This window comes from Tenrec ecaudatus, chromosome 1 (assembly GCF_050624435.1).
Source record: "Tenrec ecaudatus isolate mTenEca1 chromosome 1, mTenEca1.hap1, whole genome shotgun sequence".
In the NCBI taxonomy this organism is placed as follows: Eukaryota; Metazoa; Chordata; class Mammalia; order Afrosoricida; family Tenrecidae; genus Tenrec; species Tenrec ecaudatus.
In genome coordinates this window covers 215,490,818-215,562,906 of record NC_134530.1, presented here as the reverse complement: position 1 = coordinate 215,562,906, position 72,089 = coordinate 215,490,818, and the positions used below count along the sequence as shown (strand labels likewise).

The 72,089-nt window shown below is 41.2% G+C and overlaps 1 protein-coding gene across 1 annotated transcript; it reads left to right on the top strand.

Annotated features, from left to right (window-relative positions):
• The first annotated feature begins 20,465 nt into the window (after positions 1-20,465).
• On the top strand, positions 20,466-44,343 carry ATP6V1G3 (ATPase H+ transporting V1 subunit G3). The gene is made up of 3 exons (XM_075540523.1): positions 20,466-20,547; positions 33,651-33,751; positions 44,170-44,343. Exons 1-3 carry the CDS (start codon positions 20,466-20,468, stop codon positions 44,341-44,343), a joined length of 357 nt encoding a protein of 118 aa, XP_075396638.1.
• The last annotated feature ends 27,746 nt before the right edge of the window (positions 44,344-72,089 follow it).

Below are 72,089 nucleotides of genomic sequence, written 5' to 3'. Positions count from 1 at the left end.
AGGGACCGATTCCTGGAGCAGGAGCTCCTGTTTGCCAAAGTGGCGGGGCAGCAAAGAGGTACGATGGAGTGACACGTGTCTGCTACAATCGGCTCCACCAGAACAACCATGGTGTGGAGGGCCCAGGACCGGGTAGGGCTTCCTTCTTGTGTGCGTCGGGTTTCTCTGGGTTATTTGACAGTACCTACCAACAACAACAGCAGCAGGAGCTACCACTTATGGGGCATGTTTTACTTGTTACTGTTGATACATACAACAACTTCACATAGTAAGTGTGATTATGGGGTGATATTAAATTACTTGATATGGCTCTTCTCTTCAGCGACCAGATAGGAGCATACAAATGAGATGAAGAGGATTCTAACTTAGGGATTGGTCCATTTTGCCATTCGACTGGACATAAAGCCAGCCACATCAGAACATAAATGGAGAATTCTGGAACCATTGAGGAAGGAGAGCCATTTGCAGCACACAGGAGAGACCCGTGCCTGAAGATGTGAAGGTAGCAGAGGCACCAGTGGCTACCATACCAAGACCATAGGACAGATCAGAAGAACCATGCAGAGACCATGAGACAAAGCAGTGGATTGAGAAGAGATGTTGCTAGAGACAAAGACTGTCTTTACGACACTTTCTGATCCTGACCTGTACCCTGTTAGCTACCCCCAGGGATTCTGAGACTGTAATTCTTAAGAGGAATAGAAAGCCTCTTCTTTCGACCATGGAACAGTTGACAGTTTTGAACTGCTGACTTTGGTTAGAAGCCCAGTTTGTAACCACTGCTCTATCAGGGCTAAAATAGAATGCAGTCAAAATCCAAGCCCAATGGAAAGCCAATGTGTATGTGATGGTTAAAGTTTTGTGCCAGGTTGGCTGGGCCATGATTCTCAGTGGCTTAGTACTTAAGATGTAGCCATCCCCCACAGAGACATGACACAATGTATTCACTTCCATGATGTCCACTGCAGCCTGTGGGTGAGCATCTGCCACTGACCAGCTGATACTGAGTTTGCCCACTTCTGCAGCGGCATGTCAGGGGACGCTACCAGCCTGATTTCTGACCCATAGACATGGAACTTGCCAGACTCTATAACCACATAAGTTATTAAGTTATTTTCTTGAAACAAATCACTTTATCTCTCTCTTTTTCTCTCTCCCTATACACACACACACACACACACACACACACACACACACGTTTCACTAATTTTGCTTCTCTAATGAATCCAACCTAAAGACTGTGGGTTATCTGGCTGATGTGACTTTTCTAATTTCATTTACCTACTTTCCTGGTTAAGGATGTCAGTGGGTCTGAAATATGGGAGCTATGGTGTTAGAGGAAGGTGTTTCTAATATGCTGAGGTTGATTTAAAAAGAGGTTAATGCATTTAGTGGTACTCTTTATGGATTTGTGCAGAAACTGATTATTGAGCAACACAGCCAAAATAAACAAATGAGAACAGCCTTCACCAGCTCAGTGAAGCACCTTTGCAAATAACAAGCTGAAATGACTTCAATCGAACTGTGGCATTTATCCAGATAAAGTTAGGACTCAGTTCAGAAGAGTGTTTGAAAAAATCACTACAAAAGGAACTGATGCTATGTGAAAGGCAAGGAGGCCGCGTACTAATTTTTTGATATAATTTCTACTTTCTCTGATGTCAGATGATGATGATGATGATGATGATAAAATGAATTGTCATCGAGTCCATTCTGAGACCTTTTTTCCCAGGTGTCATTGCATGCCTTCAAACTCGGAAGCTTTGCGTTAGCAGCCGAGCATGTTAGTCTAGGGACTCCATCATGATAATGGTTAGTATCGGCCAGGTATGCACTAAGAATGCTCTATTCTTTCTCTAATTTAATCTGTATAATGTACTCATGTATAGTTATTGTCTAATCTACACTCTTTGATGGCCTAATCTAAAATCTCGCTTCTGGGTATCATTGACAAATGGTGTTGATTCCATGTTAAACTCACAGTGATTCCATGTGACAGAGTAAAACTGTCCCATTGGGTTTGGGGAGCTGAAATCTTTACATAGCAGATTTCTAGGTCTTTTCTCCTGCAGAAAGAGTGGGGGTCTAAAACGGCCAACCTTGTGATTAGCTGATCACTTAATCACACCTTTTGATAGATGAGACTATCATCTAGCCAGCTTATCCATGCCAGGTGGTTTGACTGGTAGTCCTAGCTTTGGGTGCTAAGGCACAGTACATACTGCCTTGCCTGTGTGACGCTGCCAAGGGGTCATCCTTCCAGGGCCATGGGGGAAGAAACACAAGCATCTAAAGATGCTTCAGTTTACCTTTTCCAAGGGGAGTAGCTATTTGGGTCTCACAATTGTAAAGGAGGATTCTGAATCAAAGAGCATAAAGCATGCTGGGCATTAGAGAGCACCACACACATCTTACACACAGCCATTCATACTTATTACCAGGGAGATGAGCCACGCTGCTCTGGGTAGCCTTGTGTGATTCATTCAAATAGAATTCTCATCACTTTCCATTTGCTGGACTCTGTGGAATCTGTCCTTTTGATCAAAATGTGCTTCCAACACAGAAGACTAGAAATCTTTATGAATAATTTCTTTCATTTCTTTCAGATTCTCCCTGGATCACAGATCTTTTATATTATATACTTGCATTTTCTATGTGATAGAGGAAATTCTTTTTTGCTAAAAGAGTTTGGTTATGTATGGTAGCAAAATCACTCACGCTGCTCTATCATTGGAAATTCATAGCATTAGTAAGAGCTAAATTAAGCCAAATTATAGGACTTTTCACTTCACCATAAGAAGTCATAAAGTAAAGCACTGTTTAAACTTTTGATTCAATAATAGGCAACTATTTTTACCATAGAGGTTTTCCTTGAAAACAAATGGTTACTTAACAAAACCTGGAATCCCAAAAGAAATTAGTTCCCTTTTTGGGTAAATAGGAAAAGTCTGACTATCAGAAATTTTAGGGAATAATTTGGCAGAGTAATGGGGCTAAGTGTGGAGATTTGGAAATTTTTATTTAATTATTGAAACCAATTTTATATAGCACTAACTTATACCAGACACTGTTTTACACGTTTATACATTTGAACCTATTTAGTTGTAGCTCTTGGTTTTATCACCATTTGACTGATAAAGGAACTGGAGCCTATAGTTCAAGTAAGGACGGATCAAAGGACCATGGTAAGTCTGAATCTGCTCAACAGCAACTAACAACTACAACTATGGTCAAATGAGGACTCAGATCTACGATATCAGGCTCTCAAGTCCATGCTCTTAACTCATGATATGTTGTTTCTGTTCTTGACAATTCATCAGTATGAGTAGGAAATTAAGGCATTAAATATTAAGATAGCCCCATTTAATGACTTGCCTAGTTGAATCCTATTGCAGTATAGTCTGGGATATATTCTAGGAGTGTCCAAATTCCATGCATGGTCTCTAAGTGAATGAGTTATACAGAACGTTGTGATGGTTATTTGTCCCTCCATAATAGAAACCTTATTCCTGAATGGTACAAATGGTTAACACACTCATGGCTAAATGAGAGGTTGGCAGTTCAAATCTCCCCAGAGGCATCTTGGAAAAAGACTGGTGGTGGTTTACTTCTGAAAACCAGCCTCTGAAAACCCTCTAAAGCACATCGAGTTCTACTCTGACACACATGTGTCTCCATGATTTGCAATCAACTCAAGGACAAGTTAGTTTTTGATGGAAACCTTAATCAAGTTAGCTTATTAAGACAAATACCCTCTTTCCAGGTCCTTCGCCCTCTTTCTCTATTCCATTCATTGTCTCTCTCAATCTCTTGTTCTCTCTACCTTTCAGGTTCTTTCCCTTCTTTCATCCTGCCTCATTATGTCTAATTGATTAAAATTTACAGGAATGGGAAAAATAAGTAGCATGAGGGTGATATACTTTTATTCATTGCTGAATTCTTTTGTTAGCAATATTTTGTAGATAGAATGTTTTTCACTGCTGGAGTGCATGATCAATCATAGAGTGTTTACATTTTTTATGAGGCATGATGGATATTGATCAATATTATGCAGGGCACATATGTGGAGCCTGAAAAAAGTTCATGGAAAATTGGGATGCAAAGATCATGGATTTCCCCCACACGGATTTCTTAAAACTTCTTAATATGGCCCAGTGGAGTCTGGTGGGATGAGGCAAAGAAAAAACATATTGACTCAAGCATTACCTAATCTCAAATAATGCACATTCCAGATAACATGTGGGAAACAGTAAATACACAGGCTTTATCTGGCTCAAAGAAGCAATTTTTATACAAGTACCCCTCCAAGCTGCCCCCTCACATAGTAGTATTTCAACATAGCAATATAGCACGGCAAGCCTCCTTCTGCTTTACACAGGTATGTGAGTTCTGTGCGGATGTCAGTATATATCATATTTGGGGTGGGGGTGGGCAAGGGGGAGAAGACTCTCAAGACATGTAAATGCACTTAGTTATACCGTGGATTACAGAAGAGTTGACGTAAACACCTATGCACACCACTTACATGAAAATGTTTGTGTTGATTATCAGATAGGTGCATTGCAGTGATCTAGGAAGCCTAAATGAGCATTTACTCATTCTAACGATATTCATTGAGTACTTATTTATTTGATAGACATTATTCTAAATGCTAATGACAAATCAATGAATTAAACAGGCAAAAAAATCTATGACCTCATGGAGTATATAATTTTAGTGAGAAGAGAAAGATCAAAACACAAGAAAAATAAATAAAATAAGAGCTAAAGAGTAAAGTAAACAGGGAAGAAGGTAGTGAGTGGCTGAAAAATGACAGTCTGCAGCCCCATGGGTGGTCCGAGAGGCCTCTCTGAGTCAAGACAGGAAGGTGGGGATGGAGCAAGTTCGGTGGATACACAGGAAGGAAGAAAGCATTGGAGGTGGGAAGAACAGTAAGTGAGGTCCTGAGGTGGGAGTGCTCTGTGTATGTGAGATCAACAACGAGAAAGCCAGAAAGACTTCAGCAAAATAAGCAAGGAAAGAAAAACAAGAAGTCAAGCCACAGAGGCCTTTGGATGCGGTGGTGAGGATCTGACTTTCCCTAAGTAAACTGGGCATCCACTGTAAGGGTTGAACGGAATGTGAACCAGAGGAGCAGGTTAACAGGATTCTGTGCACTGCTTATTCACAACAGAATCAACTAGGGAAAGAATGGAAGTAGAGTTGTTATGGAGCTATTGAAAATCATCTATTCAAGAGAGGATGGCAGCTGGGATCTGCATGGAAGTGAAGAGGTAGGGAGCAGTGGTCAGGTTCTGAATTTATTTTGTAGAGTCAGTAGGATGTGCTAAAGGGTTAGGTATGAGGAATGGGAGAATGATTCTAGAATTTTTACATTGAAAAAATGTAAGAATGACAGTAACATTTTCAGAAATATGCAAGAGCAGGCTTAGAGAAATTCAGAAGGCCAGACTGCAACATACTAAGTTTGAGGTGCAGTTTAAGCCTCCAAGTGGAAATGAGCCCTCATCAAGGGGGAGAGGTGCACAGTGAAGAGGCAACATGCGAACCCTCAGAGTATAGGTGGTATTGGAACCCATGGTCTAGGATGAGATCACTGATGGAATGAGTATAAACAAAGTGGAGAAGTGGTCTAAAGACTGAGTCTTGGACAACTCCAAATTTCACCAAAAATGGAAAAGGAGGAGTAACCAAAAAATAGACTAAAAAGGAGCAACTAGAGAGGTAGAAGGGAAAGCCGGCATGTTGATACCCTCTCAAAAATAAACAAACAAAACCCTCACTGCCAGTTAGTTGAATCTGACTCAGCAGTCTTGTAGGGTTCTGGGTTAATGTCCTACAAAAATGCGTATTTTTAAAAAGAAAAGAATTTCAAGTGGTTCAATGGAAAGGAAACATATCAGTTTGGGTAAATGCAACTCCAAAGATATCCATGTCTATTTTTTAAAAGCAAGATATCTTTAGAACTATATGTTCTATCTTTTAGAAGAACAATACTTAGCTAATCACACTGTGGGATGTTATACCAAGATGTTGCAAAACAGATCGTTACAAAAACAAGCAAACAAAATATAAACTTGAACCACTTACTTAGATTCACTCCAATCCGCTACCATTGAGTCAGCTAACAAAGTGACCCTGTAAGACAGGCAGAATTATACCCAGGGGTTTCTGAGGCCTTAGATCTTTATGGGACAGAAAGCCTCATCTTTTCCCCATGAAACAGCTAATGGTTTACAACTGCTGACCTTCGGGTTAGCTCTGCAGCTTGTAACCCACTAGACCACCAGGGAGCCTGTACTAAGACAGAAACCATCTAAATTTCCCATAGTATACATCCTGAGAAATAATGTCAAACTTCAGTAGAGAGTGGGAAATCATTACAAAAGAAATAAAACAAAGAACTAAAGTAACAAAATTTCTCCCATATTTTAATATAAATAATTATAATATACTGTCGGTTCAAGTGTAATCCCCTTGACATTGCACGGCCGGGCACTTTTACATTGGGAACTACTCTGCACTTCCTACAATCACCAGTTGCTGACCACTCCTATTCCTTGTGGTTATTTCTGCAAGACCACAAATCCCTTGAAGGCAGGAGGGCTAAGTTTTACTCCATTTTGTTAGCATCAGTTGACTCAGCACTGTGTAGGCATTTTAAAAGTTTTGTTTACTGCATTAACGAGTGTCCATTTTGTCTCCTGTGTTAGGCCAGGTGGATTAGAGAAACAAATCCATTGATATTCATATATGTGAGAAATAACTTTATATCAAGAAGTAATTAATTGAGGGGGTCCCCCACCAAAAAACAGGAAAAGCTTTCATCTCACATGTTTCTCCCCCTCTGGGTGAGCATCAAAGCAATCCATTCTGTTAGTGCACCCAGTGGCATCACCTGGGAAGGTTCTCTCTGGTCACAGTGAATTTTTTCATAAAAATGGTTTCACTCGAACCTCTTTTTCTATGATGGCCAATTTAAGAAAACAGCACATGGCTGTGGAATTTCGTTCCTTGCTTGGAGAAAAATGCAGCAGAAACTGTTGTGATATTGAACACAGATTACAAGGACAGTACAATGGGGAAAATGCAAGTGTGTGAGTGTTTTTCTCATTTCAAAAGAGGTGAAATATCAATTGATGACAAACCTTGTTCTGAAAGTCTGTATACTTCCCGCACAGATGAAAATGTGGACAAAATCCATACACTTGTGCTCAAAGACTGACGAATGACCATTAAAGATATGGGGAAGTTAGTTGGACTATCTTGGAGTTCAGTTCAGTGAAGTTTAAAGAAAGATTTGGGAATGAGAATTGTCACTGCAAAATTTGTGCCTCGGGTTCTGACTCACCAGGAAAAAAACATCAAGTTGAAACACACTGTGCTTTGAAAGAACTACTCTGAAGTGACCCAGACTTTTTTACAAAGTTCATTACTGGTGATGAGACATGGTGCTACTCTTACGACCCTGAAAGCAAACACCAATCAAGCCAGAGGAAGACACTATCATTCCCCCCCACCCGCAGAAAAAGGTGGTCAAGGGAAATCAAATATCAAGATGACGGTCATTTGTTTTCTTGATGTGAGGGAGATAGTGCATCTGGAGTTCATTCCAGCAGGTCAGACTGTTGATCAAGCTTTCTGGGTAGAGGTTCTGAAAAGACTGTAACAGTGTGAAACAAAAAGGCCTGGTTTGTGGCAGATGGGGGACTGGTTTACCACCACGACAATGCACCTGCTCACACAGCCATCTCAGTGTGCCAGTTTTGGCCAACAAAAACAGCATGCCTCTCTTGTCCCACACACCTGACTCACCTGACCTCGCTCCGTGAGATTTCATTTTCTCCGCGAATGACAAAATCGCACCTTCATCCTTCAAGCTTGAGACGGTCTCCTGCACTTGGACTGTGTGCCTTTGAGGAGCCACTGACCATGCCTCCCTTTCAGTTTGGAGTGTCCTTTTGTTTGCATCTAGACTGTTCCCATAGTATTTGGTGTCTTCTCTCTGTGATAGTATAATATCTATATGCCTACAAGGAAGATGAGTGAATACAATTATCTTTCAAATTTACAAACAAATCACTAAAGTGAATGAAGATATTGAAGAGTTCTATCAATTTCAGTCTGAAAGTGATCAAACATTCAATCAAGATGATAATTACTAGTGATTGGAATACAAACGTTGTAAACAAAAAGGAAGGATCAATCAATAGAAACTATGGACTTGGTGATAGATAGAACACATGATAGAATTTTGCAGGACCTACATCATTGCAATGATGTCGGCAAGATCGTATACTGGACCGCAAATGGGGTAGATGGGGATCAAATTGACTACATCTGTGGGAAGAGACAATGGTCCATAGCATCAGCCAAAATAAGGCAAGGTGCTCATTGGGGAACAGACCATCAATAGCTCCCTACGCAGGGTCAGGTTGAAGTTGAAGAAAATGAAAAGGATTCCATAAAAGCCAAATGTAACACTCAATATATGGCACCTGAATTTAGAGCCCATCTCCAGAACAGATTTGATGCAGTGAACATTAATGACCAAGGCAGATGGATCGTGGGATGACATGAAGAAAGCAACAAAAGTCATTAAATAGACATGCAAGTTTGAAAGAACCAAAATGAAGGTCAGAAGAGACTCTGAAACTTGCTCTGGAACATAGGGGACATAAAGGAAAAGAAACCAATAACAAAGTAAAAACACTGAACAGAAATTTTCAAAAGGCAGTTGTCAAGTTCAGTATGATAATGAAATGTGCAAAGACCTGCATTTAGAAAACCAAAAAGGAAAAACACACTCAGCATATCTCAATCTGAAAGAATTGAAGAAATATTGCAAGCCTCACATTGCAACACTGAAGGATTCTGTGGACAAAATGTATTGACTATGCAAACCACAGAAAGCATTACAAAGAATGGGAAATCCTCAACACAATGTGCTCCTGGAGAACCTATACACAGAATAGGAGACAGTTGGTCAACAGAACAAGGAGGTACTGCGTGGATTAAAATCTGAAAAGGTGTGCATTGGGACTATATATTTTCCTGATTCTTCATCTACATGTTAAGAAAATAATCCAACAAACTGACTTATACAAAAAGAACATGGCACCAGGATTGGAAGAAGCCTTATTACCAAGCTGATATATACAGATAACATCATCTTGCTTGCTAAAATTAAGGACTTGAACCTTTTGCTGGAAAAGATCAAGAATTAGCCTTTAGGTTGTATTACAAGGCAATGGTAAGAAAACCAAAAGTCTCACAACTAGACCAATAGATGACCTCGTGACAAACAGAAAAGGTTGAAGTTGTCAAGGATTTTTAGCTTGCTGGGCCCCACAATCAGTGCTCGTGGAAGCAGCAGTCAAGAAATCAAATAACTTACCATGTTGGGCAAATCTGCCTACGGAGAAAGTGTTGAAGAACAAGAGTGCCACGTGAGGACAAAGGGGAGACAGACCCAAGTCATGGTCTCAGTCATGGCCTCGTATGCATATGAGACTTAGACAGTGAGGAAGGAAGATGAGGAACAATTCATACATTGGAATTATAGTGTTGGTGACGAACAATGTAAGAACCATCGACTTCCAGAAGAAATAAATCTGTCTTGCAAGAAGCCCAAGCAGTTGCTCTTTAGAACAGAGGACAGTGAGACTTGACCTCACATGCTGTGGACATGTGATTAGGAGGGAAAAACAAAAACCTTCCGATTTCATGATTGCTGAGTGACCCTGTAGCACAGAGGAGACTGAGCTCTTTGGTTTTCTGAGACTGCAAATCTTTATGGGAACAGAAAGCTTCCTTCTTCTCCCCTGGGGGAGCTGGTAATTTGGAACTGCTGACATCAGAAATGCACATCGTGTTCGCTAACATTGAGGATCCTCAAAAAAGAGGTAGACATTCACCAAGAAGGACTGACACAGTGGCTACAATAATGGGCTTAACCATTCTGAGGCTGTCTCAGGACCAGGTAGGATTTCATCCTGATCCATAATAGGAGGGCGATGACTTAGAGCCAATGACGTCACCTAACAACAGCAGCCATCTTTGACTTTTGCTCAGGCATTCACACTTATTTCACGCTTTAAAACATGTCATGTCCACCTGACTCTGGGACTGGTGGGAAGGGGAGAGAGCTGTCTCCAGGCAGATCCTCAGCTGCAGCCTGGGGAAAGGTGGACGGAAGATCATAGGGGGCGGCGGGGAGACTGGGAGACAGGGAACAGATTGGCAACTTGCATTTTCATTGCTTGCATTTCCTGCGCCCTGGAGCCTATTGCCTGAGGAAAGCCATACTATGGCAAATCAGAATCTTCACCCATCTGCGTCCTATGAAGCAGAAGTCAAGGGCATCTTCACCTTTTAACTTCTCCAATGTTTCTGACACCAGCCACCCCCTGCCCCGTGGGACTTTGCTGTGAGGTCTCATAGAGCTCCTGGACTATACTTACCAGTATGGGGTTAGTGGCAGTAAAAGGATACAATTCGGCATTAACAGGATTCACTCAGGAGTAAGAGAATGTTTTTCATGAGCAGCAACAGGAAGAGGTATATGGACACCGACTGAAAGAGCCCCCAAGTAGAGAGCGCTTCCCCTCCTCAGTGACCCAGGCCAGCTCTCCAAACTCTACAAACACAAATGATAAGATATAACTTTAGTTTTCAAAGGAGAAGAGTCATTTCTTTGCTGTGGCTTATATTTTATTTTAGAATTTTTCAAAAACACATTAAATATAGTTCTATTTGCAGATAATAAAATTGTACCCTATTGTTGAGGAAAATTTTGATTAGTAGCAGCATTTGCTGACAATGTCAGTTCTTGGTCATCAGTCTTTTAAACTGATTCCAGGATAGTTTTCTGGTCATGAGATTCTGGATTTTAAGGATAACCCGAGGAGTCCTGGTGGTGTAATAGTTCTGTACTCAGGTGCTAACTGTAATGTTTGCAGCCCACCCAGCAGCTCTATGAGAAAAAGACCTGGCAATATGCTGACATAAATATCACAGTAAAAGAAAAACCTATGGGGCAGTTCTACACTGCCACCTGGGTGGCCCTGTGTGAACATAAACTCAATGGCACCTAAAAACAATGACAACACAGTTAATAGAAGGAATCCCTGAGTGGTGCAAATGGATAAATAATCAACAAATGTGTTCGGTTGGGTGTTCTAGAGAAGCAAAACCAGTGACATTTGTATGTGTTGTATATAGAAAGAAATGTCTATCAATAAATGTCTTACACGATTGTAGAACTAGGTAAGAGCAATCTGGTTCAAGTCAGGCCTGTCCTGATGCTTGAAAGTTGTTGAACAGGAAGCAGGATGACAAAGCAGAGATAGCACAGGCTGGTGAATGCAAGGGTCTGAAGTTGGTTAAACGAATCCACCATTGGTTGGCCACCAATAACTCTTGGGATCAACAGGTGACACAACAGGGGATCTAGGAACCAGATACAAGATCCAACTCTAGCAGAGGGTGGAGAGCCAAGAGGATTTGACTCTGTTAGTTTTCTCTTTCTTATATGCAAAGGAGTATGACACCAAGGAAGTGTCATTCAGTTGACAGACTGGGCTCCGCCTCTATCCTGGAATGTCTAGTTGACACAATTCCTAACCATCACAACTTCTCACTAAAAGTCTGGCAGGCCAAAGGGGCCGTGGAAGAAAGTCAAAGATCACCTCTGTGAGGTCTCAACCAAAAACAGCCTATGGAACAGTTCCTCTCTGCGCACAGTGGGTCAGCCCAAGTCCAAATCCACTTGATGACACCTAACAGCACCAGAGTCTTAACAGATGTCAAAGGGGGCCCAGACGCTCAAGACCTCCTACAGGATGAACTATTGGAATTTCTGTAGGGACAGGCCTCCAAAAATGAAGATACCAGTAACTCAACACATAATAGGAGAAATGGTAGAGTAGAACAAAATCAGAGATTACAGTATGGTAGTTATATATATAGTAATCTGTTGTCAATTTGAGAGGATTATGAGTAAAAGGGTGGAGTCTGGTCTGTCAATCAAGATATAACCAATGAGGCCTCTGTGTGGGCATGGCCTTGTCATGAAAATTCTGGGAACTCCTATATTCCCTCCTTGGAGGTGGGGGAGACTCTCTCTCTCTGCTCACTCCCTGAGATATGCTCCACTGACAAGACACATGGCGCTACACCATGGGAGCTGAAGAATCAGCTGGTTAGCAACTGCCAACAACCACATGGTTTATGTGCTTATAAAAGGTATAAACCTCCGGAGATCAATCATGAAGTGTTTTTAAAGGTCACTGTTTTACAAAACAGATACAACACTTGAATGCCTGCATTATTGTGGCCATTATTGTTGTCAGAAGCAACAGTAGTAGCACCATACCTAATACTCATTAAGTGCTTATTAGGTGCCCGGCACCATGTGACCAAAACCCAACAAATCAAACTCCCTGCCATCAGCTGATGTGTTTGAACCACGCACCTTGCAGTTTTGTCCAAAGCTGTCCCAACATCACCAAGAGGGCTCTGTCGTGGAGTTATCATTATTTTTACCAGATCCCAGGACTAAACCCACATGGGAAAAATATCTGGAGGAAAGGCCATGGGATAAACTAAAATATACCAGGGTGATGACGAACAGATAATTCAGGAAGTCTGAGTACAAATGAAACTTCAAAAAAGAGAAATTAAGAAAAGAGATACTGAACATTTGCTAAATTTATCATGATAGCTCTTCAAACATTAAAGATTAACTTGTCGGTAAAGGACAAGCAAAAATGAGAGGTATTTTACTATAATATATTAATATCAAATAATTAGATATTTTCTAGAAGGCACAGATTTTGTTTTTGAATTTTTACCATGTTTTTTACATGGTGAACCTAATGAGAACTAATAAAAATAAAATTTGAAACCATGTAAAAATGAGTAGAGACCTAAATATATGCTCCACTGATTATTACACTTCCTTTTTACAAAGTTATTATTATAATATATCCATTACTCTATTCCTCATTTGTAAAAAATGAAATCTATTAACTTTTATTACTTTTATAATAAAGTAATTAAATATATGACTGAAAATGGGAATTCATGATAATATGTTATATATGGAATAAATAGCATAATGAAAAGTATCATTAGAATAAATAAAATTATAACAAAATATTATATTTATTATATACTAATAAATAGAAACCATTCACATTAGCCTCAATTAGTCAATTTGAATGTCTTTGTATTTAAATATAAAGATAAAAGAAAGGGTACAATTAAATATAATAAAGAATAAAGCCAACACAAATTACATCAATAAGTGTTTAAAATGAAAACTTTTTAAGAAGAAATATCAATAATCAAGATGTAAGTAAATAAAATAAAATCCCACTTTATTTTCATATTCATATTTTAAAATCAAATTTCCATTTGATTTTGAGCAGCATTTTAATTGATCCACATTTTCAATAGTATCTCCTACATAGTTAAATGCCAATTCACTGCCATCAGGTCAGTGTCGATTCATAGGACAGGTTAGAACTGCCCCTGTGATTTTCCGAAATGGTAAATATTTTTAATGAGTTTAATTGGTATATATATTTCACATGTCATACAATCAAATAATGCAATCATATTAAAGCAAGTTATATAATCAATTTTAGAACATTTACTTCTTTTTCCTTTGTGGCAAGGATGAAATAATCATAATATAAACATAAAAAAACAAATAATGGGTAAGAAAGAAAAGACCATATTTAAATAGCCAAGGAAGAAATTTTTGTCATGGACCAAGCTAGAAATACTTGGGTCTAGAACAAATTCAGGTTGGGTCAAGGGCTAGATCAATTGATGAAGTATCAAGTTCGATCCAGCATAATCAAGTTCACAGTGATCTCTGTCTGATAGTAATGCTGTTCGAGGCCCTTGCCTATGGCCAGAGGCGTCTGCTTGGTGCTTAATCTGACTAGATACTCTGCAGATGGGTTTTGGGTTCCCACTGTGTCCATAGCCTTCTATGTATTGGGTGTTTACAATTTAAGCTCTGATACTTTTCCCTTCATCGTATTTGGGTTTTGTTATTGCCATCTTTGGCTCACACAGGTTGGTGTGCTTCTACCCAGTGGACTTAGTTGACTCCTTGCTTAGATGGCTGCTTGTTTGAACAGAAACTTTTAAGACTCCAGACACTGTTCGAATTGATAGCCAGATACTTTCTGCTTTCTTCACCACACTTTGCTGTAGCATCCTTGTCTTCAGTGATCGTTTGATGAAGGTGAGTATTGAGGAGGGTCATGTTATCAGAACTCACTATTCTTAGACTGGGGTTGTCCACCGGGTATGCATGACTCTGGTTTATTCTGGCCATCATATGATGACAAAATAGAAGAACCCCATAAGATAACCACCAATAACAACAGCAAACAAACAAACAAAAGGCAAAAAAAACAAAAACTCAAAGAAAACAAAAAAGAAAAATTGCTAATCATCCCCCTGGGGTCTAAGGCTATTCATTGCTAAAATCAACAATTTTTCCAATAACACAGAACTCCAGACACTGTCAGTATGAGGTCTCTATGCGAGCCGCACATCCCAGGAGGTGTTGCCCTGCACAGTTCCATCTCCTAATGGTTTGAGGCCTGTTTACCCTGAGCATGGGGCTTGGTACCAGAGGAAAACTTCCTGGATCAATTCTTACAAGTCCAGATCCCTGCCCAACAGATCAAAATCTGTCATATAAACACAAGGGGGCGCCATCGAGGCACTAAACATATTCTGGGTCCCTTTCCATTGGATATCCACCAAGCCAGGGATTCTCCCCAAAGTCCAATAACTGCCACTTCTGCAGGCCAATGTGGCCATTTCCTGCTTCCTCTCCCAACGAAGGGCCCAGGCCTCAGTCCAAGGGCAAAGGCAGTTTCTGTCATTGTGGAGTATCCCTTCCCAATGTGAGGTGGCTCCTCCCCATTCACCCGCCATATTCATCAACAGAAATACCAGTGTCTCTGCCAGAATTTAGATGCTGCTCCCCTCCCTTGTCTTAACTGGATTTCCTGACAAGGTTCCCCTTCCATCCCTGTGGAAGGCCCATTGATTTGTAGACAGCATCTCTTTGTGGGAGTAGAAATCCTCCTCATTTTTTTGTGAAGCCACTGGTAATTTTGAACTAAGGCCCACTGGGCTACCGGGGCTCCAAATGTCAATTAGTGTCCTTTGTTTTCATTCACCATTTCCCCCCAGAAATAATAGTGTGAAGCAATACTCTTCCTGGGTATATAAAGATAGCAGGGTGCGGTGCAAAGATCATGGACTTTGAAAGAAGTTGAAGCCCACCATGACCACTGTGAACATCTGACCTTGTTTCCTTCCGTGAAGTCCTCCTCACACATTTGGGGCCACTCGTCTTGCTGAACTTGCAGGAGCTTTAGTCTCTTATTGGTAAAACCAGCAGGGTGTGTGATAACAATGTGTACACACAAGGTGACTGTATGAATGAAATGAGTTCATTTGTGAGAAGATACACTGTATGTTGTGAGGTCAAACACTCTGATTTGGTACAGAGTGGCTATTTTTTTAAGTACTGAAAAAAAGACAAAAATAAAACACACACACACACCCCACTGTCATCAAGTCAATTCCAACTCAATGTGACCCTTATAATATAGTGTGAATTTTATGGGAGCAGAGAATCTCATCTTTCGCCTGAGGAGAGGCTGGTGAGTTTGAACCACCAACCTTGTGGACAGCAGCCCAAAGTTTCACCCGCAACACCACTTATTATTGTGGTTTACCAAGCATGATGTCCTTTCCCAGGGATTGGCCTCTCGTGATAACTTGTGAAAAGGATGTTACACGCAGTATCTTTGCCTGAAAGAATGATTTCTTCCGAGACAGATTTGATTATTCTTCTGGCAGTAGTTTATTCAACATTTCCCACCAGCATTATAACTCAAATGCATCATTTCTTCTGTGATCATCCTTATTCACTGTGAAGCTTTCACGAGGTGATTGAGAACACCCTTGCTTGGGTGAAGTACACCTTAGTCTTCAAAGTGATATTTTTGCTTTTTAATGAATTCCAAACCAAACCAAACTCACTGCCATTGAGTCAATGCTGACTCATAGCGACCCCCTGTGAGTTTCCGAGACTGTAACTGTTTACCAGACAGTAGAAAGCCCTGTCTTTCTCTCAAGGAGCTGCTGGTGGTTTTGAACTGCCAACCATGAGCATCGCAGGTCAACACTTAACCACTACACCACCAGGGCTCCTTTGTAAAATATTAAAGAAGGGTTTGGGTGGGTTGTTTGTTTTTCTCAGCAGATTTTCCCAATGCAATCCATTGTTTGATTTCTTGAGAGTTGCTTCCAAGAACATTAATTGTGGGTACAAATAAAAAAGAAAATTATTGATAATTTCCATCGTTTCTGCATTTATCATGCTGTTGCATGTTGCTCTGGTTATGAGGGTTTCTTTTTTAACCTTGAGTTATAATCCATAGTAATCTTTGATTGTCCCCAGAAATTCACCTAGTTATCTCCACCTTCAGTCAGCAAGGTCATGCCATCTCCTTGTTGTTAATGAGCCTTCCACTCTGATGCACATCCCAGCTTTCTGCTCTGATTATTTGCTCAGCATCCAGTGAAAGGATACGGTTCTTCCCTAGTTTTAAATCATTCAGTATTCTCTTGTTCTTTTTGACTAGCTGGCCCCTTGTTCTATGTACTGATTCTCTATAAGTACAGTGAAATGCTCAGGAGTTCTTATTGTTCACAATCTATAATCTCTTATGGCCCACATGATCAAATGCTTTTCACAGTGAATGAAGCACAGATAAAGTATTCTCTGTCTTCAAGCAAGACCTAGCTGACATGAGCATGATGTCCCTGCTGCCACATGCTGCTCTTCAACATTTGGCAATTGTCAGTCAATGTACGACTGCAATCACCTTTGAATTGATCTCAGAAAAATTTTGTATAGATATTAATCAATAATTTTCACATTTTTAGATTATCTTTCTTTAGAATGGACATAAAAATGAATCACTCCAAATTGGCCAGGTCTTCTAAGTTTCTTAGATTTTTAAAATATAGATAAGTGAGTGTTTCCACCATTGCATCTATCTGTTGAACCACCTCAACTGACATTCCATCAATTTCTCAAGCCTTGATTTTCAACAAGTCTTCACTGAGGCTTGGTTGAAAGTTGAGCAATTCTCTTTGGTCCAGTGACTGTGTATTTGTCCATTTTCTTTTGGTTCCCTGCTTCACAACACTTTGCCTGTTCTTGTTCTTACATGCCATTGAGTTCGTTTCAACTCATAGCAATCCTACATACACCAGAAAGGAACACTGCCCAGTCCCACGTCACTCACACTCATTTCGGTTTGATCCCATCGTTGCAGCCACTGTGCCGCTCTCTCTTAGTGTCTTTCACTTTAGAATCGACTCTCTAATTTAAAACACATGGTGTCCTTCTGCAGGGACTACTCACACCTGATAACGTGTCTAAACTCTATAGGATCCTTCCACATTTTAACTTAAGGCTTAATTTTTTTTTCTTCAGTTCTTTCAGCTTCAGATATACTGAGAGTGTTCTCTGCTGGTTTCCTACCTCTATCTTCACACATTTCTTTACAATCTTTCACTTTGTCTTCTTGAGCCTCCCTTTGAAACCTTCTGTTCAGCTTTTGCTTCATCAATCCTTCTGTGTATGAAAAATTTGAATCAATTCTGATTCATAGTGACCCCACAGGACAGGGTGAAACTGCTCCAGTGGATTTCTGAGACTTTAATTTTTCATAGGAGTAAAAAGCCTCATCTTTCTCCCGAAGAACTGTTAGTGGTTTTGAACTGCTGACCTTGCAGTTAGCCGCCCAACATTGATGGCAAAGTGTCTATATTTGTGTTGTCAGGAGAATACCCCATTCAATAAATGAAGAAAATGAAAATTTCTGCTGTAATATAAAATTGCATATTGTGTGAGAAATCTCAAATAAGAATTAAAATTAAAATATTTTGCTATTGATATTTTTACTTCATTTTATAAATATTTAGAATGGGTCTAATGAAATCGTATTTGTATTAACTAGTAATTGGTAAATCTCCTTTTCCAATTGATTATCTAAACCAATCGCTGTCCAGACAACTCCAATTCATGGCAACGCCATGTAGAGCCCTGCTTTATAGCTTTTCAACGACTGATTTTTCTGAACTAGATTTTTCCAGGCCTTTCTGCCAAGGTACCGCTGAGTGGACCCACACTGACAACTACACAGCGATTTGTTTCTCCACCACACTCAAGGCCATGTGCCCAGTAGACCTTCATTCACACTGTTGGTAGAAGGCTGAAACATTTCTTCTAGAAATCTGAACTAAATAATGCACAAAAGTAGCAGCGATCTCTATCCTGTCAGTTATTAAAGATACTCCAACCAATCGCCCAGGACAGGTCAAGCTTGAGGTTAGTTGGAGACAGTCATATACCGAGGACGTAATGGTTGAAAATAGGAAATAAACCAAGGAAACAGGCGATAGATGGAGAAACCACAGGCTTTATTGAGGGAAGTATAACAGACACTCGCAGGAACAGGACAGACAATAAGACACTATAAAAACACTCCTGAAAGCTGTGCAAGCTAAACCTCAGTCATCTTTCAGACAACAAATTCCTGCTCCTAAAAAACCAGCTCAACTGGTTTAAGGGACATGCTCAGCAAGGACACTTGTGACCACTCACCCAGCAGGTGCAGCATGATCACACAACGTTTCTTAATATGCTTGAATTACTCAACGGTATGATATGTGAATTATACTTTTAAAATATAATACTATGAAGGTATAATTTTAGAATAAGACTACTTTTTAAAAAGAGAATAAAGAAGTTGTATACATACACAGCCCACGTAGCTGGGCTAAATATCCTAAGTGCCCTTGCTAGAGACTCCATTCTGAATTTTCAAACTCCACCTTGGCCCAACGATGCACATGCACTCACATAAAAAGAGGCCAGGAAAGAGCAGGCAAAAAGCTCAAGATTGGACACATTCCCAAAACAGAAACCTTTTCCCAAGAAGCACATACCAATTCCTGACAGCCCTCTGAAAACCCTGGCGCCTGTGGCATCTCCCCACAGGCCTCTCCTGCAAGTCTCTGTTCTCCGACAAATGCATTCACTCCTCTTGGACTTTCTAGGCTTCTCGTTCTGTCCACGCCTGTCGCCCAGAGCAAGCTCATGATTAGCCCTCTGGTTTGCCTTCAGACCTTTGTTCTCAAAGTGGAAATGTGTTGGCTGAGAACGGTGGTTTTTCACAGATGCACCCAGCTTGATTGTGCTAGTTATTGGATTACACGAAGAAAATGAAATACGTCGTGAAGTGATTAAGTGTGAGCGCTCCAGGAGGTGGCAGGGAGAAGCTATCCCTTATGGAAAGTAAGGTTATTATGTTCAGATAGACAAGGGAGCCTCGTTATAACCCCGCAGGATTTGGCTCTACGATCGTTTTATAATCGTCTTTAAATGCATTTAAAGAAATTGAACCTAGTATTTGTAGATAAGGTAATGGAGGTGTCGTTGATAAAGGCACTAATATGGAAGGTGCCAATTTGAAGATCATTTCAGACAAAAAGGCTTAGGCCACAAGTCAAAAAAATAGCTTTTCATTTCAAGTAACATTTTCAGGTGCCTTTGGAGACAGATTATGATTCTCCACGGTGAGCAATGTTCTCATTTGTCCCATTCCTATTAGATTAAATTGAACCAAGTAAGATGCTTTATCTTCACGGTACAGTCTCAGCACAGTGCTCAGCACAATATTGAGTAACATAAAAGGCATGTTGAAATCATTTTAATTTAACTTTAAAATCTACAGTTTTCATTTCCCTTAGTATTGCTCCTCCTGGAACTGTGACATAAAGCACAATTAGAGAACCTCACGTGCGCAAAAGGATGTTTTCATTCCTGTCACCTGAAATCTGAAACAGAAAGAAATAAATCCTTTTTTCATTTTCATTCACAGAAAGGAAATCGCCCTCCTAGTGCAAAATATTAATAAATTGGAATCAAACAAAAATTCACTCACTAGAAAGAAAGACCTACACCTAGTAGTGTACACACACACACATCTTGTGTACTGAAAGAATAAGTCCATTTTTCTTGAAAGAGTTAGCAAGTTGGCCTTTCAAAAGATATGTTACTCATTACTCTAAGTGCAGCTACCCACCCATGAAGCCTCCTCATTTCATATGCAAGAACTGAAGTTGGTTGAAATGATAAGTTCCCCATATTAACATAATTTGTTTTTCTGGATTTCACCCCTAGGCTTTTCTTGGGACCCAGCTAGATGGCCCAATCGTCAGTTCATAGAAAACAGCTGTGTTTAGAATTCAACGTTGGCACAACAATCGGAGGAATGTGGTTCGCAGCAGGTTCTTAGGCCTGTCCGCACGGTGCGGGAGTCATTTGGCTTAGGGCAGGAGCTATGACCAGCCAGACTCAAGGGATCCACCAGCTCCTTCAGGCCGAAAAACGGGCCAAGGACAAGCTGGATGAAGCAAAGAAGAGTAAGTTCACTTTATCTATACTATGAGGGGTTTGTCACAAAGTAGTTTTTAACTGGAAGAAGTGGTGTAGTTAGCTGAGCAAGAACTTTGAACTCAGGCAGAATTCCATTCAAACCCTGATCCCACCCAACACAGGTTGAGATCTTGGGTCACTTTGTAAAAACTGCCAAGGCTCATGATCCTTGTTGTTACAGTGATTAAGTTTCCTAATTCCGATCCTTTTGAAGGAGGAGTGACATTTTGGAGACCTGAGCTTGACTAAACCTTGGCTCTGAGACCTAGTGTTGCTACATCTCAGTTTCCTCAATATTGAGCAATGGTTCAGAGATAGATGACTTCCTGATTTAATCCAGTTACTGATGAGTGACCTTGAGCAAGCTAGACCTCGCTGTAAGCATTGGTTTCACTTCTGTAAAACGGTGAGCGTGTCATTTACTATAGCCTTCTTCCTCTCTTGGTATATTTCGATTTGAACATTTTGAAATATTCTTCTCTTATTCTAATTTTTCTTGCCTACACATGTGTGATGGCGTGTGGGTTAAGTGTGCAGCTACTAACCACAAGGTCTGGGTGCTTCAAATGCACCAGCTGTTCCTCTGGACAAAGATTAGAGTATCAGCTCCTATGAAGGCGGATTGGAAACCAACGAGGGTCACTGTGAGCCAGAACTGACTCGATGGCAGTGGGTTGGGGGTATATATACGAGCATGTATGCATGCACATACATACATGTATGTATACACACACTCACATATGACGTCTTACTGCCCTCATTTTATATATATATATCCTTACACATATTTTTCTCAGAAACCTTTGATTCCCTTCTCTTTGACAGTCACAACCGTCAAGTAAGTTAGGTATTAGTGTGATTCTCATTTGTGTGTGCAAGAGTCCGAAGAATGTGCTTTGCCTAACATGTAATAAAACAAACAACAGATCATTGTTCTCCAGGTTCTGTACTTAGTACCAATATTGTCTACTCCTCACAAATCCTTTTTGAGAAGCAAGAGCTGTGCTGAGGGGAAACACTTGGGTCAGGCAACTGACAGAGACAAGATTGAGATGTGATCCAGCTGACTCGCAAGTCAATCTCTCAGCCCCTGCACTATGCAAAATTCACATACTTGTTTTTATCACAACTAGCACGCAGACAAGCAAACAAACAAAATTAAAACAAAAGCCAGATCTACAACTCGAAGTCCTGCTTCTCTGGGTCTAATTCTTCTATACTCCCCACTCCCTTCATCCGTGTCAAACTATGACTTAATCTAAATTAGCATGTCATATCATTTAAATTCTTCTGGCCTGCCTCACAATTAGATTCTCATGTCCAATAAGACAAGACCTGTGCCTTTGGCATGTTACTTAGAAGTCTCTGGGTGAATGGAATGATATGTACCGAGTGGTAACTAATGAAAACTCATTTCCACGCATTAAATGATACTGAAGCATAGTCTGAGGGGGCGCTCTAAAAAACGTGTGGGACAAAAGCCGTTTTCTTTTCATCCTATTTTTCAAGGCTTTGTTAGAGTCCCCTTGTCCATGGCCCTGCGGGCTAGGAAATTGGAAGGAGGCACCAGCTAGCTCCCTGGGGTTTCAAACTCTGCATAGAGTGGTTTTCCTTTCCTGAGACAGCTTGATTTCCAGAGCTCACTAACGTGTGTCCCGGCAACCCCAGTGGCAACAAAGTGAAGACTCCCTGGAGGTGTCAGAGAGGAGGCAAGGAAGGGGAGGATGATGAAGGCAAATTCACCCACGTGGCCAATTCTTTTTCTACAGCACACCTCATGCAAATGGCTTCAAGCTGGTCTAAATGCAAATCCGTTTTACAGGAAATGCAACAGGCACGAACTTGCAGGTTCAAACGCCCTCACTTTTTATTCAAATTTCTTTGACCAAGCATTAACACTTCCGCAGGAAGAAAAAAACCAACTTTAAAAAAAAAAAAGATGTGATCATTTGTGTACATTTGTGTCTCATTTGTGTACAAAACCCATTACTGTTTGTATATAGTTGACTTAAAATATTTGTGGACATTTCTTTTTCATTTACTGTGTCTTTGTTGGTAAATATTCAAACAGAATATTCAAACAGTTATAGTAAATACCCAGACTCTTAACAGATTTTGGAAAATAGTTTTACTTTCAACAGCTAATCTTTGCACCCAGCTTTAGCGAAAATACCAGTTTGAACTCTTGCTGCAATGCATAGGCTTCGATATTGTGTTCACTGGACGGGAGCTATGTTCCTACACAGCCAGCAGCAGGGAGCAATTTGCATTTACTAGTGAAATCACACCATCCCGCCTAGTCTAGTCACTTTCAGACATCCCATGGCACAAGATAAGCCAATGCTTTCACAGTTGGTATTTTGGCATTCTGTAGTTTCCCACATACCTAACTGATTTTTCTTTCATTTATGTATTCACGTCAGTTAGCATTTACTTGGTGCTTAAAGGAGCCCTGATGGCACTGTAGGTTAAGCGTTGGGCTGATGACCCACTAGGGTAGCAAGATTCCAGCCTTGCGTTCACATTGCTCTGCAATGCTCACTCACAGATGCCGCGAGACCACGGAAAGTGCCCTTCCCCCTAAATCCTTTGTTAGTGCTCACCCTCACTGCTTGCACAAGTAAACACTTGCGTTGATATTTTGAACACACAAGTCATTCCACAGAGGAAAACTACCATAAAGATGTACATCCCACAAGAAAGAAAAAAAATGTTCTGAAACTGATCGTGGTAATGATTGGACACCTCTTCGTAATATGATTGCACTAATCACTTGTATGATACATGGATTATGTGTCAATGAAACGGTTTTAAAACAAATCAATAAAAGTAATTAATTATATAATTTTTTAAATCATAGTCTTGGAAACCTACACTATTCTGTCCTCTAGGGTTGCTATGAGTCATCATGAATGAAACAGCAGCGGACTTGGTCCAGTTAAAGCTCGCTACGTGGTGCAAACAGTTTGCACTTGACAGACAGTGACAGCGGAAGAAAGGCCTGCCAATCTAACCTGTAGAGAGAACAACAAAGAAATCATATCAAATAGGGTACTCTGTGGTACATGGGTCACCATGGGTCAAAACTGACAGGAGAGCAATGGAATTGGATGGTTTCTTAGTTGTTTGTGGTTTGGGGGGTTGGGAAGTTGGGGTGCTAGACTCATACTTCTTTAATATATACTTCCATGAGTAAATAGCACTCTCAGGGGGATATGAAATCTACACTGGTGTCCATGAAGAGGAGAGGAAAGAATAATGACATGAATCGTACACCAGAAGAACCCAAACGAACTTCTAGAGAGCCTCTAGGACAGACTAGGACTGCCCGCAGGCCGTGAGTCTCCACAGGCACAGATGACCTGGTCGGTTAAGCATGCAACCCTTGCACCGCCAGGGACCCTTCTATAAAAGCTATATCTGGTTATACTTATATATAATGTTATATATATTTCTAATATGTGTGTACATTATATTTTAGTATATGTATATAATACAATACACAAGTATAATGTAGTCATAGCTATATTATGTTTGGATATTATTATATAACTGCCATGCCTATTTTCATGTACATAATAGCCTTACTGCTTGGTTGAGATTTGGATGGAATGTCAGCAGGTTTACACCACTTGAGCTGGTATGGATTAGCATCTGTTGGCCAAATAAACTGTTCTTTGGTGAAAACATGAAAGTGGGTGTGAGAGTCTAAGACAGGTTACAATTTTACAACAGAACATCAGGAGCTCCAGGTTTAGGTACTGAACAGAACCTCGGCCAGAACCAGGGTAGAAATTCAAGGTACTGTCTTCAGCAAGGGGAACAGACACTTAGGCTCCTCTGAAGTAAGTTCCATCTCTGAGAGCCTTTCTTATTCCACTTACAACCATTGTATATTTGCAAAACTCCATTCTTGTGCTCACACTGGCGGGCAGTGCCCACAAACAGATGGCTCAAGACCACAGCAAGTGCCTTTGCCCCCAAAGCCTTGCCTAGTGCTCACGATCACTGCTCACACCAGGAGACACTCGCCTGACCTACTTGGCAGGAACGGAATATAATAATATTTGTGTTTAACTCAACACCACAACCTACATTGTGGGCTAAGGACTGAAAGACTTGATAGTATACATTCAAAATTAGAAAGTTACAAATCCGATCAAACCAGTACTTCTAAATTTCCCTAACAACTATAGACAATTTAAAGAGCCCTGGAAGTGCACTGGGTAAAGCACTGGGCAGCTAACCCAAAGTCAGCAGTTCAAACCCGCGGTCGAAAGATGAGACCGGCTGCTCCCCTAAAGATGAACAGTCTACTCTGTCCGGTGGAGGCACTGTGCGTCAGCCAGCTTAGAGGCAGTCGGCGTTGGGTTTACTGACAAACAAGCTCTTTGGTAATGTCCTACCACACACTTCACAGTCCCTGGAGCTGCTCTGCATGGCTGCAAATCCTGATCTGCCTCCAACCGGCTGTGCGACCTTGCAAAAGCAACCACTCACCCTCTGTGCTCCGGTCTCCCCAGTTTCAGCATGGAGATATTAAACAGCACTCATGGACTTGTTATAATTAGCTAAGTTAAATAGCTGTAAAATGCATCACTCGATATATATTACTATGTATTATAGACATATACTATATATGGATATATATCAATGTTATTTTTCTTCTGCTACTTAATAAAAAGAATTAATTTTCAGGGGAGTGCAAAACAGGAGAGTCCCAATGACCTCTTATGCATTGTCTTCAGACGGGTCTTTCATTTCTTTCATGGCGCATATGAAATACTTTACATATTTCTACAGAAAATAGGTGTCACATCAACTAATACTGTAATGCAGATTATTTCTTGAGAGTATACACAATGCCAAATATCAACATTTTAAAAATCAGCTAATCACCTATGTGCTTATATTCTGAAGGACATAAATAAGCACTTTAATTTGATCAATTTTTCACCATTCAAGTAGATATTTTGGTGCCTGGCTTTGAATAAACTCATACAATGAAAGTTTTGTATTAGAACTTCATGGCCATGTCTTGTGCTTTTTGTGAGTGTGCAAATAGCTCCTCTTTATAGCCCACAGACTAATGGGGTATTGCTAAGTATACTGGACTCTCATTTCTTTGAGTGGATATTAATAAAATAAAACACAGAACATTTTCCTCTATTTATAGCTTTGGGTTGCATTCAATCAAAGATCTACACAAAACTGCTCATATAATTTTGAGGAGGGGGGGAAGAAAACACCAAGAAAGAGAAGGTATGGAAAGAAATAATCAAAGAAAAGTCCATTTTATAGATAACTTACTGTTTCCAGTGTTTGTACTAATTCTAAATAAGGGCATCCTGTGACTAGGGAGGTTGCTCTTTTCATGCCGTCAGCAGCCCCACCCACCACTCATCTGACACTGTGTCCTACTGTGGCTGCTTACTGTGGGGGGCTACCGTGATGGGAAAGTGTACCCCAAGGTAGGATGCCAACAGCACCTTAGAGTGCCAGCAAGTTGGAAGGCAAAGGTCAAAGAGAAGCAGCTCCCAGTGTCTCTCACCCTTTTACAAAAGGCCACACCCCCAAGGAGGTGTCATGAGGCTGCTACTTGATTGACGTGTTGGGTTCTGCCCCAGCTCTGCACAGATACCATCAAGTGACATAAAACCATGTTGGGTTCTGCCCCGAGCTCCACACAGATACCATCAAGTGACATAAAACTGCCACAGTCACCATGAGTTGGAGTGAACTCCATAGCAACTGACAACTCTTCCTATTAGCTAAGATTGTATCATCGCATCTCTAATCTTAGGAATTCAAATTGGCCTCATGGTGATGACTCCCAATTTGCTATTTCCAACCCCAGCTGCCTTGCTGATCTCTGGATTCACAAGAACATGAGAGGTCTCTACTAGAAAGTTGAATGTTATTATTGTGGTTAGAGTCCCACATCAAGTCACTTCTGAGTCACAGTGACCCTAGGTTCCAGAGAGAGATGCACTGCCCAGCGCAGCCATCCTCACCATGTTACGTTGGAGTCCATTGTTGCATCGCTGGGTCAGTCCATCTCAGCTGAGGGTCTTGCTCTTTTTGTTTTCCTTCTACTTTACCAAGCACGGTGTCCTTTTCCCTGGACGCATGATCTCTCCAAAGTACCTGAGATGAAATCTCACCATCCTTTCTTCTAAGGAACATTCTGACTGTTCTTCATCTAAGACTTATCTATTTGTTCTCTGGAAATCCGTGGTAATTTCAATATTCTTCATCAGGTGTGCCTGACCCAAGCCATGATAAGTTCAATTTCCACATAATCAAGCGAAAGTTGGACACTGGATAAGGACGACCAGAGAAGAATAATCCATTTCAATTATGGTGTGGGTGAAGAATATGGGGGAGTTTAACTAATCTCAAATAAACTGTATTCATAACTTCCCCAATATGGGGGAGTTTAATCTCAAATAAACTGTATTCATAACTTCCCTTACCATCCCCTATCCCTTGCCAAATATGTGAAGTCTTCATTGATAGGTACATTTCGGTCTCTTACATCTATCTCTTCAGCTTTGCCTTCAAAATATATGTGAGGAGGCTTCAAAAAGCTTATGGAAAATGGGATTAAAACATATTGGAAATGTCTCATGAAATTTTCAAAGCTCCTGCATACAATCACTTCTATAAAACTGCTGTCGCCTTATTATGTGTCGTTTGTCATTAGCATTTCTTTTTCTGGTCTACTGTAATAGATTCCAAATTGAACTTTCTGCTTCTTCTCCAGTCCACTCTCACCATGGCATCCATGGAAATCCTTTCAATCACAGGGAGAATGTGTCTCACCTTTGCTAAAAGCTTTTCATGGAATTAGCTACTCAAGGACAAAACCCTTACCATGCGCTATTACAGGTTCTCAGCCTGTGGGAAGCAACCCTTTGGGGGTCAAATGACCCTTTCACAGGAGTCACCTGATTCATAACAGTAACAAAATGACAGTGATGAAGTAGCAACAAAAATAATTTTCTGGTTGGGGTTCACCACAACCTGTGTTAAAGGGACGCAGCATTAGGAAGGTTGCTCAATGAGATCTATATGAACTGGCTTCAGGGCTACGTCTCAGGTATCATCTCTTAATATTCAACCACCACCCAGGTAGATTTATTGTACCTGGAGCATGCCTAATACCCTCCTACCCCAGGACCTTGGAACTTGCTGTCCCCTGTCCTTGGAACACAGCCCTCTCTGATAAATGCATGGCTAGTTGTCTTGCTTTCTTCAAACCTTTGCGTGCCTGTCATTTTAGCGGAGCGCCTTCCACTGGCTTACCTGGAGTAGCCTGCACCACTATTATTCATCACAGTACCTGTCATCATCTGCCATCTGACGCACTTACTACCGGTTGTTTATTTTTATCTCCTCCCACTGGAAGGGAAGTTACGGGAGAGACTGTGTCTGGCTTGGGTTTTCCCAGCTCTATCTGCAGGTCCAAGGAGCATCATGTGGAAACATGGCTGCCAATTGAAAGGTCAGCAGTTGGCACTAACCGAGGGAGGGAGAAAGATGTGGCCGTGTTCTTCCATAAGGATTACAGGCTTGGGATCACCACCGGAAGTTCGACTCGGTCCTACAGTGTGACTATGAGTGAAAATTGGCAAGGTCAAAGTGGATTTGTTTTGGCTTTTATTGTTCCTGTTATTCTGGGTTTGAAATAGTGTGGTAGATACTCGACAGCCAGTTATAGTGGCTGTTTAAATGCCTTATTGATCGATAGCATCCTCTTGGAATGTTCCTTTTCCTCTTTGAGATCCCTCAACTCTCTGACTGAGGAGTCCTGTTGGTGTAGTGGTTACTCATTGGGCTGCTAACTGAAAGGTCGGCAGTTTGAAGCCACCAGTCGCCCCACAGGAGAAAGAAGGGGCTTTGTATTCCCCCAGAGAGTTGGAGTCTTAGAAACCCACGGGGTCAGTTCTACCCTGTCCTGTGGAGTTACTATGGGTCCGAATCAACTCGATGGCAGGATGTGCCTCTCTCGGCATCTTGTGAGCCTTCCCTTCCTCTCATCACCTGGGGTGGTTGTTAGTGACCTAGGTGTAATTACCTTGGCCAGCACCCTTGTCTCCTTGTCCCATGCATGTTCCCTTTATGTCAGTCTGTTGCTCATTAATGTCACATACATAAAACCTGAGGATTGACACTCCGATCCCCATCTCCATTTCAGGCTTTTCTCCTGGACGCCACACATATCTGTCCAGCTGCTCGATGGGTGTCTCCAGGAGGCACTCTCAAAGGTCTACAAACTCACATCGGACTCGTTGTCTTTCTTCCTAACAAAATGCTCCCGGAAATGGGGCCTCTTTTCCTAATAATGATGAAAACGAGTCATTAGTCTTTGCCAAGTATTTCATATTCTTTCTAACCACCTGACTCGATGCAGTAAGTTATTCAGTCTCTTTTATTGGTAAGAGAGCTCAGGTTCAGAAAACAATAGCAAGCTTTTCCTTTCTTATAGCAGTCGTGCCTGGAACACAATTCTAAGGGAGGCTAACGGTTTGCTCTCGGGTACTCACGTAAAGGTTGGTAGTTTGGAACCACCCAGTGCTGCTGTGGAAGCAAGGCCTTCCCACCTGCTTCTGTAAAGATCAGCGCCAAGATGACCCTAGAGACATTCCCCCCTGAAGCCCACAGGCTTCCAATACGTCAAAGCCAACTCAATGGGTTGAGTTTGGTTTGGTTTTCTGAGATGACTAAGGGGAAATTCTATCTTCACAAGCAAGCAAGCAAGCAAACAAAAACCTTCCAGAACAAATTCATCTACGTAAGCATCAAAAAAGGGTCTGTATATCTCAAAGGTCCACTTTCATCTTGGCCATTCCCATCCAGAGAAACAGGAGCATTCCCACTCAGCACTGACTCCTCTGACTCCCACACAGAGTTCAGCTTTTACCATCCCAAGTGGAATTTCCAGCCATCCTTTCCTCTCAAGTCACGTGGAAACCAAACCTAACATTTTTCCCCTACCCTTCACTCTCCATCAAACGTCCTATGGACTATATCTCAACAATGGCTTTCTTAATGTAGGAAATGTCAGCACAGCAAGCCAGGTGCATGCCTCAAAATGGATATGGCTTTATTAAAGGTGGAATTGTTCACAAAGCATCCTGAAAATATCTTAGAAAAAACGGTCGTGCTTTTTTTTTTTTTATTTCAATACCCACAATGGACTATCCATCATTGAAGCTCTCCTGGCTAAGTGTACTCAGCTCAACCAGGACTTTCTCAGGAGTGGTCCCTAATCTCAGAAGCCTCAGGCTCCTTCTCTATGTACGTATCTCAGTCCCGTTTGCCCTGTTAACATACGATGACTAATGGAAACACAGGTATTCCCAAATCTTAAGGGTTGATATCTTCCTAAGTGTTGTGACTTTAAATGGTGTCAGGACAGATAAAATCAAGGCTCTGTCTCATTATCTTCTGTGGATTTTGTGTGTGCTTCCCAATGCTCTTCTTGGAAACAGGCACACTGGCCACATTTTCAAACTGCTCTGTCTGCATGCCATTTGTTGGCAAGGGGCAAGGCCTGTATAGTTTTCTGTTCTCTCGCTAGCTCTATGCATAGATAGTATGTGGTCCAAACTGAAAACCAAATTCACCGCCATCAAGCCAATTCCAATCAAGGTGATTCTATAGGACAGGTGGGACTGCGCCTGTAGGTTTCTGAGACAGTAAATGTTTGCAAGAGCAGAAAGCTCGTCTTTCTTACAAGGAGCAGCTAGCTGGTGGCTTCAAATCACTGACCCTGTGGTTCACTGTTCCGCGTGGGTGCACTGTGCCCCAGGACTTCTGTGGCATATGTGGTAGGGCACAGCAAGTGCTGAAGGAATCGTGGACCAAAATGGCGCTTTCTTCTCCCACTCTGTAGTCCCTGCTTTAGCAAGATTTAACTTTGAAATTACAGCGCATAGGATGTCTCCTTGTTCGAAGCCACCATTTTTCTCTACTACGCCTGTGTGTCCTTGTAACTTTGGAAGGACACCAAGTTCGGTTGTCATCTCGGGTATCTGGACTGTCCTAAATAATCACCCCCTCTGCTTTCTACAGGGCCCTGGCGGTGTAGTGGTTATGCATTAGGCTACTCACTACCAAGTCAGCAGTTCAAAAACACCAACTGCTCTGCACAGGAAAACAGCAGCCAGGGGCTCCTGTACGGAGCTGCATGTGGGAGATCCACAAGAGCCCCTCAACCTTGTCCTCTAGAGCGCGCTCCATGAGTGGGGATCAATTCCTTGGCAGTGGGTTTTATGTTTTCCACAGAAGGTACTAAGCTATAAGGATGTGAATTCTTTGTTGTTGATGGTGTTCACAGCAGCTATGTTTGGGATGCTTAAAAAGAAAGAGGTGTAATTGCAAATTTTTGCAAGTCTTCCCATGCGGGCAGGGTAAGGAGCCAGAGGTGTGGGGCAAATCAGGCCTTTTTGCTTCACGTCGTCTAGCAGGAGAGGGGGCTTCACCACAGCTTCTTCCACTGGAGGAAACCGGGGGCAGCCAGCATATGCAGCCGCTCACCGCGCGGCAGCCGCTGAGTCTGTCCGGAAAATTGCTAAGCCAGCAGGGATGTCCCTGCAGTGCTCCTATTTAATTGAATGAGAGCCAGCAGGTGACTGGTGCCAAGACGGGAATCACAGGCCCACTCTGAGTCTGTCGCCCTCTGACGGAGCTCATAATACACAGACTCCCGCAGGAGCTCCGCTCTGCTCACGGGTGGGGCGCACGTAGCCTCCTTCGCACCCCCTGCCTTTTTTTTTTATGTGCTACAGCGTCCTCATTTTGAAACCAACATGTTGGTTTCATGAAGATGGGGAAAAAAGAATGTTTCACGAGATTTATTTTATATATATACTCTACTTTTATTTTATATATACTCTATTTATGTATACTCTATCTTTATATTTATTTTATATATGCTCTGAATCCATGATTTCTAAGGAAGCACATACATTTTCAACATCTTTTACGTCCAGGTGTTAATGATGGGGGTGATCGGCCAGCGAGCTCAGAGGGGATCAAGAGGTAGCTCCTCCACCGACACGTCATCTATCCTGCGCACAGAGCATTTCCTTGACGTTCACAAAAGGGTTCCGACTGCAGAGAACTGAGGATCTGGGAATAAACCTAAGTGGAATAAGGGAAATTCGGTTGCTAATGTTCCACGAAGGTTCCAGAATCAGAAAGCCGTTACATCGCAGCAGATCCCGCTTAAAGAGAGCACGCTGACTCAGAGCCCTCGCCCGTCAGCGCAGGACCAGACGTCAGTGTCCTCAGTCCCCGCAGAGATAGCCAGGCTGTCTTCTGAAGTGCCTCTGGCCGGCGGGCGGCAACCTCCAGCTTGCCCTGAGGGGAGCCCAGTGCCCAACCCCTTTGCACCATTCAGGGGCTCCAAAGAGAATAAGCCAAGCCGTGAGTCGATTCCAATTCATCCACTCTGTAAGTGAGACCAAGTAGAACTGCTCCGTGGAGTCTGCTTAGCCCCGTGAGTGAAAGGATTGCATATTGGGCGGCTAACCGCAAGGTCAGCAGTTAGAAACCTCTCGTGGTTCTGCAGGGGAAAGTGAGGCTTTCTGCTACCATAAAGACCTGCAGTCTCAGAAACGCACAAGAGCAGTTCGACCCTGTCCTTGAGGGTCACTATGAGTTGGAATTGACGCAGTGGCTTCTCTGAGCAAATTGCCTCATCTTTCTCAGGGCAGTTGGGTATTCGAACCCCTGACATTCCCTTTAGTAGTCCAATGCATAACCCACGGGGCCATCAGAACTCCTTTAAAGAGAGTAAAGGTCCAGTGAACTATCTGTTCTGAGTGAGAGGCATTGAAAGAGACATATTTCCATTTGCAACTCAGTTTTATAGAGAAGAGATCTCTATTTTTTTAATACAGAATAATCCGCAGAGAAATTCATACCCATCACAAAGAGAAATTTAAAAACACTCTGCTCTCAAAGGTACCAGAGATGTATGAAAACATAGATAGATAGATAGAATAAGTAAATACAAATTTACGTTAAGATTTTCTTTCCTGCTTCTTTATGAGCACGTATTTACTTGTTTCCGTGTCAGCACACTATAACAAATAGCTAACAGAAATTATTAACAGAAGTTTCACCCACATTATCAGAGGAACACAAAGAGTAAATATTAAAGAGCAAAAGAAGCAGTAAATAGAAAATCAGAGAAAAAGAACTTTAATATAGTGCAGTTTCTTTAAAGTTTTAATGATCACACAATGTTAGTACCTTACACCCTGAATATGGTGGGAGGTGGTAGCCATAGAAGCAATTAAAATGGGTTTGTAACCCACAAGCCTTATACTGGTTGACGAATCACTATGTGTTGAGCTAATGATCCCCACAACACCGTATCTGTGTGAAACTTTCATGTGTGACTGTCTGCTTACACCTTTGCTCATAATAAAAGGAAGGAGACCACTTAACGAAATCTCCTGACCTTGAAAACAATTGGTTTTACAACTACTTTCAAGTCCCCCTCAGAGAAAAAGACTACCCCCCCCCTACTAAAAAAATTACTTTGATGTGTTGTGGGGCTGAGAGACTTAATCAGAAATACTAGAGTCAACAAGTAGTAAGGAAAAGTTCCAATAAAATGGGTTAAAAAAAAAGGTGGCCAGTTTGATAGAGTTATGTGTTTGTAGTCACTTTGGAGATCTGCCAGTGCTAAACAGGATCCAGCTGGTGTGGACTGAAGAACTCCTGGATGCAAATCAGAGAACTCGATCTGACCCAACAATGTCTTTTCAAGTCTGTGTCAGTGGAAACCTGCTCTCTGTCACTCCTGTGGACAAATGAGCAGGCCCTTAATTCAAGCAGTAAGCAAGCAAGAAAGTTTTCATTACTATGTTTCAAAGAATCCATTTAGAAATATGAGCACTAAATCTATTATTCTCAATACATCTATCATTGTTGTCATTTAATGAAATGTGTTCCTCTAGGGAAAAAAATCATCAGTAAATGTGCAACTTATCCATTTTTTAAAAAAATTGAAATCCCATGCATATTCTAAAGATGCACCATCCCTTTTGATCCCACTGTTAATTTTCAGGAAAAGGGAAGAGATTAAAACAAGCAAAGGAAGAAGCAATGGCAGAAATTGACCAGTACCGCATGCAGAAAGAGAAAGAGTTCCGGTTCAAGCAGTCTAAGGTCAGCATCAAAGTCAACCCTGATGTTGATGTAACATAAATGATCAAATATTAGTGTATATGAGATATATGATAGACTATCGAGGGAGGAAAAACCACTGTGATTGAGGACATGTAAATCAACCAAGGGTAATGAAGGGTAATGAAACTAAATAGTTGATCTTAAACATAAATGAATGATTGGTTTTACCTTTTTACTTCCAAGGCATTTTTAATTTGTCATAAAATTATTGGCATCATTTAAATCCATGATATTATCTAATGTATTCTACATGTATTAAAACTCATGTTTACAAACACATACATGGAGAGATTGATTAAATTATCATTTCTTTTACAGATCATTGCTATTTCAGTAGAAAAAAAGGATTATAGCAAACATGGTTCATCTATTACAATCTACCAGGAGGATAATTTTATAAGGTTGGATGCTACAGTATAGGATGTGTTCGTTAGGCCAAGATTTCTTGGTGGAGCTAACATTTACGAGTGACTCACATACATATTGTTGCACACTGTGAAAATGCCTGCTGCTATTTCCTTACCACTCTCTTTTCAATTCACTAGTTTGCTACAGCAAATTTCTGGTAAAAAGGGTAGTGAAGAATAGTTCTTCCTTCAGCAACATTTGTAAATGGCTGCAATTTACAGTAAAAACAAGTGAACAGAAAATCCATGGCCCTAACTATTTTTACTCCACAGCAGGAACCACCCCTCCCAAAAAAACATGATTGAATTCCATGTGTCATAATTTAAGCTTATATGATATTTTCCTTTTATTTCATAAAAGTACACGTCGAGGTTATGCAAAGTTTGGCATTATACAATGACCTGGAAATGGTTTGCAGATCTCAGTCTACAGCTTGTCTTTGAGTAGCTGCGCATAAGAAATTCATGTAAGAGCAGATGAATTGGACCCCATGACAGGAGATATATTTTCAGGCAGCTCTTACTTCAAATTAAAAATCTCTCCTAGAATACAGTAGACCGCCGAGCAAGAATAATCGCTTCTAAGAAGCTTTGGAAGTGCAGTGACTTCTCACTCAGCTGCTAGCCAAAAAGCTGAGGGTCCTAATAGAGAAAGATATGCAATGTGCTTCTCTGAGACTACAGCATAGCAATGCCTAGGGGCAGTTCTACTCCCTCACACGGTGTCATTGTGTGCTAGAATCAATGCAACAGCACGCAACAACATCATATATTTGCATAAAGAAATCCTAAGACCATACATGATACCTTCACTCAATCTTACTCTTGGCTGCCTCTCAAACCACATTTTCTACCACCCTTGACTCTACTCATTCTGTCCTAGGCATGCTGGTCTTCCTGCGATTCTTAAAATAGCCTGGGCACTCTGCTGTCACGGGTCCTCTGCAAATGCTATTCTCTCTCCCTGGAATTCTCCTTTTAGACACTTGCCTCTCAGTTCAATTATCAACTCCTTCTGTGGCCCTCTTATGTAAAATCCTGGTTCGTAAATAAAGGAGAGTGATATTCCCATTGTTACACAAGTTCTCTTTAAATCAAAGTGTTAAAGGGCAGAGATTTGAGGAGTAAGGTGTGACTGGGTCCAAGCAATTCTATTTTTAATCACTTCATCTGCATGTAAAAGTGAGAGAATAGCACTGTGGGTCAGTGCAGGATGCCCTGTGTCCTGGTGCTGGCCCTGTGGTCCTTTCTGTGCATTGGCTGCTCTGAGCAGGAATAGTGTCCTCTTGGTGGTCCAGGATGCTTTCCACTCTGTCTTTCACTCTCCTTCCCTCTTATTTGGCACCTGTGTGTTCTGAGCAGATGCACCCCTTCTCCCTGAGTAGTCAATTCTTCTGGGGAAGGGGTCCACATGACTGGAATAGGGGCCGACCCTGAAGACCTTTCTATTGGTTCGCTGCTTCTTGGGGGCCAACACTGGAGACACAGTGCAGGAATTGAGCCCAATCTGACTCCAACAAACCAGGGTGAAACATGGAGGGTGTGTAACAGAGCAGCAGGGGAGCAAAGAATTCCGTAAGGAATCCCAAAAATAGACATCAGGGACAGGGCATAGCACCTCATCAGATTAAAGTGGAAAACACTCATAACGGTCAACAGATAGACCTGGAACTATTTATAGATTTATTGTTGTTTGTTTTGTTTTTGTTATTTTCATGTCTAGCTAGATCAGATAGGCAGGATAACAAGTAAAATTGGTGCTGAGCAGGGCATAGGATGGCTGGTGGGACTTGATAAAGTGCAGTGTAGCTGAGAGAAATCACTGAGAGCTGAATGAAGGTCAGACATGATAGTGGGACAAGCAAAAAGTAAACGGAAATGGAGGAAAAAACTAGGAGGCGAAGCACATTTATAGAAGTATAGATACAGGCATATACATGTGTAAATATATTTATATATAATGATAGGAATATAATTATATGTACATATATTATATATCAAATAATAAAGTAGCAGATGGACATTGGGCCTCTACTCAAGTACTCCCTCAACACAAGAACACTTTGTTCTTATAACCTGGCATTCTGTGATGCTCACCTTCCCAATATGATCAAAATGGGTGAATAAGCAAATGTGGTGAAGAAAGCTGATGATGCCTGGCTATCAAAAGAGATAGTGGCGGTGGTCTTAAAGGCTTGAAGATAAACAAGTGGCCACCAAGCAGGGAAGCAACAAAGTTCATATGGAAGAAGCACACCAGCCTGTGTGATCATGAGGTATCGATGAGATCAAGTATCAGGCATCAGAAGAACCAGAACAAACAATTATATCAATGAAAATGAGGAGCAGAGTAAATACCCAAAGCCCATCTGTAGACAATTGGACATCTTCTTACAGAAGGGTCACAAGGAAGTGACAAGTCAGCCAGGGTGCAGTATAGCACCAATGAAACATACAACTTTCCTCTAGTTCTTTAATGCTTCCTCCCCCCACCCCCCACTATCATAATCCCAATTCTACCTTACAAATCTGGCTAGACCAGAGTATGTACACTGGTACAGATAAGAGCTCTCCACACATGACATCCAGGACAGATAAATCCCTCAGGAACAGTAATGGGAGTAGTGACATCATGAGGGTAAGGGGAATGCAGGGGGGAGAAAGAGGGAACTGATCACAATGATCAACACACAACCATCCCCCCCACCCAGGAGGACAAACAACAGAAACATAGGTGAAGAGAGACAGCACTCGGTGTAAGCTATGAAAATAATAATAAGTTGTAATCCAGGGATCATGAGGAATGGAAGGTGGGGGAGGGAGGAAAACATTGAGGTGCTGATACCAAGGGCTCCAGTAGAAAGAAGATGTTTTTAAAAGGATAATGGCAACATATGCACAAATGTGCTTGACACATGGATGTGTGGATTGTTATAAGAGCTGTAAGAGCCCCGAATAAAATGATTTTTAAGTGTGAGAATAAATAAGGAATATGAAAGTGTTTATGTATTTAAATTATGGTGCTGGTGAAGAATTAGGGATGTTGAAAATACCACAGACTGCCAAAAGTACAAACAAGTCTGTCTTTACAGAAGTACAGCCGGAATCCATCTTAGAAATGAAGATAGTGACATTGCATTTCACACACTCTGGACAAATGTTCAGAAGAACCACTCCTGGAGGAAGATGTCATGCTTGGTAAAACAGTGGTCAGCAAAAATGAGGAAGCCCCTCAATGATAAGGATTGGCACAGTGACTGCAACAATAGGCTCAAAAATAACAATTGTGAAAATGGCCCAGGGCAAGGCAGTGTTATGTTCTATGGTGCAGAGGGGCGCTGTGAACTCAGACTCATGAGGAAGTGCCTGCCAACACAACCTGCAACAATACCTCCTTATAGCCCATACTTCTTCTTTGTAACATTCGTCAGTACCTGATGTAATAAGACATATTTACCTTTCTTGCATAATGTTTATCGTTTTTTCCTAGACGATAAGCAGCAAGAGAGCAGGGTCGCTGTTATGTTCCCTGTTGTTTGCCTAGACAATAGAAGAGTCTGGTTCATAGCAGATGGTCAATATCTGTTCCAAGAGAGAATAGCTGAACAGCTGTTTTGTACCTTGATCTTTCCTGTTGAACTTCATCCTATCCGTGGCAAAATACCATTGCCAAATTCACTGCCATGAAGTCAATTCTGACTCCTTATGACCCTGTCGGCCTCTGGGTTTCTGAGACTGTACACTCTTTACAAGAATAGAAAGCCTCTTTAGCATAACAGAACCTCAGAAAGCAATCACCGGAACATTAACCAGGCTTCATTAGCCTATGTAGATGGTGACTTCACATATGAAACCCACTTCTGATTTTTATTAATAACAAAATTGAACATGATTTCAGATGATCGGGTTAAATGTTTTGAAATATTTCTCCCAAGAATCTTAGAAGCTTTAAATCTGGTTCAGAATATTTACTCTCTGCTTTGGGTAATAATTAAAATTCCTCATTGCTCTCACAATTAATCCTCTAAACCAATTTTACAGCTAGGTGATCAGAAGCTCACATGAGGTCAACATGTTCTGGGCTCCTGTATTTCAAGAATACAGTAAAACCACTGACCTTGGTTTTTCTTCCTTGGCATGAATTCCATAAGCCCAGCATAATGCTATTCTGATTAAATCTTATCATCATTAACCCAGGGCAAGAGGAGACCAGGGAGGACCAGAGAGGCCGGTTTCCTGCCTCCTCTAGGTGCTGTACTTTAAAATTATGTTGTTGTTTTTGTGCCTTGTCTCTGTGTTCCCTTAAATCTCCCAACTTACCAACAAAAGCTGATGTCCCAGCGTGGTTTATATCAGTAAGTGTTATTTTATGAAAGATTTACATATCTCTTGATGATTATTGCTATCCAATACAGCATCTTTTACTGAAGGTGACATTGCTTTGCTAAAACGAAATCTGGACAAGTGGTAAAAAGTTAAATTCATTTGTATTCCAGAAAACGATAGTTAAATTGAGCGTGCTGTAAGTGTTTATATTGTTATAGTGTTAAATAATCTTGTATTATATATGGCAAATTGAGAGAGAAAAACTGCACTTTGCTTGGCCTTCTTTTAAACTAAGGAATGTGAACCATATAGGAGGAAATCTACAGAATGGTGAAAACTACTATTTTGGAGTGTTGACATCGCACCAACATCACCAGTTATGCTGTGAAGCTTGACCCGTCCATTGCAAAATACCAGTTTTGAGAAGTAACATGGAAAAGTCTTTAAACGGCACCCCTTGACCCAACATATCATTGTGTGCCATAGAATTATCAACCTCTAAATTATTCAGTGCTTCAAATGTTCAGACAGCAGCTTTCAGTCAATAAGAGCAGCAGAACACAAAGAATGAGGCACCTGCAACAGCCGGGGCTCTGATATCTCTGTTTAGTCCGGTATGTGTGTATTGATGATCTGTTATCTGCCGGGCACCATTGGGCACACGTTATACCACATCGATGAACAAGCTGACCCTATTCTTATGGAGGTGAAGAATCCAGTGTTGCCAAGTCAGTTCTACCTCCGAGTGACCTCAGAGGGTGCAGTAGCACCGCCCGATTGCGTTCCCAAGGTGTACATATTTACAAAAGCAAATGCCTTTCTCTCAGGAGGAGCTGGTGGGTTCAAACTACCAACCTTTCAGTGAGCACCTGAGTACTTAATGGCTGCACTACCAGGGATCCTTTATGCGCCTTACATTCATTCCTTTGAACGCCTGCATGGGTTGTATCGAACTCTGCCTGCTGTACAAAGGTATGGGATGCAGACACGTCATGAAGAGGGTCATTGAAAATAGTAGATGGCTAACCATTGTTTTAGTGCTGTCTAGTAAGCACTACAGAAACTCAAACAACTGGACATGAAATAAACTTAGTAGCAATATTGTACCTAATTAGGCTGCATAAGACACCTCCAGATTGTGAGGTATTTACAAGTGTATTCCAAAGTTTTTGAAAGTGCAAGATGGATTAGAAGAAAAGAGGTGATCAATAAAAAATATCAATAATCACTAATATAGACCAGTCATCATCACAGTCCTATAGGCTATAAATCTTTTTTTCCCTGTATCTTTCTTTTTTAATTAAAAATTCATTCATGCCAGGGTGCTCTTACAGCTCTTATAACAATCCCATACATCAATGGCATCAAGCATATTTGAACATATATTTAGGCTGTAAATCTTTATGGCAGCAGAAGTTCCCATTTTTCTCACATGCAATTGCTGGTGTGTTTGAACTACTGATCTTGTAGTTCGCAGCTCATCCACTATACTATCAGGGTCAATATGAGTTGGCCTCAACTTGACGGCAGTGAAAGATTATTTCTCCAAAACTTGCTTATGTCCAGACTTCTGTACAAAGGATAACATTTACATTATGTAACACCAGTTAATTCTTAAATTGTCTCAGCAAAACACATATTGGCACCATAACTACTGCATGACTTGTGTAGTTGAATATAGTGGCTTCATCATATATGGGCAACTGAGGGGATGAAATCTAGCTAATGCAAAGGAAAATACACTACAATGGAAAATACATACCAGATCTCAAAGACTTAGTCTGGAAAAAAAAGGAGGAGGTATAATTTTTATATTGATTATACATTAGCATAATAATAAATTACAGATATTGGGCTAAATCATTAAAATGGATTTCACCTATTTCTTCCAAAAATAAATCAAATTCAGTGCCACTGAGTCAATTCTGACGCGCAGTGACCCTATTTTGATGATCTTTTTAAATGTAAGCATCTATAGGATTGAGGTTGCTGTTGGACGATGCTATTCAATTGGCTCTGACACATGGCAGCCCTACTGTGGGCCACAGGAAGAAACTCTGCCTGGTCCTGATGGATGCTCACTATTGTCATATTTGAGCCCATCATTGCAGGTACAGGGTTGTTGTCTTGTTAAGAGTCCCCTTTTTTGGTTTATCCTCTACTTTACCAAACATTATGTCCTCTTCCATGGACTCGTCTCTCTGTGTCACACATCCAACTTCAGGGGAGCAAAGTATTGCCATCCTTGCTTCTAAGGAGCATTCTGGTTGTACTTCTTCCAAGAAATATTTGTTCTTCCAGCAGTCCATGGTAATTCAATATTTTACCAACACTGTAATTCAACTGCATCAATTATTCTCCTGTCTTCTTTACTCTTTGTCAAGTTTTCACATATGTATGAGGTGACAGAAAATACCATGGCTAGGGTCAGGCACATCCTAATCCTCAAAATGACATCTTTGCTCTTAAATACTTTAAGTAGCTCTGGTGCAGCAGATTTATCCAGTGCAATGTGTCATTTGATATCTTGATCACTGGTTCAGGGGTGTTGATTGGGGAATCAGTAAAATGAAATCTTTGACAATTTCAATCTTTTCTCCATTTATCATTATGTTTCTACTGGCCCAGTTTTGAAGAGTATGGTTTGATTTGCATTGACTCGTGATCAATACATACTGAAGTCTGATCTATTGTAGTCTGATCTCCACCAATATGTGCTTGCAGTCCTCTCGACTTTCAGCAAGCGAGGGTGCGTATTTTGGATATCGAAGGTTGATCATGAGAGGCTTCCTCCCATCCTGATGCCACATTCTTCTTCATATAAGTTAACTTCTAGAATCATTTGTTCAGCATAGAGATCGAATGAGTATGGTGAAAGCACACAACCTTTATACATCCTTTTCCTGACCTTAAACCCTGCATTACCACCCTCTTCTGTTCAAGACTGCCCCTTGCTCCTTGTACAAGTTCTGCAGCAGCACAAAGAAGTGTTCTGGAATTCCCATTCTTCTCTGTTATCTATAGTTTTCTATGATCTGCGCAAATATACATATGTGTGTTTCCATTTATGGCTGCTGTTATACATAAGTTCCTAGGCTATGGGTGTCTGAATTTGGATGATTCATACTTAGCCTTTGTGGTTATTGTTAGTCATGTTGCTAGGTGTCGTATTTTTTGAAGAACCACACCCTTATACTGATTCAGAATTGACATTTTAACAAGACCATTAAGTGATTTTTATATGGAAGATGCCATTTCTTTTCTGTACTTATGCATACAGATCCTCTAGGGCTCAGGTTCAAAGAGAGGATCAGATTCAGTACATCTGGGATGGAAAGACAAACTCGCAGCAGGAAGTCTGACTGGAATGAACCCCTTCCACATCCTGAAGTCATTCATCCTTACTCACAGCAAGGCCCTCATCACTATCACCTTCATCGACTGCTTGTCCAGCTTTTAAAATATGGGAACGATTTTGAGGCTTTTCTTGCGCTAGCCCGCTGCCTTTGTGTTTATTCTGACACGTAACAGTCTTATCTTTGTCCTGCTCTAAAACAAGGCTGTTCGGATTTATCTTCAGATTCCACTCAAAGACACTTGGGGAAGGATTTCATTCATAACCTTGGGACTTCCTGTGTTCCTCTTGGACAGCATTGCTCTACACACTCTACCTTTATGAGTCTGGTCTACTTACACAACAATGTTTTTCCTACTTGAAGCATAAAGAATCTGAGCTTGAGGTTAATTTTTCCAAAGCCATACAGGAAGATGCTTCAAATGAGCCCATTGATAATTACTTCTTATACTGCTCAAAAGGAAAATAGACAATAGTTCCACAGTAGTTTGTCATCTTAATTTTTCAACTCTTTAAGATTGGATCTAGGAAAGGGGAAGATTAGTAGAACCCCCAAGATTATTTACTTTGGCAAAACAATGTTAATAAGTAGTTCTCTTATGCCTTTAAACTTCTTACCAAGTGAAATTTGATCCATATGTTTCTGATTTTTGTATACTCACTTATCAATTTGTTATTGTCTAAGTTTTTTGATGTCTTAGAAGCTAGATCGTCTCAAAAGTGTTTTCTTTGAACTTGGAAGCCCTACTGTTAAGACTGTAACCAGAAAAGAACTTGAACCTTGTAACCTCAATCGAATTTGATTTCAAGCTTAGGACCCAGAAAGATCAAGTGGATTCTAGGATTTGGGATAGTTTACCAACCTTGAAGTTTAAGTCAATCATTAGTGGAGCCTCTTGGCTTAAGTGAAATTCATTCCCTCTCAGTACAGTCACAGAAGTGAAAAGCAAACAAACAAATAACAACCAGCTGCCCAATCTTAACAATTTTTTTTGAGAAACAAGTAGTTTACAAAGAAGATAAATTCAGAGCTGAATGTTTGCTTTAGCAAAGGATAACTTTACAAAGGATTTCACTGCAGAATTCCTTTACATCCTTACCTCCCCACCTAAATATTTTGGCCAAACTTGATAGAGAAGCTTGGAGAACAGAGGAAACAATGGAAAATACTGGGATTCACTGGCAATTAAAGAGTATGTTGGAAGAAATATTGAAATTCTAAAATTCCAGTGTACTTCAATTTAGTACAGATTCAACTTACACTAAAACTTTTATGATTATATTTATTATCCTAAATTACATTTCTGTACATGTGAAACTATCTTTCTGGGAATATTGTAGCTATGTCTTCAGGGTGGCAGGGGGTGGGGGCGTTGGAGGAGTGAGGGGTGTTACATGATTTAATCAGTTCAGATAAAGTATTTTAAAAATGCATCAGTCGTTTGGCTTTGAAAACTAGCAAAAATAAATTTACTAATATTCTTCCATGTGATTTTCCAGACATGTCGTTCATACACTAAGCAGTAGGAAAGATACTGGAACAGGATGGAAATTATCATAAATGCAACCAAAAAGTGGGATTTAAAAAGTTATGGGCACAAAGTATAAAGATGATAAACTTGTATTCAATTTCTTCTTTGTGGTGCTCACATTAGAAATTGAAATAACATAGTCTGGACAGCTTCCATTTTTCTGAAATGTTTATCCCACTCATGGTATTGTGTTTATTGGTGATCTTGTTCATTCTCTGAGAAAATGATGATAAAATATTTTTAAGTGTGAAACATCATATAAACCTAATTCCCACTGCTATCAAGTAATTCCAATACCTAGTGGCCCTGTGTGGCTTTTCTGAGGCTTTGTACATCTTTATGGGAACACACAGCCTCATCTTTTCCCCCAGGGTGTATCTGGTGGGTTTGAACTACTGACTTTGAAATTAGCAGCCTGATGCTTACCAGCCAGCATCGCCAGGGCTCTTTGCACCACTGACCAATCATTGATAAATGGGCCCAAACAAATTTAACTTAAAAACAAACAATCCATTTTAACATGGCCTATGTTTCCGTTACATGGTGATTTTGACCCCCAACCATCCAGTAGAGGACAAAGTGCCCCCCCCCCCGAGTTTCCTAGGTTCAAATCTTTATGGAAGCAGGCTACCGGGTTGTGAAGTGTCATGAAGCCACTGGCAGTTTCAAACCACCGACATCTTGGTTAGCAGATGAGGGTTTCTCCATTGCGTCACCAGGTCATCTTAACGTACGTAATGCATGATGGCGTGAATTACACTTGTTTTGCTCTGGCAGGTAATGGGCTCTCAGGGGGATCTCGCAGAGGAAATGGACGAACAAACAGGAATGAAGATACAAGAACTTAAGGGAAGCTACAGCAAGAACCTGGAGAGTGTGATGAGCCAGCTTCTCAGCATGGTCTATGACATGAAACCAGAAATCCACGTGAATTACAGACCCACCAATTAATTACATGCCATCGTCTGCAACAAATGGTGTGTGTGTGTGTGCTATCTACCCAGCGACTCTCAGTTTAATATTAAAGAATTATAAATGCTACTCAAGTTTCCTGGGTATCTACTGATTTCAGTGTGACATGATTTGCACCTGGGCGCTAATTAAACACACAAAACCCCCAAAGTAGTGATAGTTGTATCTTTCTTAAAAATCAGTATAACTTGTCATTTGAGCTTGTGAAGTGTAAGAATACAGAATCACCTGTGTGTTGATACCTACCATAAGAGGAAAAAACATGCTTTAACTGCTTTTTAGTATTTTTTCTTCTTTTTGTTAATTTAGAAAATGTGCCAGTAGTTGGCATTGTTATACTTTTTAAAGCGTAGAATCACGACCCCCATATAGATAGATCATGAGTGCATACAGTGATTTTATTTAACTCTTTAATCAATGAGGAACCCAGTCAGTGCAAATACAAACTCTAAGAACTACATATATGTAATCTATGAATGTAAGTCAAAAATCAGCTCACAGCATTCAATTTATATATGCTACTAGTATTCCGTTTAGGTACATATTTTTATTCTAAACAAAATATGTTTAAACACACCCCTGCAATCAGTCAGTAGTTCTCTATGTGTTACTTGTCTTAGTCTTGTACGGATGCCTTCAAAGAACGCTAATCAAAATAGTGCCTTCGGAGGGCATATGTCAAGTCAGGTAAGTTAAAAGCAGTGAAGTCAGTTCAGAAAGTCATAGTGACTACAATTTGGAAACCCAAGAGGGTCATTGAGATAGTGAAGGTGTCTTGTACCGACCTGGCCAATAGACACATGTGGGGTTAGTTGAAGGGCGGAGAGATAAATGACTCGGTGAGCCTTGCCTGTCTAGTTCCCGAGTCTCTTGCTTTGTGATGGTTGGACCAGGATGCAGCTGCCTTAGCAAGTTCCCAGCTCAGGCTGGCAAGGCTCACTTCCTGCAAGACATCCCTGAGGAGAAGCCACATGGACCTACACTGATGCAGCCCTGGGTACTGGAGCAGCCATGTGGAGAGCCCTGCCAGCACTGAGATGCTTACACATTCACTGATTCGGCTTTCCTCCTGCAGTCGGCATCATTGTATCTGCTTTGTGAGGTGGGGGAGAACTTTGTAGACTGGTGTCGGACATATAGAATAATGTTGGCCTTGTGGGCTTGGGCAGCACTGGGTCGGGATGCTTTCCGAATGTACACTTACCCTGTATATAAAACTCTCTTTTATACATATGAGTTTCTGTGGATTTGTTTCCCTAGTTTACCTAGACTAACACAGTAATCTTGACAGATTTTTCTCATAGTCACAAGACAATCACTGGGGCTTATTAAGGAAAAGTTTTAAGAAAATTGATTTGGAGAGGAAAAGGCCAAGAAAGTTAAACCAAGACATTTTTTCCATCCTGCTAGTATACCTGCTGGAGTTAGAGGGTAGCAGGAATGTAAGATTTTGCAGAGAAATCCGCCTCCATCCACCCTAATGCCCTACTGTGGATGCTCACGCTTCCTCCTGCTCCTCAAACTCAAGGAACATTAAAAAGAAGCACAATCTGCGCCCCCAGGGATGCCGAAGCTGCTGTTCTTGTGTGGAAGAAGTCAAAACACAAAATATTTTAGGGGAAAGTTTAGAAGAGAAAAACACTGCTCTCAGAAGTGGATGGTCTTGTATGGAATAAGCCTGTTGTTGAGAAAGAATAGCTTCACATTTTAATATTTTTATTTAATAAAGGTTTCCATGGTTTTGTAGCAATAACTTTTGAATTTATCCTTGAAATGTATGTATATATTCTAAAAAGTGAATTTATATCAGATGTGTCCAATGTTTAAGTGTTGAAAGTGCATACAGATATACACATAAGAAGCAACAAGTAATGATGAAATGAATTTACAAGTAGATTCAAAACAAGACTAATTCCACACATTTGGTTGGGAGAGAAATTAAATGTATCTATAACTGACAAAATTAATCTGCAAGCCTCTGGACAAGAATAATGGCTCTCAATTATATAGAATTATAACAAACCTCAAAACAATGAAATGTTCAAACCACTTAGAAGTAGAAAACTAAGAATTGGAAGAATCGGTCAATGGCTAGTTTTCCATTGAAGACACTCTGTAACTTGGCTCATCTATTTCAAACTATTTCATAATTTTTTCTGAGGACTATTATGTCAATTTGCAGATGGTACAACATAGCCAAACATTTAAGTGATAAATTTATTTTACATCCGCAATTTAAAATCAGAGACGTGCATTCACACCTTAAAAATACATACTAGAAAAATGTGTTAGATAACTCTTCCATCTCTCTGCCTAACCTTACTTAGCTACTTATTATTCCCTTTCAAGTATATTTTTAATAAGAAAGTGAAAATTATGATTTAATAAGTTGATCATATAGATGTTTGGGCTTGAACTCACACACAAGAAAAAAAATTACTATGTTGGATAGTAAGTCATTAGCACTGACTTCCAAAAAACAACAGATAATATGCATGGTTAAGTACCAGGTACTTGGTAACTAGAATGTTCATTTTATCGTGATCATATTGTGTAGGAATTGCTATCTTCCCTCTTACAAGTTAGAAAACAGAACTTAAAGAATTTGCCTGGAGTTGCATGAGTAACAATGGGGTCAGCCCAGCGTGGGGTTTTTTAATCTTGCCATAGAACTCGAGTGTCCTCACTCTTAAATATTCACCATATAGCCTCCCTGAAAGTTTATATCTCTAGCATTAAGAATCCTGGGTACTGTAATTTGTTTTATTTTCATGTAATATGCCCAGATACCCTTTAATCTCCATCTGTATTAGTTGGGTTCTCAAGAGAACCAAAACCACCAAAACCACTGAAATTATATATATGTGAATTTTTAATATATATAAAGAAATTATATCAAGGAAGTGACTCATACAGTTATAGAAGTGGGTAAGGTCAGTCTGGTTCAAGTTCAGGGGTCAGAAGTTAAGCTGTAGGCATTTCCTGGAGCTAACACACAGTTACTGGGGCTAACAAATCAGAAAACAGGAGGAAGATGCAAAAGATGAGGCAGGAAGACCGTGGTGGTTGGTCTATGCTGAAGCAGATGAAGGATGACTCCAATGTTAGCAGATTAGAAGACTCCTAGGGTCCTCAGGCAATATGGCGGGCAGTTGGCTTTAAGTCCAAATAACTGTAGGTCGATAAGCCATATCCTACAAAGAATCCTCACCAGCAAGAAGTGAAGACGCATTCCAAAGCATGGAATATACAAAGCAAGGCACATGCCCAAGGAAACATCAGTGGGGTGGTGACCTGATTTAAGGAGTGACGTTCCACCGTAATCTTCCCACAATTGCTTGACTGCTCACAGAAGACACCATCATGAAATCGATCATACTGTAGGTCACATCGTGAAAGAGGCCTCAACTGCCAAAATGAGACTCTGGGCCCAGCCAAGGTGACACAGAATGTAGCTCTCACATAGTCTAGATAGATAGATAGATAGATAGATAGATAGATAGATAGATAGATAGATAGATAGATAGATAGATAGATAGATAGATAGATAGATGATAGATAGATAGATAGTTTAAATACTTCCAAACTGTATTTGGAAGTTTAAGTACTTCCAAAATGTGTTTTTAATTGCAACAATCAATTCCAAATAGTATGTTTATGATCTGAAGCAATGGGCCACTTCTACTGATGGCTAGCATCTTTGTCTTCCTTTAGCAGACAGAGTTGAAACTTTATCACATATTCAGGCATATTAGTGGAAGAAAAAACATAATTTCACTCTTTTCTTAACTTTCTCAAATTTTAGATAAGTGAAAAGCAAACAAGTTGGTTTGTTTTTTTATGTGGTGAATTTTGCTATTCATAAGAATAACATCTGACTCACTGAACAGAAGGGTATCAAATTTCTCCTAGGAACAATATATTTTCATAATTTTTTAGGACAGGGTGGGACAGTGGTCAAGTAAACTTAAAAAAAAACAAGTACACTATGTAGGATTTCCATTTTCACATAGATTTAGATAATTCAATTACTCTATCCTAAAGGGCCAAGACACATCACACAATGAGGATAATTAAACATTTGGAACTTAAAAAGAAAGACATCTCAAAATCAGTTTTGTGATTTATCTTAAACAACAGAATTTGGCCACCTGACCTAAATAAAAGTCATCAAGATATCAATCTTCTAGATATAAAAGCTCAAAAATAACATCTTAAACACCCAAACTAATAATAAAGCTCCAAACCAGAAGAGGAAAGGGGACAATTCCTAAATCCTAAATTTCTTAGCTGCTAAAATCGGTATAGGAGTGTTCTCCTAAGCAAGGCAGATGCCAGCACGGCAGAAATGAATGAGAATTGGTGGCCATGCCCCACATGTGGTCCTGGCCAGGCCGCAGCCTCTCCATGCCTCACTGGTAACTCACTCAACTTCCCTGCTCTTCAGATACTTTTTAAGTGTTCTATTAAATAATACTCTGTTGAACAAAATGATCTCCATAGACCCTTCAGCCTTTAATTCTACATGACTAATTTCAAAAGAGAATACCCACTAAGGTGGGACCATTGCCCTCTACCCACTTAAGGGAAAGAAACGTCATGAAAACCAGACACACAGAAACAACTGGTTCATTAGACTTCACAACTCTGACGTCAAAAGAATCAGCTGGTGCCTGGCTACACTACCACCTGCTCTAAAAAGGATCGCAATAGAAGACCCTGGATAGAATTGGAGAAAAATAGGAAGCAGAACTCAAAATCAAAGAAGAGACCAAGCTTACTGGTTGGACAGAGATGAATAGAACTGCCAAGCATATTGTCTAATCACGCCGGGTCTGGAACTGAACAGACCTCTCTGTTCAACTGTGCAACCATTTAAGATAAAAAAAAAAAAAAGGCCGCCTAGCCTCCACGCAAGAACTAAATTTGAAGAGTCAGGAGACAAGGAGGCACAGGGACAGAACTACAGGGAGGAAGTGGCGTGATTCCAATGGTTGAGTTGAAACAAAATTTCTACGAATTATGGACTGTAAATCTAACCATTTGCTTTTTAAACCTTCACCCATTTCACAATAAAAAGTTTTTGTAAATAAAATGAAAATGTAAAGAATAATCAAATACTCATAGGGTTAGTAGTAAATAATGATAAAGATTCATGTTCACATGGTTTGGGAGGGAAATGCCTTTTTAATGCATAACTTCTCATTCGGTTCTGTAGTATTTGCTCAATTTTCCATGAGCCCACTTCTCTTTTCTACACTAGCCAGGCAGGAGGGCCTCCTGGTCCCCAACAGCCTGGACTGTGGGCAGCTCACAGCTTTTCAAGTCCAAATATAGTTCATACCTTTGTCAATGGAACGAGTCTTTGTACAGGAACTCCCACCTTTCACAGATGGTGGAGCTGCCAGGTTTTGCTCTATTTACACATGAAATGAGCTTAGATTTTTTTCAGAGCCCCCTCACTTATCTATGATAGCTTTTTCGGTCATATAAGAAGTTGACTTTTTTACACATATGTTTATCCTCAAGTGTTTTTCTTTTCTCACTGTTCTTCACACACAAACAAAATAACATAAGCATATTTATCCTCCTCTACCCTTACTTTGACTATATACAATAAAAAACAAAATGACACCACTAAGTTCCTTTTAAAAAACCACTTTTTTGTTGAATTAGGTGAAGGCGTTCACAAATCAGTTGTCCCTTCAGCAAGTCATGCTGTTGGCCCTGAGCCCCACAGTGCAGCAGCATCTCACCTTTACTTGGCATTCCCATTTCCATTTTCCTTCTTTCCTGGCCTTTCTGCCTCTGCACCTTGTCTCTAAGCAACGTTGCCTTTTCCCTTTCACACGCTTGAGTTAAGGAGTGCAGTACGCATCTCCTCAGGACCACTGCTTACCTGAAAACTAAACGACAAGAATGGGTCCCATTCTAGGTCTGAAGAGTGACTAAGGGAGGTAGGCTTGGGAGTTCTGCCAATCTCTGTCTGATAAATAAGTTCCAGTGAGTTCTTAATCATTTCCGTGATACCTGAAACAGACAGACAAACAAAGATTTGACTTACGGGATTGCAGAACAGTAAACATTTTTAAATGTTTTATTTCCCTATGTGACTACACACCTATACACACTTCCAAGAACTGACATCAATAAAGCACCACTATTGCATTATAGATGGACAGAGCTAGTAGACGATATCTGAGCTGAGTGTGTTAGTCCGGTTTGATTAGAGAAACAAAACCAGGGACACGCATGTACATGTAAGGAGAGCTTTATATCAAAGAGTAATTGTATATTAAGAAAACAGTCCAGCCCCGTCCAGATCCAGTCCATAAGTTCAATATTAGCCCATAAGTCTGATATTAGCCCATGTGTCCAATACTAGTCCTTAAATTTTTCTACCGTCTCACACAGTACATGCAATGGTGCTGAAAGCAGGAAGATCACAGGCCAGTGGGTGAAAAGTTTCATGGAAGCATCTCAGCGCTACTGTGGCCCTCCTGTGGTTCCTCCAGCTCCAGGGCTCTGGCTGCCAACAGCGTGCCTCCATGTGGCTTGTGAACAGGAATGTCAAGCAGACAACGTGTGCCCCACCTCCAAGGAAGAAGACAGGAGTTCCCAGAATCCTCAGGAGAAAGCTGTGCCTGCCCAGAGACATCACTGTCAATGACCTGATTAGCAGGCTAGATGCCACCCTTTCACTCAGGTTGACAGGAGATTATGTAACTGCACAATAAGAATACAAAGCATTCAGTTTTGAAGCACTCCATCTGAGACCAACCTAGATCGATCGAAAACCAATCAACAACCAGATGTGCAAGAGTCCAATCAAAATCAATAGGACCCTTATCTAGAGCTTTTACAAACAGAGGTGAGCCAAGAGGAGACCATATAAACTACCGAGATTCAGGAGCAGTAATAAGTTGTTTATTTAAGCCACACAATTTTAGGATGATTTGTTATAAATCAGCGGCTCTCAACCTGTGGGTCACAACCCTTTTGGGGGTTGTTGGACCCTTTCACAGGGGTCGCCCAATTCAGAACAGTAGCAAAATCAAATTTATGAAGTAGCAATGAAAATAATTTTATGGTCGCAGCATTAGGAAGGCTGAGAACCACTGTTCTATGTCATGACACGTCCCAAATATGCTCTGACTTGGATCAATAGCAACACAATCTTCTTTGTTGTCTTCACCTTAATTTAAAGACAATATCAATTATTTTATTGCTAGTATATTTTATAAGTTCACTGGTTGGACAAAGAACTATTCAGTATCTTTTAGGGCCTAAGTTCCAGGTAATGCAAGGATGAACAATTTCCAGAATGGCATGGTAGGCAGTACACTGCATTACTAACCAGAAGGTCGGCAATTCGACCCTACCTCATGCTCTGTAGGAAAAGATGCAACTGTCTACTCCTGTAACGATTTAACATCTTGAAACCCTCATGAGCAATTCTACCCTGGCCTGTAGACTATACAGACTCGTTCTAGGTCAGAACCGGCAGGGTGAATCATCACGAACAGAACAGCACAAATAAAGTTGTAACGTGTACATGTGAGAAAAGGATTTGGGGTAGTTCACTGTGCCGGGAGAAAGAGATAGTTTCTTTTAGGGGAGCAGGACAATGATACTTAAAATGACTCGGGCTTTTGTGCTGGAGGCAAAAAGACACGATAATAATTCTTACCCCTCTTCAAGGTACGTTCTTTGTTTTTTCTTTTTAGGTTGGCGATTCCCGAGCACATTTGTGGACCAGCCCACAATGCAGAGAGCAGTCAACAGGGCCCAAGACTCCAGATTCTGGGGCATGTACTGTAAAGGTCTGCTTCCGCTGCTGTAGAAGAAGGGTCTCCGTGTGGGTAACTCGCTGTTAACCCTGAACCTGGCAATGAAGCCAAGGAAGGCTTTCTGCCCTTGATACAATGTGTTTTAACTGCTCGTCAGTTTCCTCCCTCATGACTGGCAGCTCTCCTCAAAGAGAAGTCCCAAGGCGGTTTCCCTTTGTTGAGTGTTTGTTTTGTTGTGGGTTATGGTATTTGTTTGTTGAAGCCTCCCCTCCCCCCCATAAATTAACATCTGATTTTTATTGATATATATATATTTGCATGCTTGTCTGTATGTGTAATTTTTTTTAAGCCAACCCCAAAATCAATCCCCCGCCCTACTCTTTCTCACAATACTCACAGGAACCAATCCAGTAGAATCTCCTGAAACAGAACACTTTTATTCAAAGACAGGAAGCTGGCAAAGCTGCGAGGTCTGCCCATAGCTACCTGCATCGCTGGTAGCTGCAGAGAAATATGCAAACTGGCAAAGGGAATACATGTTACCGTGACAACAATATGTTTCATTGTTCTCTCCCTAAGTTCTTTGCCAAGGGCGAGACGCATTGAAGTAGCGTTCGGTAGCCGAGTCACAGCTGTCAACAGTGAGCCTTATGACTTCTGCCATCGCTTTTTCAGCCAAGAGGCACTGCAATTGCTTACCAATAAGTCCTGATGGGTGGTAATGCAGGTGGATGGAACATCATAAATATTTTAGCATGCACGCCTACTTCTCATGCACTGTGGCAATAGCCAGAGGTTCTCCTGGATAGGAAATTATAGCTAGCTGGGAAAACGGACTATGACACATGTGATAAAATCAAATTTTAAAACTTACACTTATTGGGTAAACTGAGTAGCTAATCTACCATAATTAAAAATAAAAGACCATTTCAAACTCAGATTTGCTAACTGATGTTTTTTAATCTACAAAATTACTATTCAAGTAATTTCTTTACACAATATTAAGAAAGCAATCTCGATCTATCTATATCTATCTATATATATATATATATATATTTCTCTCCAAACCTATAGACTAGGGTATAATTTGCCCAGTGGGTCGCTAAAACTATAACTCTATAGGAGTAGAAAAATAACCTCTTTCTCCCAACTCTCTTCTCTAAAACTACTGAAACCAAAATGTGGGTCCACAAAAGTAACAGGAAAGCAGAACAGAAAGTCAGTATTGGTATGAGACTAACACCATGGTGACTGGTAGAAGTAATTCCCTCATTAGTGAGCACCTTAAAGAATCCCTAGCTGACTTTTCGTCAGTTCTTTAAGGCTGGAAATTTTAATTTTGTCATTGACCATGAATATCTACTTAGGGATATTTCATTCCAATGGGATAATTTACAGTCGTCATACTTATGTTTCCGTTGTTTAATGAGCAGACACCTTCCGGGACATAAAGCCTCGAGTCACCTTTGGCCGGGAGTGGGGACTGCTGCCCGACCATCTCAGGTGCACACTGGGGTGAGTGCTCGTCCCTCCTTGTGCCAAGGACCATCTGGACACAGCGCTCTCAATGCCGCCTTTGTGCTCACAGACCCATTTTTGTTTGTTCTTAAGCTTATTCCACCGATGCTTCTGGTTATATTTGTAGGACTCTTTGCACATCATACATCTAACCTTAACTTGACACACTAGTGATTGTGACACATATACGTTCCCCCTCGCTTCTGAGTAATAATCCGACGAAGAAAATACTAGCCTGGATCCACCCAGGGACTCCCTGAAGCAAAGAATCCAGGCTTTTGGAGGGTCCGGTCCTGATTCCGTCTCTCCGCAGGGTCGCTGACAATTCCCTGCTAGAACACTAGATGGCGCTGTGAATTCATTGAAGCCGGGGCCCAAGGCGCGGGTCCTTAATTTCAGAGAGAATAAAAAATGAGACTGTTTCCTTAGCGATTTGATAGTCTGACACATATTCATAAGGAGATGGGTTTATATGATGTAACAGGTATTTTATTAAAGTACGGTTTTTAAAAAGCATCCTCTTTTGGCAAGAGAAATGTGACTATTTAATACAAGCACACACTATTCAAATCAGCACTAAGAGCATAGTCAGTGGGAAGCAAGCAGACATGCTCATTGGATACTTTGACTGCTCGGCAACTGATTTAAAGAAATACTTTTTGACTATTTGACAGGCAAAACAGTCGAGCCTGTTTGTGTGTGTGTCCATACAGGCTGCGCTTTCTTCTGTTGCGAAGCCAACGTCTGTATGTCAGAATCCCTTCCTGCCGCAGGTGTCGTCAGGCTGGCTGGCTCAGTTGGTTAGAGCAGACTCCTAATGAGGCCAAGGTCACCCAGCTGTACACCGTGCCTGTGGGGTGAGTTCTCCTCACACAAGGAAAGGCTCGTCCTGGGTTCAGAACTGCAGTCTTAGCTGACCAAGCTGCCACATCGTCTGTATTAGAGAAATCTAGATGATCAGGAATAAACACATTCTTACCACTGATGAGCAGTCTGCTTAGACTTGTTTTTCTGTGGACTCGACTCGACAGAGTGCTTCTGAGATCAGCTCGGTTCACAAGTCGAATTGTGTTTCTTGTCTGGCATTTGACAATATCGTTGAAACCTGCCTGTGCCGTTGGGGGCCTAGAGATGGGAGAGTAAAGGTGAGACTGCAATCATCAGGGTCTTCATGATTTCGCAGTCCAGTTAGGAAGGTACACTCATGTGAGTGGTGTCATACGCATGGTCGTGCTCACTGAGATGCGCGGACGGCCGAGGAAGTCAGAAGGCGTCTCAATTGAGCTGGATGGTGAGGGACTGGCATGAATTCAACGACACAGTGTGGGCAAGGGGATTCCAGTTAGGTGTGAAGACAAGAGAGACACGGGAGAGAGCCGTCTATTAGAGGGCCCTGAACAAGGAAGCTGGTGTGTGTGTGTGTGTGTAATTTTGTGCCTATTAGAGAGTCACAGGGGTTGAACTGGAAAGGTAGAGCTTAAAAAAGAAAAAGAAAAAAATCAGACAACTTTTGCATAATCCAAATTATCCATGAAACAGTGCTTAAAATATCTGTGAGTCCTCACTAACATAAATAAATAGGTGACTAGCTGATGAAGGGGAACAGGCGTAGCTCCAGGGCAGAATGATGGCAAATCACGTTCCATGCAGAGTGGGTTTCTCCCAAGCTGCGCAGCATGTAAGGGGGCGGGAGGGGAGTGGGGAGAAGGAGGAACTTCACAACCAGAACACCTGGCAAACGTACCTCAGCCAGGTGATCTAGTCAACGTCAACAGAGATGAGTTATGTATGTTGATAGGAAATAGCTTGATATGATGCAATATGTTCTCTTATTACTGTGGCCTTTCTCTTAATTACATAGACAGATGAGAGATTTTTGGATAGTTGATAGACCATAAACCCAACCTAGTCGTAGTATCAGATCAATCCCAGCCAAGAGACGGTCCCCTGAAAACCATTGTTAATCAAAAACAAGGGAAGTCAGAGAAATGGTCCTGCCGGGAGGAGACTATGGAGCCAGGAATACGAGCAGCCATGGAGTATCCTGGATGAGATTCTAACCAGCAAGAAGAAACGAGGGAAACCAAGGAAATTGGAGTAAAGTATAAACAACTCACTGCCATGCCATGCTGACTCAGGACGACAGCCTGGGTCTCAGAGACTGACTATACACGGAATAGACCGTGAAATCCTCCTCCTGAGGAGCTGCTGGAGGTTTCCAACTGTGGACCATGTGCATCAGAGCCAAGTTCATAACCACTACACCACCAGGGAACCGCAAGTGTGGTGTAGACCTTCCTTCATAATGAAGTGTCGATTTGGGTTCTCCAGTTGTGATCATTGTACCATTCTGACAATAACAGGGGGCACTTCCTTGATTGTGAGATGTGAGAATTCTATCTTCACAATTTTACAAATTCACTTAGAACAGTGGCTTTCAACCTTCCTAATGCCATGCTGCGACCCTTTAACACAGTTGCTAATGTTGTGGTGACCCCTCAACCATAACACTATTTTCGTTGCTACTTCATCACTGTCATTTTGCTACTGTTATGAATCAGGAGATCCCCGTGAAAGGCTCATTCGACCCCCAAAGGGGTCGCAACCCACAGAACCGCTGATTTAGAAACTCTGCGAGTCAACATGAATAGAACACATTATTATTATATATATATATATTTTTATTTATTTATTTTTTAAAGGTTATTTGTCAATGAGGCAACAGTCTTCCCCTTTACCTTCCTGCTAGAAGGAAGGAAAGGAAGGGGAGAAAGGGAGGGCAGAGGGTGCACAACCCACATCTACACAGCACAATACAAGTGACGATGAAGAACTGAGGGAAAGTACCCAGTCAACCTCCTGACCAATGGGCAATTTCAGGTTACAGTCACCACTGCAAAGTTAGCACAGAATGTGAATCGTGTTCCCTCTGGTATTGCTTCAGTGTGGTGATGGAAAACCCTCCAGTAAAACACATAATAGGTTTTTAAGTTCTCCAAAGTCTTTCTATTCAAATGTCAATGGTGGAAGGATATCAGTCATTATCACATAGACCTGCAAAGCACCAGCTGCTTTAGACACCAGAGACAAAACTGAAATGTAACGGGGGTATGGGGGTGGGGGAGAATAAAAACCTATGTATTTTAAGTGTAAGAGTGAAAGAAACACCAGGGATATATGTGAGCTCTCAATGAGTAAATGTATTCAGAATAATGGGCTCATGTTGGAAAGGAGTTACAAGTATGAAAAGGGAGAGAAATTGAGATACCGCTGTAGTATTGATTTGGAACTAGAAACAGTGGCATGAACTCATAGTATTTTAGAACATAAAGCTAAACCATAAATAAATATACCTCGCATGTGTGCTTGTGTATGTAGATGTTGTCTTGCTCTGTCCCATCAAAACAGCCGTCAAATAGCAGTGCCCCTCTCGAGAGCAAGGGCCTTCTCTAGCACCCAGATTGGGTTTTGTAAAGATCATGCTCTCCAGGGCTCCCTGTGGAAATGGCAGGTTCAAGACTGAGGCAAGGGAAGTGACATAGAAGTCTTGAACATCTTCTTTTTAATAGAAAATAAGGACATGTCCAAAGAATGATAGGGACATGGAGACAAGGATCAGCTTGAATAGTTTTCAACTGGCAAAAACTGAGATAATTTGAGAACCATCAGATAATCATAGCAGATAGATAACTCATTGAATAATAAAATTAGCATTCTTATCTCCATATTGATGTAAATTAAGCCGATATATAGAAACATTGATGAGGATCTGGGTGCTTGCAGAATTTCAAAGAATCTCTCCACAACACGCTTGATCATTCAAAAAGGGAAAGTATAACTTTTATGTGAAGGGGCCTGGACATCAACCTTGCCATTAGTGGAGCAGCCTGACACCATGAGTCTCCTGATTGGCTGCCCAAGAGTAAGGCTGAGCCAAAGAGGCCAATAAGGACGCGAATCCTGAGAAGGCACCAGTGAAGTTGCTCACTTGTTCCCGCTTCTAACCACAGTGGCACCGGCTGGATACGGGGCTTGACACCATCCCCTCGGCCCTTCAGCCCTTTCCCCGGCACAGCCTCCACTAGCCTATATAATTATGGCTCACACATTCTTTGTTACTTTTACTTTTATAAAATGTTCTCCATTTGCAGACAGAAACAAATGAGATTGAGAACTTGGGAGAGCACTATAGAGTTAACTCTGTTGCATTTCAGTGTGTAATAAATACTTGTATTTCTTCTATATTATTAATAGACATGATGAATAGGATGTGATCGTCGAATTTTGGGGATTAAAACATATCTTAAATCTGTGTCCCTTAATAATGTTTCCTGAATGTTTAGGCCAATAAATATTCTTTTATGGTTTCATTTTAAATGACTGCATAATATTCCACATATTTTGTTTTTACTTTGGAACATTTGGCTGGTTCCAATATGTTACTATTGTAAACATTATTAGATAGGTATATTTTCAAAGAGCCATGAGAGTTTTCTTTGGAATTGTATTTCGGAAAGAACATCCTATTTGTAAGATCTATTTATTACCAAATTACCCTAACATTATATTGTAGCAACATGAGAGCCTTATATGCCATACCACTTGAAAATAGGCTATTATATTTTTAAAACATTTAAAATATTTATATTTCTATTTGTTATAATAATCTTTGACTTCTGTGAGATCAAGCATTTGTATAATGTTTATCTGCATTGATATTTCTTCTTTCACACATGTTTGTAACCAGTCTAAGTATTGCTTAGAAAGATGTAGTGTTCCTTTAAGTTTTACATGCATTTCATGAGTTCATTAATCCTAGTCAATGGAATACTTCTTGATTCCAGTGCATTGAAGCGACATTTGGGGGTGTAATTATCCCTGACCTAAGGAGGCAGGGGAGCAATTGTGAGGCTGGCCCGGGGCTGGGCAGTGTTAGGTCCTGTAGATCACTATGGATGGGAACCCGCTCAATGGCAGCCAACAGCAACAACAGAGAAGATTGCTGCGCACTGGGAGCTGCAGACACATTACAAAGACTACAAAACAAAAGGAAAAGTAGAGGATCCACTAAGCGTACACATGCTTATGGGACTATACCCCAAAAGGCACAGATTCTCCCTAGGGATTCAGCCAAATCTTCAGAGAGAAGACTCATTTGAGGTGATCTTTGAGGAGAAAATGAAACTTTGCCTGGTGGACAAGTGGAGAACACCCCTAGGGTGGGGGCAACAGTGTGATCAGATACCTGAAGCCACAGAAGGGATTGGCACACTTAGGACGTGTGAGTCTGGTATGACTAGAATGTACTATCATGCCGTGTGTGTGTGTGTGTGTGTCTGTGTGTGTGTGTGACTCATGTTTTTCTATGAGCCATAATGAGGCTTTCTATCCAATTTCTTTTTTTTAATAAATCATTATATTGGGGCTCAAACAACTCTTATCACAATCCACACATACATCAATTGAATAAAGCACCCTTATACATTCATTGCCCTCATCATTCTCAAAATTCGCCTTCCACTTGGGTTTCCAATTTTTTTTTTAAGGAAACCCTTTTCTTGTGGATTAGGTTGATTTACAGAGCAGATCATCAGTTTTGGAGTCAACAATTTGCACACATTGTTTCACTGCATCCACTGCAACCCCCATCATGTAACATTATTTATTCCACTTCCTTCAGAAGTGCTTTCTCCTGGTTCATAGTCAGAAGGAATCCAGTGGAAGTTTAAGCCACATGGGGCCTAAGCAATATGGATTTGGGGCTTTCACTTCTATCCATAGCCTTCTGCAAACTGGGTGCTCAGAATTGAAGCTCTAATACAGAGTTAAGGGAAGTAGTTTGGGATTTTATGTTTTGATGTCTTTATATTGGTATAAGAGTTTAATTTGATTAAGATACACTGTAGAGTTCTAGATAGGGTATGTTACTGTGACTAACCCAGTCAGAACATATCCAAGATTAGATGAGTAAGGAACATAGGAGACAAATAAAGAACTTTATGTGTTAAGAAAACAATTTTGTCCCCAGAAGAATTTATTTCAGAGGACAGCACTGAAGCTGCAGCTCAGGGAGAGGGACATGTCTGATCAGAGCATATGGAGCACATGTCTGATCAGAGCAAATGTAGGAGGAAGAAAGAGTGGAGCACATCCTGGCCCACCAAACCTTGAGGACGATATTCCTGCTCAGAGCAGCCAATCCACAGAGAAGACCATGAGGCTGGCCCCACTATGAGACACAGCATTCCTCACTGACCCATAGCCCAACAGGGGACAACACTGGAGATACAGTGTGGGAATTGCACCCAATCTGACCCTACCACACCGAGGAAAAACACTAAGGGTGTGCAACAGAACAGCAAGGGAAACTGAGCAACAAAGTCCCCAGGGAATACCAAAAATAGACTTTGGGGCCAGGGCTTGATGCCCCAACAGACTGGACCAGAAAACACTCCTAAAGGCAACCAAACAGTCCTTGAACTAACTGCAGACTTTTCTTTTTTTGGTCATTGTGTTTTGTTGCAGTTGTTGTTTTGTTTTATTGCTTTCTCTTGCTGTGTTTTTGTGCAAGTTATTATCTCCACAGGTCTAAATAAGATAGGCTGGATGAACACCCTGGAGGAGAAAACAATGGGACCAATGCTTCCAGAGGACATGGGAGACTGGGAGGTAAGGGGGTGGGGTAGGGAAGGAAGTGCTGTTAACAAACTCAGGGACAAGGGAACAACAAGTGATGCAAATAGGTAGTGAGAAGGGTTTAGGAGGCCTGGTAGGGCTTGATCAAGGGGTAATGAAACCGAGAGGAATTACTGAAACCCAAGTGAAGTCTGAACATGATAGTAGGACAAGAGGAAAGTCAAAGGAAATAGAGAAAAGAGCTAAGAGGCAAAGGAAGGACATTTATAGCGGTCTGGACAAATGCATATACACATGTAAATATATTTATATAGGAGGATGGGAAATAGATCTATGTGCACATATTTATAGGTTTAGTGTTAAGGTAGCAGATGGACATTGGGCCTCCATTCAAGTACTTCCTCAATGTAAGAATACTTTGTTCTATTAAACTGGCATTCCATGAGGCTCACCTTCCCTACACGATCACTGAAGATAAATGGGTGCATAAGTAAATGTGGTGAAGAAAGCTGATGGTGCCCGGCTATCAAAAGATATAGCATCTGGAGTCTTAAAGACTTGATGGTAAACAAGTGACCAGCTAGCTCAGATGCAACAAAGCCCACATGGAGAAAGCACACCAGTCTGTATGACCATGAGGGGTCCGAGGACCAGGTATCAGGCATCAAAGAACAAAAAATCACATCATTGTAAATGGGGGGGAGTACAGAGTGGAGACCCAAAGTCTATCTGTAGGCAACTGGACATCCCCCTAGAGAAGGGTCAAGGGGAGGAGACGAGCTAGTCAGGGTGCAGTGTAACAACAATGAAACACACAACTATCCTGTTGTTCCCAAATGCTTCCCCCCTCCCTACACCCACTATCATGATCCCAATTCTACTTTACAAATCTGGTTAGACCAGAGGATGTACACTGATACAGACAGAAACTGGAAACACATGTAATGCAGGATAGATGATCCCTTCAGAACCCTTGCTGAGAGTGGTGATACCGGGAGGGTGGATGAAGGGTGTGGTTGAAAGGCAGAGCCACATATAACCTCCTCCCTGAGGGATGGATAACAGAAAAGTGGGTGAAGGGAGATGTTGGATAGTGTAGATATCACAAAATAATAATAATTTATAAATTATCAAGTGTTCATGAGGGAGGGAGTAGAAGGGAGGGAGGGAGAAAATGAGGAGCTGATATCAAGGGCTCAAGTAGAAAGCAAATGTTTTGAAAATGATGATGGCAACAAATGTACAAATGTGCTTGACACAATGGATGGATGGATTGTGATAAGAGTTGTATGAGCCCCCAATAAAATTTTTTTTAAAGAAAACAATTTTATTTTTAGCTAAAAATAAAATCTTATTGAAATACATTGATAAGTGTCTACAAAATAACAATAACAATATGTTTACGGAATAGAAACCTAAGAAAAGAATGTTGGTCATTAAATATTGAATGTTTAAAATTTAGAGACATGTCTATCTATAATATTATGAGCAAAAGGAAAGCAATTATTTTTATTTTCTGGTCCATTTGGGTAATTGTCCTTCATATCAATGAATTTGTGACAGATTCATCAGACTTATGAAAATGTATTGAAAGCAATCAATGTAAAGTGATTCTTGGCCTTTCAAAATGACTTGCTGGCACATATTAGAGCTACTATGAACCAAAAGAAGAAGAAAGCCACTGGTCAGTTGAAAGGATTCTCCTGCTCCTATTAGACCAGCTGTATTAGCATACCCGATCTAAAACTCTACAAATGTGTCTTTATCACATTGAACTCTTACACCCACATAAGACAACAGAACACCTAGGGCCCTTTGCAGAAGGCTATGGGTAACCGTGAAAGCTCAGAATCCGTGTCGCAGAGTCGCTTTGTAGCTGAGGCCTCCACTGAATTCCTTCTGAGCAGAAGCCAGGCACCTGAGCGGTCTTGCCTCAGGTGGGGTGCATTAGGAAGTGGGTTGCCACCACCAGCCCCTCCAGCCAGCGCAGAGCAGGGCAGGGCAGTCTTATCGGGGGCTTGCTTGTTTTATGGGGACCACATGGTCATGGTTCATGTACCAACGGCCTCCATTTGAAGGCCCTAGGGTCAAGGTCAATCTTGTAAGCTCTTCTAACACAAGGTGTGTGTCTCAATCATGGTTCTGGTCCTGCTTTTGTAGACCCAGCCGAATCATGGTCCCAGGCCCAGCTTCTGGAGTCCCTGCCATGTATTGATCTTCCACCAGTCCTATCTTTGTGACAGTGTCATTTGACCTCCCATGTCCTTTGTAAGCCTCTAAATCATTGCAAAACCTTTGAACATTCTTATGACCTCATGCTCTTGGTGTCCCTCATCCAGATTATGTGTCTTTGTCTTTTCTGGGTAAAAACTTAATAAATGTTCTCCTTCCATCATATTTTAGATTGGGGGCCTCTCTCGTACCTGAAAGCAGTTCGTGCTCTGTGAAGTATGAAGGATGCACTGTGGGACTTGACCGTTGAAAGCAGAACCCGGAAACTTAAGCACTTGGCAATCCCACTGGAGGCAAAGTCAGCCCCGCAGCTGAAAAATTAGAGTGAAACACGAAAGTTACCTGACAATTCAGAAGATAAGCCAAAAGCTGTCACAAATCAAAGCATGTTTAATTGACGTGTGGCCATGAAGTGTTAAAATTTTTTATCGGGAGAACTCAGCATGAGCCAGCATGAATATGGAAGGCACCATAATTCCCCCAAAGGAAAACCAAGGCCCTTTATCAATATCTACTCAACCTTTCACCCAGTTAAATGCATGCTGCTAACTAAAAGATCTCGGTAGGGCAAACCCAAGAGTTGCTATACAAATGGAACAGCTGGGGCAGTTTGCTTCGGCACAGATGTGCAGCCTTGAAAACCCCGGGGCATATCTCACACCTCCTGTGTCCTACAGCGTCTCTGGGAGTTGGAGTTGACTTGGCATGGGTTTGGCTGTTGTTTTCTACAGTAAGTTGAGGAAAGTCCGTATTATTATTGTTATTGTTGGCTCTCCTTTCCACTGCCATTCCTATGTAAAAACATGGCAGCTTAAATGACTGTGGATCCCCGTCATGTCCTTTGAAACACAACTCTCCACCAAGGTCCTCAGATTTGCCAACCAGACCACTGATTCTGCCATCGTGGCTAAGTTGACAGTTGCCTGGCAATGTATTCACATAGCGACAGGGTCTGCGCTGATGTGGCTCTGAACTCAGCTGAGCGTGTCTCAGGTTCCCCCCCCCCCCCCCCGGGAGCCCACCTGTGGGCCGCAGCACCAGCAGGCACTCAGCTCAGCCGGCTCCTCAGTGCATTCACTGCCTGCTCAGAAGGCTAAGGTGAGTTCTAGGTTTCCAATTTGCATGCCTTCACAGCTGGGTGTGGTTTCCAATTTCATCCCTCCCCAATGTGAACTGAGATTCGATGTTCATTATCAGAATTATAGTTAAATGCATTTCTACTTCTCAAATAAGTCTGGACTCCCCTCCAAACAATGTCTGTAGTAACATTGTGATATGACAATCTTAAAGAATTCTTAGAGCGAGCATTACTCATAGCCAATTCTATTAGTTTGACAAGAATATATATTCAATTCAGAAGTAAAATATATTTTCCTTTGGAAAATCACTAGCCTATTATTATAACAGAGCAGTTAGCGTTTTGAATTTTTAAATGTTTTATACATATTAAGATTTTCATGTGAGTGCATATGAGGGATGCCCCAAAAAACAAAATTGTGCTGGGCAGAGCAGCGTTGTTGTAGTACACATTCTTCCCCCACATGAACACTGAGAATCTCACTCTGAGCTAGTGCACCCAGTGGCACAGCCTGGGAAGGTTCTCTCTGGACACAGTGCTTTTCTTCGTAAAGCAATTATGCGGGAACCTCATTTTTTGTGATTGTCGAGTTAAGAGACCTCCATGCAACTGGGAGATTTTGTTTCCTGCTAGGGAAAACTGCCACAGAAATTGTTGTGATGTTGAACACAGCTCACAAGGACAGTGCCGTGGGAAAACCCAAGTGGTTTTCTACTTTCAAAAAACATGACGTGTCGATTGATGACAAACCGTGTTCTGCACATCTGTCAACTGCCCAAATGGTCAAAAATGTCGACTCATAATACATTTGGGGCTCGTTCCACCAAGTCAGACTGTTAACCAAGCTTTCTATTTAGAGGTCCTGAAAAGATCGTGTGTTACACAGAGTTCTCTAGAGAGACAAAACCAGATTGCTAATAATTTTATATATATATTTATATATTTATACAGATAGATGTAGAACATAAGAAATCAACAGTTAATTAAATTATTAAGCAGTACAAATGGCTCAGTGTAACTCACTCCCATGAGACAGTTGTGAGACACTGGCCGTCCTTCAAGTCTTGAGGGCCGCCAGGCAGGCCTCTGTAGAGCAATTCAGGCTATCCGGGCACAGGCAGCAATAGCAGGGCAGGTCACCAACAATCAGCCAGATGACAGGGTCCAACAATCCCCAACTCAAGAGATGTAAATTCCCATGGTGTGGTGAAGCAGGTCTTGAAGGAACCTCAAATTACAGCAACACAGTCCACGGGTTAGGTGTCCCACAGTTAGTGCAGCTTGCAAATTGAGGCACAGAACAAGCAAGGCAGCCACATACTGGTCTAATGATCAAAGAGCAAGAGACAAGAAAGGTGAGGCTCGCCGAGCCATTTATCTCTCCGCCCTTCAATTAATCCCACATGTGTTTATTGGCCAGATTGGCACAATAAACTAACTACCTCAGATTGTGTAACAATATGCAACAAAAAACAAGGCCTGATTTGTGGTAAATGTGGGACTGGTTTCGCCACTGCCATAATGCAACTGCTCACACCACCATCTTGGTGCACCAGTTTTTGACAAAAACAGCATGCCTCCTTGCCCCCCCCCCCCCCACAGACCACACCTTACTCACCTAACCTTGTTCTGTGTGACTTCTTTTTGTTTCTATGAATGCAGGGGGACATGAAAAGACAGCAATTTGATGATGTAGGAGAGACAAAGAAAAGCAAAAGGGAGGTGTTGTCAGCTATCCAAACAGATGAGTTTGAAAAATGTTTTTCCAAGAGTGGAATCCTAGAGTTGACAAATTGCTTTAAGTGTAATGGAGAGTATTTTGAAGATAATATGGTTGTTTTGTAAAAAAAAATGTAAATTTTTGAAGAAAAAAAAACAGTTTGTGGGGGTACCCCCTCATATTGTTGTGCACTGGGTATTAGTGAATACATACTCTTATCTAGGTAAGGAAATTTCCAAGCTCATAGTCTCAAACTACGTATAGTCATAATAAAATTGTGCTGGATGCTGGTATAAAAATCCTACGCAGTGTTATGAAATCAGGTGAGCTGTTAATCCCAATTCCTAAGTAGCTGAGGTGAGTGAGCATCATTCAATTAGACACAGATGCCAAGGAACTTGTGACTCTGTGTGGAGACAAATACTTTCACAAAAGGGTTTGTCTTTTTATTTTTAGATCAGAAAAATATCTTTCAGTCTTATGAAGTAATAGCTGTACCAGACGATCAGGCTTTTTATTAGCAGGACAGGTTTTTTCTTCACACCACATAACATAATGCCCTTGGCTAGGCTGGGTTTTCAGCATGATGTAATTATAGAGAATTTTCCTACAGGCCTGCATAGAAGGGTTTTAACATCGGGGTCAGAGCAGAGCCAGTGTTTGGACAATGTTCATCTGCGCATGGAGTGACCAGTGTGTGGAGAGAGATGCCAATGCCAGGTCACTCCCAGTCTTGTATCTGATTTCAGCTGCGGTGTGAACGGCACTGCCTCTCTCTAGTTCACCTTCTTCTCAGTGCCTAATTTGTAAACTAAGTGGCCACCTGCACAAGGACCATTTTTCTCAGAGGCAGCGTCATCTTAACAAGGACAGAACTTCTGGCACTTGCTAAGGAAAATTGCGATTTGTCTTTGTTCTGTTGACTCATTGAGAAACTAGAGAAAAGAAGCATACTTTGAACAGCAGTCTTTATCTATGTTAGATAAGTAAATAGCCCCTGCTGTGATTATTTCAATAAATATGTTATTCGTTGGTAATATAATAAGGCAGCATGCCTTATTTATAATGAAATTCCTTCTAGGAATTTTTGTTGCATTGTGTTTTGGTTTGGTTTTGGTCTGAGTGGGTGGGGGGTAGTACTTTGGTTTTAGTTTTTTTGTGTTTGCAAAGAACCACAGATCACATTCGAGTTTGAAAGTGTTACTGAGGTAGTTAGTTTATTGGGCCAACCTGGCCAATAAACACATGTGGGGTTAGTTGAAGGGTGGAGGAATAAATACCTCGATGACTAATGTAAACAGCAGTCACATTAGTTCTCAGGTCTCTTGCTTTCTGGTGGTTGGACCAGGGTGCAGCTGCCTTACCCAGTTCCCTGCTTCAGCTGACAAGGCGCACTTTCTTTGAGACATCCACAAGGAGAAGCCGCATGGACCTGCCCCGATGCAGCCCTGGGTGCTGTAGCAGCCGTGTGGAGGCCCCTGCCAGAGCTGAAATGCTCACACATTCACTGACTCAGCTTTCCTCCTGCAGTCAGCATCATTGTGTGTGTTTTGTGAAATGGAGGAGGCCTTTGTGGATTGGTGTTGGACATATGGGTTAATGTTGAACTTGTGAGTTTATTTGGGCAGCACTGGGTTGGAATGTTTTCTTGATGTGCACTTAACCTTTATATAAAACTCTCTTATACATAAGTTTCTGTCAATTTGTTTCTCTAAAGTACCCAGACTAACACAGTTACCATTCCTTAGAACCTTCTGTTGGTGTCCACAGAAAGGGAGCATGCTGGTGTTATTACGTGCTCTCCAGTCAATGAAGACTCAAAGCAGCACAACCCAGAGGACAGAGTAGAAGGGTGCCCATGAGAATGGGGGTCTCTAGGCTGTAATCGTTACAGGAACATTTTCTCATTTGGAGAGATTGATGGCTTCCAACTGCCAAGCTTGACAACAATGTGCACACTCTTCATCACTGCACCTTCGAGGAACCCTTGAGAGCAGGTAGGGGATGGAAGAGTCACTTCCCCTCAATACACAAGGTATACAGTTTCTCCCCTGAACATCAACAGGATGAGGAAAAATGCAGATACAAAATTGGTACAATAAACACCCATAAAAGGACCAAATCATTTTGGTCTGAAGCCATCCGGTACTGAATGAAGCTTAAAATATGCATCAGAGGCGGGGATTAAAATTTTGATAACTGAGGATGGATATGAAGTTAACTCAATGGAATATGGTTACTAATAAATACATGCATACTTTATGTTTAGCGCATGAAACTTGGAGTCGCATAAACCGGAGTTTGTATCCTTGCACTATCAAGGATTAATTGTGTGACTTGAGCAATTTACTTCAACCCTCTAAGTCTCAATCCCCTTCTTAAATCAGTAGCAGTATCTACTCCATAAGGTTACTGTGAATATTACATGAGATGATTTCTTTAGGCAGAGCATTTTCTCAACCGTAGCAAGTCAGTAGTAACCAGTAGTCACATTAGGAGTCTCATGCCAATGCTGAAGAAACTTCTTTTATGAAAAAATTGAAGTTGTTCAGAACCCTTTGATGAGGAATTTCACTGAAAGGGTCTTTAGAAAATACCACCAAAAAATGCTCTCCAGAGCAGCAAGTAAAACCATAAAATAGTATAATAGGCATCTGTGACATTCGCAGATTTAAGATTCACTGCTTGGCTTCTCCAGGAACCTGCACGATCTTTGGCATGAGGTCATTTGTGCCGTGGCACGGATTGCCCGCTGCGACAGACTTGGAGCATGAAATACAAGAATGCCCCAGACAACTAGCAAATGCACCTTTTGGTAGCTTCAGTCTCTCTTCCTGGCTTTATTGCTGTCTCTCCATCGGCATAGAGGTATTTCTCCTTTTTAGAAATCTAAAGAGGTGATGTAATATTCTCCTCATTCGAGTTTATAGATTTCATGTGTAATTATATCTCTGGGTGGAGGGATTCAAGAAGGACTGAGGTATATCTCTTTCAGCAATATCAAGTGCCCACTGTAGCCCATCATTTAAAAGGTGAGGAACTTTATAAGATGTTACAGAATCACTGTTCCTACTATAAAAAAAATGATCATCCTAATTTGGATGCATTTACTTAAAATACTGCTTTGCTTTGTTCTGACGTGTGGATTTTAGTAAGTGCTTGGTTCTACAGTCCACCGTTGAAACTTAGCTAACCCTGAGTGGTGCAAATGGCCGTGTGCTTGGCTAATTGCCTAAAAGACAGAAGCCCAAGTCCATTGAGAGGGGCCTCGGGAGAAAAGCCTACCAGCCATTGAAACCCCCTGGAGCGGAGATCCCCTCTGACACGGGTGGGGTCAAGGGTTGGACTCGATTTGCCCGGAAGCCTGCAGCTGCGGTGAGGGAGGAAGACGAGGCTGTCTGCTCCCTGCAGATTTATAGCCTCGTGAGCCCTCTATGTGTTGCTGTGAGGCGGAGCCAGCTGGATGGCAGTGGGTTGGATGTTTTCCAAGTCGAGCTACAATAAGACATTTCGCATAGACCTACATAGCAATGTGTCTCTCCTATGTGACAAAGTCAACATCGCTGTTGCCAACACAGCTCACATATATAAAGAAAATGGGGACATTCGTTTTATAGTTTTCTTACCCATTACATATAAGAGTTTCAAACACAACTTTGACAAAAATGTCATCTTGAATTGTGTACTGTTTGACTAGCTGGAGATTTTACGTAGGCATGAAGAAGACAAATGGTTGGCGAATGCGTCTGAGTTATGTTGTGGCTCTGCTCCATCAAGTTAGGAGACCCTCGGGCCTTTTCCTAGGAAATTGGCTGCATTTCCTGGGTCCACAGTGCCTCCTCGCCAAGTCCCCATCCTCGCAGATCAGAAGGGATAAAGAAGCAGGACTTCACCCGACTTTTCCACCTTGACGTTTCACTTCACACTTAGACTCTTTCTCTCTGCGTCTTGTTGTCCAGAGAGCAGTTGCACTGTCACTCTGGGCCCACGAGAGGCTGAAAATACATTTATTTATTCTGGGAAATCATGAAACCAGCAAAATGTTTATTAATCTGGAGGATACCGAGTAATGACCACAGTCTCTGCCACCACTATTGCGAGAGCGAGACGAGGGCTTCTACTCACGTAGAGTGACAGTCCACGACATCCACAGGGACAGTTCGACCCTGTCCTGTAGGGCCTCTGTGAGTCAGCATGGACGTGATGTCAGTGAGGTTTGAGGGGATTTTTTTGGCCACCAACATGCACATATTTTATTTTATAATTTGTAGGAATATCTCATTCATGAATGTCATAAGAATGGATTGCTTGGAGAAAATAAGGAGCTAAGATTAATTTTGTTAATTACAGAAACCAGAATTGTTGATTCGATTTCTCTCCATCACCTTGGGCAAATTTCTTAACATCTTGTGTTTTCACCTTCTTCATTCACAAAAGTATTGCTTATTTTATGTGACACCAATTTTCTTTTCAATCATAAAGAGCAGAGAAATAGTTCACAGTGATGATGAATACACAAAGAAGAATATGCATATTCATCATATAAGGAAATATGTCAACTACACCATTTTCCCCACTAGGTCCAACTCGATATTTAAAATAAAGGCAAAAAAAAAGAGATGAAATTGGCTTGTAATATCATTAGTTTAGTTTTGTTTTCTCTTACTATTAAGGGATAGTCTAAGATTCATCCACTAAGTTATATGTTTTCCCCAATTTGTGTAATTGCAAAAGCATATATTTATTTGAGTTTTGAAAACATGGCAATACTGGAAGTACTTTCTTTTTCTCGCCAAAATAACCAAAAATATTTCTATAATGTCTTTTTTATTGTTGTTGTTATTATTGTTCAAATAACAATCTCCTTAAGTAAAGGGTATTTACACTCTTACCCTTAAAAAATACATGTACCATCATCGTGTATACGTCTTGAATGTAGAACCATCTGTTTGCATTACGTAACCAGATGCCACTATCCACAGTCAGGCCTGAAGAAATGACATGTATTCCATAGGTGCATATCAGTCAGTACAAGATCTCACAATTTTAGAGTGTAGCAAATAGTGAAAGTATGCATGATGGGCTACACATAATCATGTATACATATAGCCCCTGGTAGCACTGTGGCTCACGCTGCTAACTGCAAGGTCAACAACTGTAGAATTTTTCCTTGAAAAATTCGTGTATCTCTCACAAGTATACTCTGGAAAGATTTCCAGGAGGCTTGGAAAACAAAAAGGGCAATAATACCTACCCATACACATCCAAATGCGAGCAAAGGAAGACGAATAGAGTCGGCGACACTGAGGGATGTGAGTAACAGTTCTACAATTCCGTTTTCCACACCGATAAAGAGTGTCTTAATATGTAAATTCGGCAAAAGGCTCCCAAATCTCAGAACAAATGGGCAATTCTGTAATTGGTGGTGGCCTCGTACAAGTGCTAAAGCTCATGCTCAAGAAGATGAAACACTGTCCCGGGTGTTCCCTCACCACAATGGAAGTCATTATTGGAAGGCAAGACACACGACACATAGACATTGTAACTAAGACCCAGAAACCAAAGTTATCTGTAATAAGACTTATCTTTCACTTCTTGGCTCATGATCAATTCATCATTACCAAAAGTGCATTTTTAGCTGTGTGTGTGTGTGTGTGTGTGTGTGTGTGTGTGTTTGCTTTGGAATGAGAGGGCAGGAGTTAAGGGCGTGGGGAGGTCTGTCTTTCTGCAGCAGCATTCCTTTCACATGAGCAAAGGCAACCTGACAAGATGGGACTTCTTGCTCCCCTGGTGGGAAAAGGTGTGGTGAGCGGTTCACTTGACATGCTTTACTTCTTGCTTGGCTTTTTTTCTCCAGCTGTCACAACCATGTAAGGCCTACAGTGTGTTTTGTGGCGCAATGATATACTTTATCATGAGTTAGAATGACACTTCTGGGTTTTGTTTGCTTAAAAAATGTCATCAGTGACCATGTTCCGCATTAGCTTTGTAAGTATTTTTAAACTGTGCCATGGTGACCGCAAATTAAACTGTCTGAATCTCCATCTCTCTTCTGCTTCCTGTGTTTGAAATGGGTATTCAGGACCTTCTGTGGGGAAAAAAAGCACTACCTTAATGTGTCTCTCAAATTGTCTCTACCTCAGTTATGTAGTACATAGTACCATTATCCATCCTTTCTTAGGCCAAAAATATTACAGACAATCCTTGAGTCCTCTCTTGATCTATAACCCAACTTCCCAGCATCCGTAAATCAGGTCACTGAAGTCTCCAACATATGTCAAAACCTGGCTCTGTCCCTTCATCCCCATGAATGACCCAGCAGCTCTTGTCTGCAAGCATGCATCTCCCAGCTGCATCTGCTTCTTCTACTCTTGCCCCTACAATGTATTTCTTTCCGTGATTATTTTAAAACATAAATGATATCATAGAAGTCCCTTTCCGAAAACTGCAGTGGTTTCTGCCTACAATTGAAATAGCACTTTAGTAATTAAACTCTAAGTCCTTATTTTGCCTATAAGGTCCCTCTGGAACCGACTACCCCTATCTTACTGACCTCATCTTCTTTCACGCCCCCCCCCATGCCATTTAGTATTCTCCAAGCTCTTAGAGCTTCAAACACTCCAAGTTGTTCCTCTCCATGGTAGACTTTACACCTGTTACTCCATCTAGCTGAACTTTCCTCCTGGGGGCAGCTTGCCTATACTCTTTTTCTGGACTCAGTGTTAAGCTTGAAGAAGCCCTGGCTACTTAC

What these genes read in the sequence shown, in the direction of transcription:
- ATP6V1G3 (XM_075540523.1), top strand. Translation starts at nt 20,466, where the DNA reads ATGACCAGCCAGACTCAAGGGATCCACCAGCTCCTTCAGGCCGAAAAA. An exon ending in GCTGGATGAAGCAAAGAAGA is followed by an intron (nt 20,548 to 33,650) that starts GTAAGTTCACTT and finishes GTTAATTTTCAG; the next exon opens with GAAAAGGGAAGAGATTAAAA. An exon ending in TCCGGTTCAAGCAGTCTAAG is followed by an intron (nt 33,752 to 44,169) that starts GTCAGCATCAAA and finishes TTGCTCTGGCAG; the next exon opens with GTAATGGGCTCTCAGGGGGA.